Source organism: Gambusia affinis, linkage group LG09, assembly GCF_019740435.1.
Source record: "Gambusia affinis linkage group LG09, SWU_Gaff_1.0, whole genome shotgun sequence".
Classification (NCBI taxonomy): domain Eukaryota; kingdom Metazoa; phylum Chordata; class Actinopteri; order Cyprinodontiformes; family Poeciliidae; genus Gambusia; species Gambusia affinis.
This window is the reverse complement of record NC_057876.1, coordinates 20,563,458-20,635,546: the sequence shown is the minus strand read 5'-3', so window position 1 is coordinate 20,635,546 and position 72,089 is coordinate 20,563,458. Positions and strand designations below refer to the sequence as shown.

Below are 72,089 nucleotides of genomic sequence, written 5' to 3'. Positions count from 1 at the left end.
TGGAGGAGATGGGGGGGTTTATCAGTTCATAGTGTAACGAATAGCTGGTTATCATTGTTCCAGCTGTCGAGGTCAATCACAGTCAGCTGACTGGAGCTAAGAACCAGGATTTTGTGGTTTTTCTGCTAGATAATTAGTTTCCAACTTTCATTAGACTTCCAGTTTAAGTTTTACATAATATCATTTGAGTGTCCATGAAACGTTTTTTAGCCCAGCCTACAAATGACTGACTGAGTTAAGACATGGAGAGTGTAGAGGCCAGTTATCCTCAGAGCATTATTCGTCATCTTTAGCAGTTTAGCAGAGTGGCATTCAGAGAATACAATCTCCATGAAGAGCTGTACCATGTGCCACCGTTTAGCGTTTAATTTGTCATTTAGCTTTATTACTAACTTTGAAAACATTTAGTGCACTTAATTTCTCCTAAATCTTCCTTCCTGGATATTCAACTTTAAGCTGAATAAAGTTCAACATCTATGTTGAAGTTTTGTTAATTGACTGTTTATAATTCTTCAAGTAGTTAGCTATAGTTATGTCCGTACTCTTATTTTGAAATAATGAAAACAGTTTATGCTGCAGTTCTGTCTCCTCTCCCCATGATCTCTTCTTTTAAAAAAAGAAAATTTATTAACTTTATTTATTGAACGAATGCCAAGAACAAACAAATGATTGAGGTGTACAGACAAATACACGATCAAACAACTAGGGGTTGAACAAATAAATGCAACAATTCACTTATATGAACGTTTTCAACCTCTCTGTGTCTCGACAAATAGACTGAACTGTTTCCCAATAGCAATTTGACAATAATAAAAAAGACAAGGTATTTTATTGTTCTGGTTTACTAATTGGCAATACCTGAACATTTGCATTAAAATGAAAGATCTATTAGATTATGTTGTAGGGCTGTTTGAAGTTGTATGCGAAAGACTCTAAAAGCCTGTTTGGGAGCAGCTGGTCAGCAGTGTGCTGAGTTTCTACATCTGGGTGACCTATTGAACCAGTTTACATTCTCTCGAGAACATGTCATATCTGCCTCCTGTTGCCCAATGCCAACAAAAGAATGTGGCCATCGACCCAAATATTACCACCCAAATGTGTCACTTCCTTTAAATTCAAATCGTCCTTGGTTCTCCTAACCTTTGTTTTCACATCCGTTCTCTTGCTCTCTTTCACTTTACAGTTTGCTCCTGGTTGCTGATCTGAACTGGTTTTAAATATTAACCAGAGAGGAAAAAAAAAATTGAAGAGGAGAGCAAAAAAAAAAATCACACACTCTTAAAAAAATAAACCAGAATCGCAAAGTGTGCAGCACAAGGGCAGAAAACTCACAAATATTAACCATAGGTCTGTTTGCTAAATAAAATATGGCTTTAGGGCTGAGCAGTAAGGCCTCAAAGCATCTGTACAGGCTCTCAGTTACACCTAATGAACTAAAAAGAAATAAAAAGAGACAAATTAGTACAAATTAGCCTGGGGTTCAGCTTCTCGATAGGGAAGAAATAAATGCCCTAACTGTTAACATGAAAGGGATTTTTTAATAAACTTCTGCTGGCAGCCTTGAAACTGGTTACAGAAAATGTTAAATCTTTCAGAATCAGTTTTAAAAACCCTTCATTGCTGCTATACCTTGACGGAAAAACCCAATCTTTAATAAATGCTGGAATTTAGGAATTAGGAAAAATGTACTTATTTATGACATATTGAATAAAATTGAGTCCATTTTAATCTATGACAGATTTAAGAGTAAACTGAGTTCCTAGCTCAAGAAACTAGAGTTTCTCCAAATCATCTTAAATTAATGTTAAGAGGTTGGGTGTTGTGTTGTGTTGTGAACAGGAAGGCTTTAATTTGCAAAGATTACTATTTTAACAACTTCTAACACATAACTCTTTTTTTCTGTTATGTTCAGGCTGATAGCTCACTGTCATGAAGTCTGTGGATTGTTGGTGAGGATTTAGACGCGGTAGACCCATGGTTTAATGGAGAATAAACAAATCCAGGGAGCACAGATGACATATGACAAACGACTACGATCAGATGACAAACGACTACGATCAGACGGCAAGCAGGTGACACAGGTGAGGTAAAATACACAGAGGGTAATCAGGGCAAACGAGGGACAGCTGGAAACAATCAAGTTCAAGACACTTAGACACAGGCCTAAATTAACCAAAAAACAACACAAAAAACTAAATTCTCATTCTCACACTCACCATAGTTTTGTTTGTTTCCATGTCAGAAGATGCAAAAACGAAGAATAACAAATCCAAGTCAAGAATGCAGTGGAAAAATACAGGTGATAATCACTTTTTTAAAACTGTAAATTAGAAGAGTTTTTAGTATTCTGTTTATGATTCAACAAAATTGTGAATCTACTTGACAAGCTATAATTTGCTCAGAAGAATAATAAATTATTGACACAACAAAACTTAAGCTTCTAGGTATGAATCATACAAAAGAATTTGCTACTTTAGTTCTCTCCATGTGCTAAACATGGGGGCAATATATCACTGTGAAGTGCTTGGTATTGCTCACGTAAAAAGAAAAAAAACCTTATCTTGTCCAAAGTCCAAGACAATAAACTAAGGTTTTGTTTTTGCCTTTTACTCCACAGATTTCTTATCTTTGAAGAAAGATCCAATTTGGGATTGTGTATTGTTTAACTTCAAACTTTATCACAGTAAGAAAAGTAAACACCATAACAAGAAAGTGCTTCTGGTGTGTTGACTGAGCAGTTTGATCTGCAGATATCTGAAGTTTGGGATAAAGAAATGATTAAAACTTCCAATGTTTACGCAACAGCAAATCGGACTGACCCTACGGACAGCCAAGTGAAACATGATTAATCATCTTAGCGCGTACATACATATAAATCATACTTGCAGTATTTTAGCAACCTTCAATGAGGGTCTAGTGGCTCCCATAACACCAAGCGTAAGCAGATTCTTGGTGCTGCATCACAAATCACTCTGTTCTGATTCACTATCCTCCATTTCCTCTCCGTCTATGAACACAATTGGAAGTAGTGACCTCGTTTACAAGACTATTTAGCAGCAAAGAAGTAGATGTAGGCAGACACCACCACAATGACTGGAAATTCTTTCTTAGAAAACTAAATCTCTACAGTATGCATGTGAGACAACGTCAAACTTTTCCACTGCATAAAACATAGAAAATAAATAAAAAAAGATAAGATGCACTTGCTCCTGATTGCATCAGAATGTATGTCTGACAAATCTCTTGTTGAACCCTGAAGGTTCTACACCATCTGCAAACCTCCTGCAGCTCTAGAAGGATTTTTTTTTTCTTTCTTTGAAGTAACCCTAAACTTTTAATGACAGTTTATGCATTTTGGCATGCTCTCCGTCAGTAAAGAAACTTGGAGCTTCTGCTTTGTTTGATGGCAACAATCTTCCATCTTCTGACACTCCAGATGCTTTCATTGGGATCAGATCTGATGATCGGCCTGCCCATGACGGGTATCGATCTGATGATGTTTCAGCCACAACTTGACTGACCCAGCTGTTCGGCATCAGGCATTGTTCTGTCCTGCTGGGAAAGTACGATCCCCAAAATGAAGAAACATTGTCAGAGCAGAAGGAAGCTGACAATGTTTCTAATTTTTTCAAAGTGTGTGCAGTTTGAACGATCATGTCACATTCCGTCTGACTTTTACATCATTGACATGAGACATGCATAATAATTCTGCACCAGAAGAAGTCAAATACGTAAACCATGCATGAAAATAATAAGTCTGAATTATAAAACAATCTGTCACCACAGTCTGTTTGCGGTCGTGTCATTCAGTATTAAGAATTTTTCTTTAAAAAAAATTTACAATCAGCATATTTTCTGATTTCTGAAGTTAGCTTAAAAGCAGTTTTCAGTTCTCTTTTGAACCCTTCTTATTCTTGTGCAAAAGTTTTCAACTCTTGCGAAGAAATAAATTTGTTTCCTATTCCTTTCCAGGTTATACTAGCTGGCTCTGCATTGCCATCAAACTGGACCTGGTACAAAAGCTGTGTTTTAATGCTTTTCCTCAGTAAATAAGCTTTGGTTCACATGATCAATTAGTTGTGTTGCAATTCAGCAGAAACTGGAATAAAATGGTTGTCATACTTGTAGAGCACATCATTTCTGAGAAAATTGCTGCGATCTCTTATTTTTCTCTCCAGAGCTGGAGCTGCACCAGTAAGAATCGAGGGAAAGATAAATCATCTGTTTCTGATTCACAGTTACTGACCAGCAAGCCTTCAGTCAACTGCATCCTAACTTATTCTATTTTCAACCTGAATGGGTTTCATCCTAATACATATTACAAAAAAATCAGTGATCAATTATGAAATTGTTTTTAGAAAGCATGCACTCAAAATTGATTAATTACAATTAATAATTCACAAATAAATAGACACGCTAATTTCAAACATCCATGGTGTTTTGTTGTGCTCTGGTGTCTGGAAAAGAAAGCATTGAGCCAGATTTAACACATTTACTTTGCTCATCAGTCTGAAGAGAGAGGATGGAGCTAAACCAATTTCAGGTGCATTTGGTCTGCTGGTGCTTACTGCAGCATCAGTGCAGGTTTGCACGGCCAAAGAGAACCATTATTCAAATGCAAACACCACAACCCACTTCCTATCCGAGGTTGTCTCTCAATCAGACCATGCCAGATTATTCTCTTTATTAATACAGACACACACATACATACACATAATGCCCCTCCTAGCCAAGCGAAATACACATACTCTGCAGGTGGCCTCCTAGAAACTCCAAAATATGAATAGGTTTATGATCTCAACAAGTTTGTGCTCAAAAGAAAACTTGTCAACATAATGTTAAAGTCCTTCAAATATCAATGACCTTATTATTGTTAATAATAATTACAAAATTAGTCATCATTTTAAATGCTGTCATAAACCCTAAATGTGAACCTGTGTCCTTGGTAGAATGAGAGGGGTTGAATGTGAAGTCTTTTCTAAAAGGTTTTAATTGGTAAAGGTCAGATATTTTCTAGCATTTATGATGATTCACTGATTTGAAGGTTGAATGGAGAAGACATGCTGCAGCAGCAGAGCTTCATGTATGTATGTGGTTACTGTCTCTATGGGGTGCATTTCACAGGCCTTAATAATTAAAGAACGGTGTATTATTGCACACTTATTCTGAGTCAAAAAATGTAAAAAAAAAAATTAAGGGGTGATGAGTGTTCCCAGATGAGTGTTCCCAGATTGAAGCAGCTCTCCTGCGGAAAGACGAGTCGTTCACTCAGAGGAAGTCAGGCGGAGTAATCTGTGGAAACAAACAGAAACAGCCAAGGTTGCTGAAAAGGAAAGAGGAAGTTACATTTGGGAGAATAAAATTTCAAGAATCCATAATGCGGTGGCACAGTGGAGCAGATGGTAGCACTGTTGCCTTGCAGCAAGAAGGTCCTGGGTTCAATTCCCCAAACTGCATGGAGCTTGCATGTCCTCCCTGTGCATGCGTGGGTTCTTCCTCCCACAGTCCAAAAACATGACTTTCAGGTTAATTGGTCTCTCTAAATTCTCCCTAGGTGTAAGTGTGTGAGTGAATGGTTGTGTGTCCTGTCTGTCTCTGTGTTGCCCTGCGACAGACTGGCGACCTGTCCAGGGTGAACCCCACCTCTCATTCAGAACATTAGCTGGAGATAGACACCAGTACCTCCTGACCCCACTAGGGACAAGGGTGTTAGAAAATGGATGGATGGATGGATGGATCCCACATGGAAACAGGCTTTAAGACTTAACGAGTTGGACTTCTCACTACCCAGATTGTGATAAATGTGTTTATTGCACTGTATGTTTATTGAACCTTTGTTTATTTGTAGTGTAAAGTTCCAGTGAGGTTATTTTTAGTTTCTCTTCAGCATGTTGGATGTGTGCTCATATCAACTTTTATCATCTTTTAAATAGTGTTTTCCTTCATGTTCAAGCTGGTTCTTAATCCAAACTGAAGAACTGCCTCCAATGGCCTAAGTCAGAATTGACAGCTGCCAGTCTTACCTTGCAGCTAAAGTCCAAGTTAACTCTCTGAGAAAGATAGCAGCCTGATTTCAGTCTGCTAAACCACTCATTCCTTCTTTAGTGGCAGTTCTGGTACTGAAACTCTTTGAATTTGTCCTTCTAATCCCTCCTGGAATTAGAGTAGACATTCTTAGTCAAAACTAGACTGCACACTGTTTTCTTAGACTCCTAAGAGACTAATTAACCACTTGATAAATTTTGAATCTTTATTTAGTTAGATTACATGTATTATCTCTGTAGTTTTGTGTTGGATTAAGGATAAAATAAAATTTTACCTTCATTAAAACTATTATTTCAGTGATTGTAAATAAAATTAAGGCTTAAAGATGTACAAAAATCCCCTCTAAATATTCGAAGACAAATACTGAACGGATTGTTAAAGGGATATATATAAAAAACATGAACAACTTGCTCTAAAATTACAATGTTCTTGTGTCTATAACTTGTTTTTGAAGACAAATTTTACAAACTAGTGGGAAAGCTTCAGTAAGACCACGGTTGTAATTACACTTCAGAGACTAAATATATATTTAGTGCATCCACCATTAATTATACACAAATCAAGTAAGCAGCTTTAAAACACAAATCTTCAAGACGTTTGCAGAAAATGAGTGTAAAGTCCAGAAGATCCCCAGCTGTTTCTGTTGGCTAATTAAAATTTTATGCTTTACCACATTGCCCAGTATTCCTTTCATTCCCACCACAAAACTCACAACAGCAACATAAAAGAGGCCACGGGGCATCTCTCACCGTTTCTCCCACTGCATGTCCCAGGCGCTACGTGGAAAATAGGACAGCGGTTGAACGCTCCTTCAAATTCCTCTCAATCTGCAGTGAGTCACAGAAAGGCTGCTCTCCTCAAACAGCTCTTTTATTAAACCAAAACATGAGATGCAAGCATAATTCTCGGCCAATTAAAAACAGTTTTCCACTGCGTGAGTTATAGGAAACAAATACAATATAGAAGCACCTTATTTATGGGCGCCGCATGCTCCTGAGTCATAAAGATGCCATGCAGCTGCACATTCAAATCAGCACAGCCAGAGTTACATTTCATCATTATAATTCTTTGATACTTTGGCTTATATCATGAGGATACAGCAATTAAAACCCAGCGCGATGTAGCTGTGACACAACTCAAAGCGTACCAATTCTAATCTAGTCAGTAAACAAATCAGTACAATTGATCTCTGGAGATTCAGGATGAGCCTCTGAGTTTGTATAACAATAATAAACAGAACTGTGAGTATCAGCTGACAGACTCAGTACTTTCATTGCTTTTGCAAATTTGGAGGAAACTTACAGCTTTGGTCAGACGTCTACAAACACTAATCATTTGAATTAGTCTCATAATATTTTCCAGGGTGGAACAATCAACAAACAAATTCAATGATTCATAGAAACAAAAATCCACCTAAATCTTTTAATAACTTTACTTTTGATTCAATAATGTCTTTGAACTTGACAAAGTAAATGTATATCAACTTATCTTTAGTAATCATGACTGAGTGCAGCTGGTAGTTTCTGTTTTCTGCAATAAAAAAGAATTTGCTTGACACCTGTCACTGAACCTACCAATATCCACAACAAAGTTTGAAAGGAAAATGCAGGAAACCACTGTTGCTGTGCTCAGAGGGCATATCTGCTGAGATATTTAATACCGTAGATAGATTGAATTATAACACAAACATTTACTTGCTTTCAAACCTAAGAACAATGTAGTAGCTGTCAATCGTGGCGGTGGCAACATTAATGATACTCTGGATGAGCCAATTTCTTCCTTTGGAAACAAATTTACAAATAAAAACCAGGTTTAACAGAATCTGTTATTAACATAGCAAATCGGTTCAAGTTTTATCACTCTATAAGTTGTTTTTAGAGTTTTTAATTTAAGCTTATGCTGAAGCTTTTCATTTTAGCAGGTATTATATCTTGTTACGAGGAGATTTCTCATTTTATTTTTCATAAGGAGAACGTTTCTCATCAGGTTTCACATCTTGTTATAGTGAGAGTTTCTCATGTCAGTGGGATAAAGTTTCTAATTTTTATGGGTTTTATTTTCCGTTTCAATGAGAAACCTCATTATAGTTAATTTTATATCTCGCTATTAAAAGTTTTTCATTTTATATATAACAGATTTTATATCTCATATCAAGGAGAAACCAAATATCTACAAAGGTCTTGTTTTTATTTCCCAGTTCTTGCAGTTAAATGCTCAATACAATCTCACATAATATGACAGTTTATGTAAATAATTGCTTTAAAAATTAAACAAAGTTGAATATTGTGGAATTATCAAACACTAAAAGTATAGGTCCATTTTGGTATTAAGAAAAATTACACTTACAAAATTATATTGTTTTGAATAGCATGTAATCAAGGATATTTTGAAACCATTTGTTCTTTTTAGAATAGACTCAACCCAGACCCATTTTCGGGTTGCATTCCTCTTTCAAAAACAAATCCGAGATGAGGTTAACAGAAGTTGCCATTTTAAAGAAAGTACATGGTGTCCAGTGGTGTAATTTAGCTCAGCCCCATGTAATCTGAGGCTAAGACAGACTCTTCATTGTGGAAATAAGAACACAGCTGAGTCTGAATCGACAGCGGCGAGTCTGCTAGGGCTGAAGCTCTTATCTTTACTCCACTACTGAGTGTAAAACTACAGTATCAGTGTCTGTTCGAATCAAGGTGCTGCAGCGTTAGAATAAGTGGCTTTACGTGGCCTGAAAAACGAACAGCATGGACAGGTGATGTATAATCTTTTCAATCAAGCTGACAGGACATCCATCAGATTCACATCACAATCTCACCTTTTCCTCACATACCAGGTGCCACCCAAGCTTTAGCCAGCCTCTGTTTAGCTCTGTGCCTTGGCTTACCAAAATCAGAGCATTTGGGCCCTTTGTTAGATGTCAAATATAAACTTTATGTTGTTGACTGTCTGTGTAATCTATGTTGTGTTCTCTTCTCTCAACTTTTGGGTTGCTTCTTCCCTAAAATCCAAAATTTTATGATCATCCCAGTAAAAAGTCTGTTTTTGGTTGGTGTCTGTCTATTCTACTGGTATTAATTAATACATTTTCTGTATTAAATTGTGGGTTGCCAATAATTAACTGTACATCAATTTAGCATAATAGTTTAAAAGTTGTTTTTTTTTACTATTTTTATTTATCCAAAAGTACATTCTGTCCTGTGATTGCTGTAAGATTTCCAAATGGTGAGATCCTAGGCAAACACACTCATCTGTCATAAAGTGCAGTGTGTGAGATGGTGAGGCAGGACACAGCAGACCCACGTTGGAGTGAGGAGAAGATTTTTAATGATGAATATAGTCCAAAAAGTCCACAAAAACAGGCAGCGCAACAGAGTGGAAGCCAGGGCTCAACGCCGGTAGCAACTGACTAAACAAAGGGACAGCAAGACAGACTGGTGCATACGACCCAACAAGAACACAGACACACAGATGACATTAAATACACAAGAGGTAATCAAGGAACGAGACACACCTGGGAACAATCAAGGGGAAGAACAGGACAACAGGAACTCAAAAATAATTGCACAGAAAATCACAGATTGTGACATCATCCAAATATGGCAGAACATTTCTGTTCTTTGCAAAAAGGAAAGACTGATGATGGTTTTTCTATGTTTCAAGCTTTTTAGATTTGTAGACTTTGTGACCCTAAAACAGGGTTTCTGCCCTATAATATTGCTGCAGCTCTCAATAGACATTGACAGCTGAAGGCTCAAATAGGAGAGTGGAAAGCAGACAGTTTCGCAAGGGTAAATCTTGAAGGAGGCCTATTATGCAAAATTTACATTTTGCATGTTTTGGATCTAAACTGCTTCCAAAAAACCAGCCAGCCATTTTTTGGCAATGTTTTTGGTGTCTGGAAAATGACCTGTTGACTCTCACAGTGCCATTACCTAGCAACCCCAGCTGAGTCCATCCCATCACCTAGCAGCCCAAGCAACATTCCAGCACATTTCAGCTGGTTTTACTGCTGTATGCCTGTACAATGCCTGCTGTAAAAGACAAGTGTTTTGTTGTTGACTCACCATTCAGAAACCACTTGCTTCATTCTTGTTGGCTTTGCAGGAGGTTCTACTTCTGCTTTTCAAAGATGTAAGTTTGTATAGTCATTTGGTTGCAGCTATTCTCTCATGTGAGTGTAAACATTAAGTTGGGGAGGGCTGCGTGGTAAACAGGAGCTTATTTGGATTTAAAGTGACAAGAGGCCCTAAAAAAGCTTATTCAAAATTGCAGACCTGACCAGACTAAAATCTCATTATATAAGAATAATTTTCTGCAAAAAATGGGCAGAACATGTTTTGAATAGCCAATAGACCCATCCTAACCTACTAAAGGAAGCATAATATGTCACCATTAATCTTCTTATATGAGACATCAAATAGCATATTATTTAAATTTAAACTGTCTGTCAAGGTAGACTACGTTTAAACACACGTCTGAAAAGAAATATGTGATTGGGATTCATCAAAGAACCTTTGACTACAACTTCTATAAATAAAATGAAGAATCCATATTGTGTTAAACTTGCTGACATCATAATCTTCCAATAATTTGCCTGACTGATTCTCACTGACTCAGTATTGCCCTGTCATTTACGCTGTGGTGGCCGTGTGTGTCGTGTCTGTCTGTCATAGTCAATCAGCTCTCTTTCTTCTGTTTTGACTGTCTGGTTCTTGGTGGTAGTTTGAATCAAATGAACCCTTCACTCGTACAGACGGACAATCTCTGGCAGGATTTTTCCTCCACTTTTTAAATATGTACATACTTGGAGAAAAGGATATTTTCTGTCCTGCATTTGCATTTAAGAAATGCGACTCAAATAACACTTTGCTCTTAAACAAAGTTTGAGATCAAGTTTTGAGAGCAAAATGTCTAAAAACTTTTGACATGTAGAAAAATATCCTTTTCTACATACTTGGAGAAAAAAACTTTTGACATGTAGAAAAATATTCTTTTCTACATACTTGGAGAGAAGGATATTTTTTGTCCTACATTTGCATTTAAGAAAAATGCGACTCAAATAACACTTTGCTCTTAAACAAAGTTTGAGATCAAGTTTTTAGAGCAAACTGTCGGTGTAAGTAAACAGTGAAGGCCAAAAGGATTAGGTTTAAATGGGTTTAGGGAGATATTTATGTATGAGAAGGGGTAAGATATGACCAGGCACGCTCCTCATTTAAGCGTGGATAGTTCTTGAAAAGGTACATTCTGAAACCTGAGAAATCCAAAACAAAAATACCTCAATTTATGCATTTATCCTTCATACAATGATACTCCTCTGTCATCACTGAATAGGAACATCCTTCTAATAATATCACAAGTTATTTACAGTTCCTAAGATGCTTAAATGCATTCACATGTATGTTATATAAATTAGGGGCTTGTAAAAATGCATTTTAACCATTTTTATTTGAGAGTTAAGTGATGATGGAAATACCTGCAAATGTCAAAATGAAAACACTTAAATTTAAGTTTTTTACATCCATAGCTGCTTTGATTTGTAATGACTTTTTGCACAAGTAGACTTTCGAACATGTGATTTTAATTGCATTTCTTATTTAATGGAAAAAATATTTATTTATTTATTTTTTTTTTTGATACTGGCAGAATGTTGAAAAAGCTTTGTATACATTTGTATTGAAAACAGAGCGACATATTAAATACATATTAAAAACTGGCCACTATTATGCCTATTATTATTTATTGATTGATATGTATGTATATCCATTCGTATACAAAGAAATGGATAATTTGTATGCATACTTTTTACCTATATATATATATATCTTTTTTTAAACATTATCTTTACTTTATATGAACCCCTTTACTCAGAAGACAGAAACCTTGACCTTGTGAATATAAAGACAAAAATAATTAATCTTTACACAAACTGCTGTGAACTGAATTTCACAAATAAATAGGACGTGACTGTTGGGAACAAAGAGGAAAAGATTTAAAATTCAGACAGCAGCACCATAACCCTCGTCTCTATGTAAGTTGCTCCGAACATTTTTAGTATAATCACCTCTTAAGGCTATTGACAACATGGACCACTGCACATAGCTTTTTGTATTCCCTCTAAACCAACAGCTGTGCAGGATGTGTCTTTACGGTGCAGCTGGGGATAAAGACGAGGGTAGGGCCAGAGACTGTGTACTCTAACCACAGGTCTGTCCCTAAGGGAGAGAATTAGAGATTTTGTGCTGGGCTAAGCAGCCATTTTTCAGGGGCTAAAGGTATAAAAACCCTTGGAGGTACAGACTACATTGTTGTGCTTGTTCACAAACAATGGCTGGAAATATTGGCAGCTGGATATAAAGAAAGGATTCATAGAATATTAATTTTGTAATAGTTTTTTCTCTCCTTGAATTTAAGCAACGTAACCTAAGCATCTTAGAGTCATATCAATTGCCATTTAAAGTCACAAATGGTATGCAGCCATTGATGAATAATGGATCACACTGTTTGCATTTGTTCAAGCAGACATGTAAGTGTTTTTGTCACAGCTGAGCCAGGTTTTGGCCCGCAGTCTTTCAAAGCTTCTCATTTATGCTCAACTTTCTCAGGGTTTCATCATTGTCCTATCTGCGACTGAAACCTGAATTATTTTCTTTTTCATCCATCCTGTGGCATATTTGTTGCTGTGCTTGTCATCCATTGTCCCATTGATGACTCAGATTGAGCCACACTTTGGTATACAGAGTTCCTGAGTAAATCTGTTACTGCAATGTGTTCTGGTTGAAAAACAAATTACCTAAGTGGTGTTACTGTTGGTAAAAGGTGTTGATAAGCTTCACTTCGGTCTATCCCTCTTTACCTCCATACATAGTGGTGACAAAAGACTAATTAGATCACTGATATGGCTTTCAGTCATATTTTACTTGGTTTATCACACCCTGCTTCAGTTTGTGTTCATCATTTTAAAATCTTGGGATCAGAGTGCATTTTTTTACTATTTTATCTCATTTTACAAGTTGTGCTGTTGTTGTACTGTTATGTCTATTCTTTTTTTACTTGTTAAGCATTTTAAAATGTATTTTTCCTGGGAAAGTGCTACATAAATAAAATCAAAGCTCTGTTTAGGCTATTTTCTGGTTGTCACTAAAAGTAGTTTCTTTAAACAGCTGGTATGAGTACATGCAGTTCCGACATGTGCAAGCTGAAACCTAAATATTACAAGATAAAATATGATTGCACTTGCAACTCTACAGAATAGTGACTGGAGACATGAAGCAGAAACGCTTGGGCACCCTCAGAGTAATGAAAAGGAAGACAAGTTTGAATGGGGTTTAATAGTCATTTCCACATTGTCAGCGCTGCTGTCCTTCATGAAAACCTTGTGGGTGACAGCAGCCTGCTGTAAGTAACATACTTTCTGGCTCCAGATACCATATTTCATATTTGGAGCATAACTTCCCTCTGTTGAAAAAAGGAATAGTAGATAAAACCCTCTTTTTTTTTATTTATTTTTTTTTATGCTTTTGTTTTGCATTTAATTTTGTGTCGCATCAACATTATGAATGTCCTTAATAAGGTGGTTATGGTAGAACATATTGATAAAACCACTCATTAACAAACTGTTAAAGTTAATAAATATCTCTCTCCTCTCAATGAGTACTTCTTGAAATTACATAATATTGAGCATCTTTTCACATTGATGTAATTTGGACCTAGGCAAATTAAAACTGCTTTGATTTGAGTGATAAAATTATATGTAAACACTCAGCTGCTAACTTGAAGGTTTTGATTACTCGCCCTTGATGAGTCTAAAGGGTCACATGAACACTTATGGTGGCCGGATTTGGCCTGAGGGCCTTATGTTTGACAGATGTGCTCTAGACCAAAAGCTTACTTCTTGTCCCATATTGCTGACACAGTTCATTTTTCTATTTCTGGTATCACTTAAAAGAAGCTCACTCCAAATTTGAATAAAAAAAGTAGCCAAAAAATTATGTGTAAGGAGAAATTACGTCACAAACTTTTAAAACAGCTCCCTCATTCATGGCCAAATAGTAACATTAGCATTGGTTGAAGTGTTGACTTCAGAATTTTTACTAAGATGTCCTCCTTATAATTTATCATTTTTCAACATTTGATTACAAATAAAATCTATAAAGTTAAGCTGTAAACTGGGGAAAGTCAGAGCATAGATGATTGGCTTCTGAAAACCTAACTGAGGTCATAGAAGTCTATTTAATTTACTAAGTGACTTTTTGTTGCTTTCAATGAACTTTGAAAATTGCAGCATTTTTATGAAGCTTTGGACTTCGATAATACTGTGTATTATATTTTTTTAAATTTGATGCCTGACTGTTTCTACCATTCCTGCAGTTTAAGAGTTAAATGTTTGCAACATCCAGTACATATATAAGAAATACAAAAATATTCACTTTAAACCTGACATCGTTGGTACAAATGTCCTCTGTCTGGGTCGGTCCTCAGACTGGAAAATGCTTCACTGTATAATTTTAACTCTAATCCTACCAGAATGAGAGGTCAGAACGCACTGACAAAAATTTGATGATTTCAACAACAGCTTTTGCAGAGATGGATGTTACTTTTTCATTTCACCTGAATGTTGAAACAAAATTTGACACATAAAAGAATCAGTAAATCTTTTACAATGAGATTCATTTAAAAGGTTGCTAGCAGTTAATTGCCTTTGCATCTGCATGTTTGTATGAATTCAGATTAGCCATACCAAAAGTGGGCTACCATCTTCTCAAAACAATTACATCCACACATCCATCCATTGTCTACGCACTTATCAATGCAGCATCACCAGAGAGCTGATGGATGGGCTTGTACCTAATAAAGTGGCCAGTGAGTGTAGTTTTTTTTTTAACAAGATATCCTTCAAATGTCATTAAGCAGTTAAGCAATTAAAGCAAGTCTTGATTCACAAAAACAAATTTTATCATAATCTCCAACCACTACTTCCAACAATATTTTTTATGTTTTTTTATTATCTTAGATTCAAATCAAGTACAGCAAATAATCTCACCCCAGCTATTCATTAGTATTAACCGTAATTAAAAAAGAATCAGGGGGGCGCGAGGAGGAATATGGGTCTGCTCCTTTAAATCTTCTCCACTTTTAATTTTTTTGGAGCGAGGGAGGGAAATACGGAGACAAGGGAAACCAAGCAATGTTAAAACACATTCATACAGACAGTGGCGAGCCGACACTCCCCTTTAACATCAGCAGCAACACTCTAACAGACTGACCAGCTCCCGTTCAGCCACCAGAAGCAGAGCTCCCGCTGCGTGGATGCGTGGAAGACCCCCCTGGTGTGGGTGGAAGGGGGAGAAGTTTCCTTAAAGACGAGTCTGGATCCAGCTGAGAGACGATGCCTTCTTCCTTTAGACGGGTCTCACAGGTGGCTCTGTGGATTTGCTGATTATTATTTTATTTCTTATTTTTCCAAGTTATTCAGCGGGGACAGGGAGAGATTCTGAGCTAGAGGATGCTCCCACAAGTCATTCGGATTTTGTATGTCTTGTCTTTTTGCGTCTTCCAAGGAGGCTTCATCAGGTAAGAATATTTAACATTTTGAAGCGATGCGAGTTTTCTTCCTGTTTTTTGGAATTTGATTGGCACAAACTTTTTCGAAATTGGACATTAACTGTGCGCTATAAAAAAAATTATTACTTGTAAACAGTCCATTTAATTTCTCTCAGAAATAATACATGGATTCAATAAGATACCAAAAGAAAAACTGAATTTATGTTTAATATTTTGATAACCTGGAACCATGTTGAGCGCTTTTTTTTTTTCTTCCAGGTTTTTACGCACATAGAAATCACACAACTCAAATATCACATAAGGAGGCGTAGTCGCTTAAAGAAACTTTAGATATAATATTACTTATTATGGTTGAGCAATATGATCACTGGTAAAACAATTACTTCCCTACTAAGCCACAAATCCTTGTCTTGGTAATTAGATTTTCTCTTCCGAAAGAATAAAATAAAATAAAAAAGTGCTGTTTTTGTTTAAAAATGCAAATATGATTTTTTTTTTTGTGTACAGTAATAAATGGATAAACACAAACTTAAATGTAATTAGATTTTATTTTATCAAAAAAGAGAAAAAGAAGAAGAAAAATATAACATAAGTCTAGTAGCAAAGTGTATGCTTCAATAACGGGTGACGTCACTGCCCATATAGGGTTGGCGGTAAGTACGGATCGGGAGGACGTCCCTTGAATTTTTATCTAACTCTCCCAAAATATTTATTTATTTTTATGTTGCTTTTACTGCGCTCTTGTTCAGGCCTGTGCTGTATTGTTGCTGCTCTGCAGCAAGAAAGTTCTGGGTTTGAATCCGAGCCTGCATGTGATTTTCTCCCAGTGCATGCGTGGGTTCTCTTCGGGTACTCTGGCTTCCTTGCACAGTCCATAATGTTACAGTGACTCTGTCCAATATTACCATTAGGAGTGTATCATTGTGTTCCATGTGATGGACTTGGGGTGATAATAAGGTGGTATAAACAATGGGTGGATATTTTTGCCTGTATACACTTTATTTGTGGTAAAAATAAATAAATAAATAAATAAAATTTTTAAAAAGTGGTTTGACACCTTTAGTGTGCACAGAAGAAACAGTGCCTCCTACAGTCTCAATATATAATGATTGCAGAATCAGTTGCCTGCTTAGAAATATATATATATATTTTTCTGTGCCTGTTTTATACTTTATCGATTTGAAACATGAAAAGAAATTCAGTCTTTTTATGTTTCTTTCATTCTTACCTGCCTTTGACTTTTTAAAAAAGCAAAGATATCTTGTATTTCAATTTAATACTTTTTTTCTTGTTTTTCATGAGAACATCCAGTTACCAAAACATGATAATTGGATGTTCTCATACATAAAGACCTGATACATAAAGAGCTTTGCAAGACATAAAGTTATACTGGGGTACAAGATCTGAAAATTACTAAACTTTAAACACAAATTTAAATTTAACTTGTCTCAATAATTGTGGCTCCATAATTTAAATAAAAAAGACAATTTATTTTATGAATTCAATTTGAAAATTGATGCCCATACCATTTATCAATCATTCAAGTTTAATTGTGTAACACATTTCAGCAACAAGGTAGTTCAAAGTGCTTTACATCATAAAAACATAAAGATAAATCATAAAACCATCTCACAATCAGCAATTAAGAAACCTACATTTCCTTTTTGTCAATGTCATCATAAAAATAATCAATACACATCAAATATATTGACTGATATTCTAGTGATTATGGCTCAAAAGCAACTCTAAACAAGTGGGGGTTTAGCCTTGTTTTAAAGGTACTCCGTGTTTCAGCTGTTTTTCTGTTTTCTAGAAGTTTGTTCCAGATTAGTGGTGCATACAAGTTGGATGCATCAGTATTCACAAAAACCTATTAGTAAAAATCTTTTAGCTACTCCTGCCAAACTGGGAGATGAGAGAGTGTCTCAGGCAGGACATTTCTGAATCACTGAGCAGAATTTTATCTCGTTCTTCAGATTTGAATCTCTTTAGTGGGCATTACAGTGACTTCTGTACATTGTGCTTTAAGCATGGTAGAAGGGAGAATTTTATGGATACAATAAATTACAGCTTCTGATATAGTTACAGCTTCTGAAGAGGGCAGTGACATGCCTGACAGTAATGATTCTGATGATGAGGATTGTTAGAGCTTTGATGAATGGGACTTTAAGACCAGCTGTAGAAAGCTGGGGGTGTTTTCTGCACGTCTGATTTGAGAGTTTCTTTTGAGTAAAGCTTTGCAGTAACTTGCTGTATCTTTGAATATTTTCAGATCACTGTTGCAGTAATTCCTAAAAACAATATGAGTTTCTGTTAAGGTTGATATATTTTGCAAGATTAGTGGAGAAGCAGTCCGGTCAACATGTCCGAAGATTAAATTTTTTTTTGTCGGTTCGTTGGTAATATTTTCACGAACACTATAGATCAAGATTGGGTAAGAGATGTACAAAAGACAGCAGCTCATGTACACATTGGAAAACCACTAAATAAACTAAATAAGACATTGATCAGCACAATGTAATGCAAATAATATGGTGAGGATGTTGCACAGCACTCTTCTACACAGGATCTGTGGATAAATCTGCAAAACTGCATTTGCAAACAAACCAATGATGGGGCCTTTGTGGTTTTGTGATTATTGTGGATCTGTAATAATTCAGTCCACTTGGAGGTTATGCACAAAAATTTGCTAGTCAAAGAGAGCTGCATCTACGTATAGCAATGGAAGGCTTAGTGGAAGGAAAACGTGTATGGTTTAAAAGGTGGACAAACATTAGTGATGACTGCAGCATTTGGAAGATTGTGAAGAGATTTATAAGGCAGCAGCTAGAGACAGGGCTTCAGGAATAGCTTAAGATCAATACCTCCTTGCTAAACTGGTTGGAGAGTTTTTTTTGTCAGCAAAGTGTTTTACTTTCTTTCGGACAAACTAATATGATTAGCAGTATTTCTTTTTGTCAGAAGAGTTGAACTTTGGCCATTTAGGTTTTTCTCTATATGTGTGCATCTGGTACATTTATCAACGTGTTGTGTTTGAATTAAATTTTGTTACACAGCTACAAACCTTGCTTACAGGTTGGGGTCAGTGTGGCTTTGCTTCTGGAGGCAATAAGGGAATGCATCAGTCAAGGTGAAGGTGTGTTCAGTATTTCTGGTTTCCAGAAGCAGAAATATATCTTGATTTTCTGTTCATCATTAATTTTCACTTGTCTTAGCCTATTCTCCTTTCCTGCGTTCCAAACTTCCTTAGCTTCTATCTTTTCCCCACTCAGTGCCAAAAAACTTTTTTGTTCACACTGAACACTTTCCTTATTTCATGCCCTGCCACCCTCAGGTGTGAACGGAAGGGAATTAAGATCTGCATAATCCCGGAGCGGAACAGAGCCGTGACTCTGTGAACCCAGGGGCGAGGAGAGCAGCTCTCAGCCTGGAGAGGCAGTCAACTGACAGCACCTCCTCTGAGAAATTATATGCTCTCCTGCTGGCCTTCCTGCTCACTACATGAGGGGGGCAGGGAGCCACAGGGAGGTAAGCAAGAAAAGGGGAAAGATTAGGGAATAAGGACAGGTGTAAAAGAGGCAGAATCAGACAGAGGTGGGGAACGGGAAAACGTTGAGAAAGAACCGTGCCGAGATGTATGCGAAGACGAAGCTGAGAGTTTGGCATGTTTAGCTGCAGGCAGCAGTTAGAATGGGGCTTGGAGATGGAGAAATGTGGCACAGGCTGGGAAACGGAGACAATGTGAGCAACTGGAGGCGGAAGAAGAGATCCAAAATAAGAAGCTCTCTGCCGTTTCTGAATGTACAAAGCAGAGCTCGCAGACTGGAAGGACGTAGAAGTGTTGGTTGCCTGTCAACAGGAGGAAATGGGGACAAAGAATGCAATGAATATTACAGGTCGCATCAAAGTTAAAGTATGCAGTCTGAGAGGGTTGCGAATGCAGACTGCATGCATCAATCTGTGTGTGTGTGTGTGGGTGCGTGTGTGTGTGTGTGTGTGTGTGTGTACAAAAAGACAGTGTTACACCTTGCACTTCATGTCGGTTTAAATTCAGTGCCAGTTGAAGGGGAAAAGCTGAATCTGTCTGACTTCCTTAGTTTTTTTTGGCCACTCGGTTGATTTGTTGGCCGAGAATCTAAGCTTGAATCAAAGTAATTGATGCAATTTAAGAATATTTTTGAAATATTTTAGAGCAGAACAGCGTTAACACTTTAAATTATCTGCAATTTCCTGGTATAGTCACTTTTTCCTCACTCAACATTAAATAAAGTGGCTTTCAGCCATGAAAATATGATTGTACCAATGGTGTAATTTTACATAACGTATAATACAATGCCTCAAGGTGACAGTTATCCATAAATAAAGAAAATGTGACCATTACAGAGCTTGGGCGTTTCTTCAAAATTATTTAAAAGATGGGGCAGAAACTGGTTGCCCAGAGGCTGGAAGCAACACTGAAGGAGCTGCAGAAATTTCCTACAATGCTGGTTCTTCCCTACATGGGACAGTAATCATGTTGCCATGGCTGAACGACTCTTTATTCAATACACAGAAACAACATTGAGCATCACCAAAGAACACCAAACAGGTGGCAGCAGCATCATTAGTTTTCCCTTTTTTTAAAATATGTTTCCAAATATCTATCAGTTTTGACCGTAACACTTCAGTTTTCTGCTTTAATGTTGAAGCTAAAGATGGACTTCTTAAATGGATTTTACTTGATTGTTTAAATAAATAAAGTTGAAGTTTTGGTTATCGACTGTTAAGGATTCTTAATTTGAAGAGGGTGAAAACTGTTTACGCTAATGTTCTGTTTCCTCACGTCTCTTTTTTCCTCTGCCCCCATGGACAGCAGTGAAAACGTTACAAGTGTAAACATAAAGACATCATAGATCCTGTAAATTGTCAACATTGGTTATTGAGGTTTGTAGTCTTTCAAGGACAGATATAATTTATACTTTAGTGATTTAGCGTTAGCTAAAATATTTGTGATTAGTGCTTTAGAGTTAGCACAGCTTACTTTTCAGGTAGCGATGCCCAGCACTAATAAATGGCTGCCAGCACTTGAATGGGCTACATTTGGTTACATTTGAAACTTTGCACCTTAACATGAAATGAAATTACTAAAGTTGCACATCTTGCTGCAGTGTGAGATGCTTAATAAAAAATAGTACCGGCCTAAAACTTTCCTTTTTACTCATTTCATAAGTATGTGAACTTTACGATAGATGAAGGACAAATTGTGGAAATGCTTCCACACTTTCTGGTTATCAGATATGTATCTCTTCATTGGTGAATTGCAGAGTGAAGCAGTGGTTTGCCTTGGAACGAGAGACAGATAATCTCAACAGGCAGGCTGTCCTTGCCTCTAGCCAGCGAGAGATCACGTTTCACATCTGAAATGGGTTTATCATCCCATTGAGCTGGAAACTCCTGAGCCTGATGCTTCCTTCAGAGATACGTTATCCTGTGGGAGACCATTCCTCTTAACTGTAAATGTTTTAAATGCTTCTCCACTGATTATAAACCCAATGTCATCATATTTTTATGAAATACGGCCTCGGACAGAATTGCTTCACTTATATTGTAGAGATCTTTAGAGATCATCAGTAACACAAATTGGAGTTTAACTGAATTTTAGACACATAACATTTCTCATTTTTTGGTCGGCAAAGAATGGGTTTTTCTGTGCCACTTCCCAGCCTGCTAGAATAATAGCCTTCAGGTTTGAAATTGGTGCCTCCATAATTTACAGCCAACTTGTCATTCAAAGAAATTCAAGTTGTGAATAGCTTTGATCACAATAGAAAACATAAAAAAATAAATAATAATAATAATAAAATGTCACATTACAGATAAAAACAACTTTTAGACTGTCTTAATTTAAAACAGCTGAAATAAGTTTGATAGTGCTTATATTTTCCAACCCTACTTCACTCATGATAGTAGGTTTTTTCCATCCCATATCATACATTAAAGATATCAAATAAAATTCTGAATCGACTAAAATATTGGCAATAACAGCAGGTCAAAGCTTCACAAAATCTGGAGATCAGAAATCAGTGCATCTCTTGCAAAAGAACCAAAAAATCATTTTGCCAGCAGCTTTCACTTAGAGATTGAAGATTTCTTCCTTCCTCCTTCTATAATGAACCTTTTGTGTTGTGAGAGAAAAACATTTTTATTTTATCCAGTTTTAATGAGCAAAATATTGTTTGCTTGCTGAAACTTAAATTCCTTCTGGACTCGGCACATCAAAATAAGCCTGTTCATAAATTAAGAATGGAGTATGTGCCTGAAATGTTAGATCTATACACAGCATAGCCCATAGCTGTACATTCCTGTGAAGAGCCTCTGAAACACCTGTTAAGCTGCAGAGAAAATCATAGTTTCTCACAGAAAAGATACTGGAAGGAAGTAAAGACAATTCAGCCAATGTATAAACATCCAGTTACGAGACCCAATCTTTTTGCAATGGGTTTAATTAAATTTAGGTGGTTGTCCTGGCTGGTGTAGTAGCATCTGCTCTCTAACATGATATCTGGAGGCAAATAAACATGAAAAAGAGCAGCTTTGCAGAATATTCATTTTGAACTACTCATACTATCCAGAGTTGTCTAAAGAAAAGGAAGAAAAACAACAACATGCCACTGGCTTGTGTTTAAAAAAACAAAAAAACATTTAATTTCAACGTGCAAACTTTTGCATATATAAAACAACTGAAGCTTTAAACACAATGTCTATTTTGTTTTTGTCAGAGAAAACAGGAAGACCACTCAGTGATTTCTCCTTGAGTTGCACTCAGACATTTTTTACTAAAATGCAGGAAACTCCCCACACACTCTGTTGATACACAGCAAGGATTGCGTGAACAAGGAAAGTGTAGAAGAGGAGCAGATGGGATGTTTACGTGAGTTAATGACTAAAAAATGAGCCAAGTAGGACGAGGGGAGTCGAACAGACGGTTTGCTCTCCACAGCCAGCACAGCTACGAGCAACCCTGGTGTACTTATCAATGAACTATGACGATGAGAGACACGAAGAAGATTCATCAAAAGATAAAGAACAACTCGGTCTGTTTCTGCTTCTTAGCTTTAAAATCCACTGAGGATATGTGCAAGATCTAATTGTCTCCACTTTCTTAAAAAACAGTTAACCTTATCATGCCGTCTGCTCATTCCTTTAGGAAAGTCTTTTTATATTCATCAAAAGTCCTTTAATTTTGCATTGTAAGAGTTTGTAGTGCTCAAAATAAGTTATTGCATCTTTCATTTAAACTAACCTCCATTCTTGGTTTTGTAGCAAATAGGATTTAGTGAAAAGGAAACTGTAACCACACCTATTTACTCTAAGAATAATCTTAATGATCAAAGCGCCTGACACAGATCGGCCCTTTGCTTCAATGAACATTATATTAGTGATTGGATTTATAGTGGAGATGACAGGTTAATGATAGGACTTGGTGTTAGGCTAACATCTCAGGCTAAGAACCGTGAGTGATTGTTTTCTGCCAAATATGATTTTCCTTTGTTTTTCGTACATGAACAGACTTTTTTTGTGGACCTTCAGTTGATCTTACCACACAGCAGCTGACTTAGATCATGTTAGTATCCAAAAACACAAAGAACATTGAAAAAATAATCTTCTCAAGTGTCAAATACCAGCAAATTGACTTTATTTACTCATATCCAAGGTTTAAATAGTTCACCAGCTCATGATTTGACAAGACAAAACATTACAAAAATATTACAGAAAACTAAGAATCCCAATATTTTCACTAATAGACGAAACAATTTTACAAACCACAAACTGCATTTTAAATAAGCTGTACGCAGTGTTCAATATTTTAGTAAAGATTTTATTTCTCTAAATATTGCTATTTCAATTTGGGCCTCATCAAAGGGAGGAAAATAAATGCAAAAGCAATTCGAACATCTCAAACTGTGATTTCTCTCAATTGAGTGTAAAATAATCCAGCTCAGGTTGTTCCTTTTAGATAGTTTAGACCCATATTCCTTGAAAAGGGCGAAATAGTCACTTAGCACCTAATTAGTCACCCAGTTCTGCTATTTTGTGTGGCAAAATTTTCTGGTACTTCCATCACACTGACTTCCTTTTCCTTCAACAACCTACAAAGATTAAACATCATAGGAAAAAATGATTCTCCAATATTGTCTTCCTCTAACATTTGCAAAAGTGATGTTCCCAATCCTGATGCAGCAGAACACTGTGAATTTCACACCATTAATCCTACAACACACACACACTAATCAGAAAAGCATCACACTTGCTTCCAAGACATGTCAGGAGTTGATGTTTCACAAAATTCCCTTTTTGTCTAATGTTCACTGGAAGACAACAAATAGTGTAACAGCAGCTTTACAGAACTTATGAAACATTCTTGTCCTGCTTTTTGTCATTTACTGCTTACCGCCATCAACTGGATGGAGATGTAATTCAGAAATTGATTTTGTCCTGTATATCTTCTAACTTTTAAAATAACTATATAATACACACACTTTAACGCTCACACACACATACATACTAAATCCTTTCAACTAACTGCCTTCACATTATGGTCTGTGTGTTTTAATTTCAGGCATTTATGGGATTTTTTTTCTTCTCTTCATTCTGCTTTCTGCAACCTCCTACACGTCTGTTCCTAAGTTGCTGTAATTACTGCACCTGCACCTGATCAGTGATTATCTTTGTTCTACATAAATACTTTCTGGTTTCCTTAATACTGTTTGTCAGTCCATAGTTTCTGATTCAGTTACCTGAAGGGAGTTGTTTCTCACCCTTTAATTTTCTAAATATTAGTTTAGATTTATGTTTTCTTACACACAGGTAAATCCTTAGTTGGGAAAAATGCATTATATTGTCTATATGTTCTTTCCACAGTGTTATTTTCATAAAAACAAGCTGCTGCCATTATAACTGAAAGCTCTGACGCGATGCATTGTGCATGACGTACATTTGCTTGGAAATCACATCAACGCATATTAAAACAGAAATGAGCACAAAACGGAAAATTAGTGCAAAGATGCTGATAAATACCCAAGTTAAATGATTAGAATATATAACTCTAATGTTGAAAAAATTTTATTTTTGCCTGAATCAGTTTAAGAAGATCACTGAATTTTACAGTTCTCCTTTGGGAGGATTAAACCTCATTGTTTTGGTTTAATCTCAGATCTCAATTAGAGTTAGAGCTCTGATAAAACCCACATTAGATCTGCTACCTCCCCAGCACTAATGAGAAATTAGACCAAGATGGTTAGTATGACGAGAAGGATTAGGATCCCTTCTCTCATGATAAGATAAAGAGATTAAAAGAAACAAGGGACTGCATACATTTAATCTCCATGTATCCAGCAGACAAAAGCGGCCTTAACACTTTGAATTGGCCTTGTCTCACTTTATTTAGCCCATTTCATATTATTTTTGGTCATTAATGTTGGTCTCTTTTTCTCATGGGGCTCAGCTTTTTCCAGTCGCATAGAATAAATCAAGTTCCAAGAAGGAAAATTGTCTTTCACGTTGGATAAAGTTGTTTTAGAACATGTTGTGAAAATTGTTTCCTCTCTGTGTTTTTGACGGTGGCAGTGTGTTCAGACCTTTTCGCAACAATGCATCCAGTCTTTGCAGAAAAGTTAAAACAGATCACAAGTACTAACATAAGCAACATTAGCCAGAATTTCTTACCCTTATTTAGTTGGTAAGTTATAGAGAATCATTTCTTTACCTTAAAATGAACCCAATACTATTTAACTTTCTTAACAGAAGGTATGAAAAGCACAAAAGCCAACTTTGCTGCCTGAATTTATGGTGGTCAGGGTAGCTGTGGCTACAATGTAGTAGTTTGCTACCATCACTGGGTTACTGTGTACTTGAATGGGTAATTGACTGAAAGTAGTGTAAAGGACTTTGGAGTCCTCTGGAATTAAGCACTGTAAAAGTACCTGCCATTTATTGTTTCTGCTTGTTTTTGATTATAATTTAACTTTTTACAGCTGCTCAAAATGTAGGAATGTTTCAATGAATGAAGGAGGAACAGAGCTGTGCAAGGCTTAAATCAGGGGTGTCAAACTGCAGTCCTCAAGGGCCGCTGTCCTGCAACTTTTAGATGTGCCTCCGCTGCACCACACCTGAATAGAATTAGGTCATTAGCAAGGCTGTGGAGAACTGGTCTACAGAAGGAGGAGGTAATTAAGCCATTTCATTCCAGTGTTTTGTACCTGTGGCACATCTAAAAACTGCAGGACACCGGCCCTTGAGGACTGGAGCTTGACACCCCTGGCTTAAATGATCAAGCAGAGTTTCTCAATACATTCACATTTTGTAAATTTTCTAAATTATTCTCCTCAAACACACATTTCTTGAATCTGAATATGCTCTTTTTAATCTACACATTGTTTTTTATTGTAAACTTTCCTTTACTGTACATTCTCTTCTAATTTTCTGTTTGAATGTTTTACCTTGTGTAAATCTGCATGCTTCCATTTGCTTTTCATTTGGTTGTTGGTACACCTGAATTTTCCCACTGAGGGACAATGAAGGATATTTCTATTCTATTTGTGCTACCGCTGCTGTGATGTGGAGTATTTTAATTAAACTGTGCAGACTACATTTCTCATGATTAATTTTTTGCTAGTTGTGCAAACCCCCCCAAAAAAATTAAAAGGAAAAAAAAAATAGAAAGTCAGGGGTAGGCAGTTCTTGTGATGATTATGTATGATGCATTTATGCAGAAGTACAACTTTGTGTGAAACCAAAACAATGTATCACTTGCTAAGCCTCGGTATCCAGGATTCAAAATATGTGACATAGTGGAAAGGTAATGCAATTAAGTTGACCTCTCCACTCCTGTTCTCTGGCGTTTGCAGATTAAAATGGCCACTTATTGACTAGAGCAGCACTTTAGCTCGGAGGTTCACAACCTACAATTAGAGGCCAGAAGTGGGGAACCATTATGAAACTCTCCATCATGTCATTATTTCTCCCCAAAGGGCCCATGTTGATAAAACTTCACATTCAGAAGGCAGAAAAAATATACTCTCTGAAAACCAATACACAGTTGGATGAGAAGAAATGACTTGTAGTCAGCAGGAGGTCTGCTCTAACTGGATAAAAACACCATCAACTGAGCCAGTGAATGACTGTTCAATAATCAGTAAGCAATTTTCTATCTCTGTGGTTTATTTGCCATTTATTTGCCAAATGTTGGAAAATAAAGGCAAGAGGTGACAGAAATTTATTTGTTTCCTCCATTTTAAGCTTATGTAACAAATTAGCAACTTTAAATTACTTTAAAGCTCAACTTTTCCAGCTGTTTATCAAACACCAAGTAAAATCTTTTAGTTTAGAAATTCTGACACCTCTATGTTCGTAATATGTATGTAATAGATATTAGTCATTTTCTATGGTATTAAATGAGAAATGTATATATTGTTTTGTATAGTTTTTGCTTAATTACTTCTGAGCATATTGTTGTTTCAAGAAATGATTAATTTTTAACTTAATTGGTTGACGACTACTTCAGCAATTATTTCATCAAAATTAATCAAATTAATTGTTTAAGCTCAACACTCCAAGTTTGTTTTTGATGAGTGAATAACATTACAACATAATACAAAGCACAAAAAAGTTGATTTTTGCATATCACCTTTCCTATATCTAAAAGATTTTCCGGTAACGTTTTATTTGCATGTATGTTGCATTAAATGTCCATTAGAAGTGTAAACTTTGCATTATTCGGCCGACAAGAACCCTTTTAATGCAAAGTTCTATTAAAATTAAAATCATTATTTACTGATGACAACATGACATGACAACAGTTGTAAACATTTATAAAGACTCCTTCATGTTCATGACAGATGTTAGGTCATGTTAATGACAGTGTCATGTCAGTCTTATGCTGATATGGTAAATAAAGTCTTACACATTTTCCTTTGTGAATCAACTACTGTGTGGTAAGAGCTAAATTGCAAGAGAAAAGGGTGATTAACATAGCAGCTTTGAATGTCAGGAAAATGTATTATCAGACTAGCTCAAGTTAGGTTTAGTTTACTGTTATGGTTTTGTTACAAATCCAAATTATATATTTGTAAAAACATCTTAGCTCAGATACAAAATAAAAAGTTTTATTTTCTATCTGCTTGTGCTATGGATATTAAATTATGACAGGAATTGTAGCCTAGTAAACCCAGTGAGAGCTATAAAAAAAAAGCCTCTGTGGTTCATGTAAAAATCGTGATCTGCTCAAACTTGCCACTTTTCAACATTCTGCTCACTTGCACAGAGGAAACAGAGGACTTGCTCCTGTCAGAAAATAAAATCCTAAACAACAAATTGTTCCACATCCTGTATTTTACCTCAGCCGAAGTCACGCATGAGCAGCGAAGCAGAATGCATTGGGTGGGAAAAGGGGGCTGGGAGTGGTGTTGAAGGGGGATTATAGCTGTGTTTGTCCGATAACATGCTGGTCGAGAGGTTTTCTCCTCGTTCAGTGGCGTCAAAGGAGGGCGGTCACAATGTGTAAGTCCTCTCTACACAAAGAATTACATTTTACATTCACCTTAAATCTCACACTTCACAGAAGTGTATAGAAAGAAAGCATAAAGCCTTGAGACGTTTCTGAGTGCTCCGCTGATTGCTAGTTGGACATCCTGTAGGTGCGCATTATCTGAGACTCTTTTGTATAAGTGGTGAATATTTCAGTCTTTCTATAGAGTGCCAAGCTGCTTCAAGGGTAAAACACTGCAGATCATGTATTTCCACAAATCCCCGCTCTGACCTCTGCATTACTGGCACACTCTTTTCTCCCCACATTAGCAGGATGACTTGTTGTCCTTGACTGGTGAAGCAGTATCAAACTGTAATATGCTTAAGTTTAGAAAAAGTTTGCTGAAGGAGAGCACATCAGTGTGAACTCGGAGAAGTGCTGTTGCTAATCCCTAAGGATGCTCTAAGTTGAAGTGAAGGATTTTTTTTTTTTAAATAACCCAGCTTTCACCGAGTGTGGTTTCTTAAAATAATTCCCGCAGAAGTCTTGTGGAGTAATTTTGGTGAAATGTTTAGACATTTGGTATTCTCTCTCAGTTTTAGCACACTGCTCATCATTTGAGCAAGAAAAATGGGATCTGCTCTCAAAGAATATCAGAACGCAATACTGGCTGAGTATTTATTATGCACACAGTGTCTTATTAAATTATTTCTTATAACCTTTGAACTTTTCCACAATTGATCATGTTGCAACCAGAAAGGATACATATATAAACCCCAGAGGTTTACAAATAAAACTCAGGGGCACCAGGTGAAGAGGGTATTTTCTCCAATGAAGCTCTCCAGACTTCAATTCTTGACCCCAAGCCATTTAATGCATATATTTCCCCTTTTTCTCTGCCCTTCTTCACATGTTAACCTAATGTTGATAGACATCAGCACTTCTACTTTAACTGCATCATCACTAGCATAATCTACTTCATGATATGGTAGCGAAAGTCTTGCTATTTTCAACATCATCTGTGTTTTACTTATTTTGATTTTAATACACTAAATAAATGTGGGTGTTTGCTTTTTTTTTATTAGTTTCCTTCGTCTTATGATCTTTTAACAATACTGTCTGTTTCCATTGCTCAACTTAACTTTAAAATTGGTCCTTAGATAGTGGCATCCTTTATTTATTTTTAGGTATTTGTAAAACCATTCAAACAGAAGTCTGATTGCAGTTGGACTTTATTAATAGTATGAACAACGATGCAAAAAAATTGTATTTGAGTACCAAGACCTGCTCAAAATATTACTCCAAAGTCAAGGTCACACTACTCAAACTCTTGAATTTCATCTTCATTTTCCCCCAAAATGTCATTTTGTCTCCAAGTAGTCACTTAAATCTAATTGTACAAATGTTGTGGATAATATGAACGTTAAGATTCTCAGATGGGAGCTCCAGTAATGTTTTATCTCCTTAATTTTGCTCTGAAACACATAGGAAGTAAATATTATTGGTGGTGCTAATTATCTTTGATTAAAAACCATGCAGAGGCTTCATGAGGCTTCATCTGGCCATCACTAACTTGTGATACGAATGGACAACAATCCAGACAGATTCGAAACTACAAAGGACTATGACCTGACAGAGATACAGAGACACTGGTGACATTAAATACAGAAGAGGTAATCAGAGAACGAGACACATCTGGGGACAATCAAAGGGAAGACAGGACAACACAGAGACTCGGAAGACACAGAAACTCAAAATAAACACACAGAAAAACACAGATCACGACAGTTACGACCAATTTTGGACATCTACAATGTCAAATAAAGGAAACTTCACAAGCACAAACAAAATCACCTTGAGACAGCAGTAAAATTTAATTATGTGCTTCTCTTAGTGGTGATTTCAAGGTCAGACAGTCAGTAATTTGAAGCTTTCATGATGTCACATTGAGAGGGCATATTGAGATGTGGAGGTTTGTCGCAGTTGAGGGAAAAATATTTTGGTAATATATGGCTTCTTTCAGGGTCATAACTCTCAAGGTTGTCTTGGTTTTGAAAGCATGACTTCATGCACATTTTACTAGTGTACCATCTCTTCGCTGTGTTCTCCCAGGCAACAGGCTCATCTCACGATCCTAACTCAGGATGATGGCTGGAAATGCCCTTTTTATTGTGCTAAGCTGTCAATTTGTGAGCACAGCCATTGATTCATGAAATATATTTCTTCTTAATGGAGATAAACTCAAAAAACGTGATGAATGAACAATGTTGAAGCATTACCAGGGTGACAGTTTAAATAAATGCAGTTGTTTTTATTATATTTTTCCAGATTGGAGTGTTTATGATTCAGAATATAAATTATTTGGGGGGGGGGATTTGCTTTTTTCTCTATAGTTGTGAGAAAAAGTAAAAAAGAAAAGGACAAGAGTGTCAAACAGGATTAGTTTGTAGTCCTCCTGCACTTGTTTTTTCCCCTAACAGGCTAAAGAATTACCATAGCCGTCTGCCTTTGTTCTTTGGAAAAACTGCAAGACATGCAATGCGTGTCCAGCACCCCAAGAGGCTCTTGTGAATAAGACATCACCCTGGAAAAAAAAGTGCACAAAGCAAATGGAGCGGTGCCTGAGTTGTCTCCTGGGCTCAGGCCTCGTAGGAAATCTCAGCCAGCCAGTCTCTCGCCTGCGGGTTTTCCACATCTCCGAGGATGAAAACATCAGGCCATTTTTTTTTTTACCTGCCATCAGCTTTGTGCTGTCACAGACTTGTTTACTGGGCCATAATCTGTGATTTGGGGGTTGACACTATCCAAACTGTTGTCAGCTCGGGATGCATTGAAAGGCGTCAGCACTGTATGAGTCTCACTACAAACAAACTGTGGAGTCTTTTTACTCCAGGTGTTCACTGACACACATTAAATGTTTTACGTTCAAAACGATATACAATCTCAGGCCGTTTTTATTGATTTTTAACTAGTGAGTGGCACAGAGTTTTCAGGCATAATGAAAGTTTATATTACATGAAATTCTCAGATTCACAAAGTAATGAACCTTGAGATTACTTTCTTGACTCCTGTTTTTTCCACTATAAATAGTAAACTTTAAATCTCCCTGCAGTCTGCCCCTTTCAAAACTTTTTAATTACTCCTCTTTCTTTCATTTCCTTCACTTTCAGCTTTTTGGGTTTTGCTTCTATAACGATTTGATGAAACTTATCTTAAATAAATTGAAAAAAAAAATGTCTAAGCCCTGAATTAAGTTTAAATTGGGTTATTATTTAAAGGGCTTAGTTTTCTTTGTGCTTTTAAAAGGGAATGATATGATTCTATTTGAAGCTTTTTCAGTCCTTTAATGAAAGTCGACTGTGCTAATTGAGTCGATTATAATTTTGGATAATCTCAATTTAATCTGCATGGGTTTGTCTACTAGGACTCTGGCAATGATATGGATCTTATTGCTGGTGCTTATGTTTGTTAATTTTTATGTTTCTTTAATAACAGTGTCAACAGGCAGTATACTCCACAACTATTAAAGTGTGGAAAAAAAACTTGAAAAAAATATATTTTGCTGCAGGTAGAAAAATCTCACAGTAGAGCAGCCACCCTTTAATATTGAGTCATGAAATAAGTTTTTTGTTACAAATCCCTCATGTCACAAATATTGGCACCTTCAACAGATACTGTAAAATTAAGGTACAATCTTCTTTTTACCTTTTTAATTAGTATAACTAGAAGCTTTTAATGAGCAATCCATTATTTCCTGTTTCCCTGAAGTATAATTATGAATTTACACAATTTATAAATTTTCTAGTCACTCTTCAAAATGAGAGACAAAAAACATGCCCTTCAAGTAAAGCAGCTGGATGTTTTGTCTTCACAATAACATTCTGAGCAGCGATTAAATACTGAACAACTGAAAATGTGTCAAATCAGGCTGGAGAAACGACTCTTATATAAATAGTTTTTATTTTGCAATACTTTGTCAATTACTTCAAGTCTTGTATTTAGATTTTTTCTTGAACATTAGTTCCTCTTTTATTATGGTAGTCTTTTATTCCTCTTTCCTGACAATTTTCATCCCTTCACTTTCTTCACATTTACACATTTGCATCCTCTAAAATTACTCTACAGTTTGGGAAAACCTAGAGGATGACGCTATTACTTTGGCCACTTCTGTTTGGGCAACTCACAATATCTGAGTTAAATGGAAGCACAAATGTTGGTATATTTCATGGCCACACAACATACACATTACTTTCTTGTGCAATACAGTTTAAAAGGCTGTTTTAACAAATACTAAAATGAAAACGTTCTCTCTTCCTATTTCTCAGTTCTGATATTAATCAAATAGAAAAAAAATATTGCAACCTACAAATGGCCAAAATTTTGTCTGATTTAATGTCAAATGTATGTTTGCAGAAGTGAAAACCTCAGACACATCAGCTTCATTTTCTTTCTCTTTCTTCGGCTTCATCAATTAACTTTGATGTTGCAGGGGTCAAATGGCTTGTGGCATTCTCCCCCAAATGAAGGATGACAGTTTACTGATTAATTTTTAGGCTCAATGGCAACAAACTCTCAATTTTATTCTAAGAACTGTGGACAAGTACACACACACACACAAAAAAAAAAAGCTGAAGAATGGTAATGCTAAGTAAGTAAACATTGAATTGGACGTTTGCACGCTTCAGAGAGTTTGTTTGCTAACAAACAAACCAGACAATTTGTTAACAGCTTGTCAGACTTATTGGATTAACTTCATTATAGACTGCTTGAATAATAATCCAAGGTTTTTTTTTTCTTTGCGTTTTAGTGTCAATGGGACAAACCTGTACATTAAGAGTACATTTGAAAGCTTTATTAACTTTAAATGGCCTAGTTGGGTGCATTTATGCTGAAGGCATGCCAATGTATTTATACAATCACCGCTGCTTAACACAGGCCTCCAAAATTATCCAAATTATCCAAAATTATCCAAATTCAAAATACAGTAATATCCAATAAATTTGATTATTTGCTTCATTGTACTTTCTGAAAATAACATTTAAGCAGGTATTAAACTCACTTTTCACTAAGCCATAGTTTTGCATTAAGATGTTTTATTAATCTGATACATTAGAATCTTAAAGGTTTTGGCTAACTAAGTGGAATATCATCAAAATTAACAGAACTAAACTCAAGTTTTTTTGCACATCTGTATATTGTGTTTCAATTAGCAAATAGTTATTGAAATAAATGAACTTCTCAATAATATTTAAAACACTGTTTTCTTCTTTATGAATTTAAACTTAAACCCTACAAAAAGAAAATCCTTCACCTCCCCCTAAACTATAGTACAGATTTCAAAATAAGATTGAGTCTTTAACTTCTACGAAAGCTCTGAGCCAGAATATTTCTTTATTTTCTTTTATTCACTGGGAAGGTTTAGATTGAACTTAGAGTTCTCAGTATGTTTTATGTTGTAAAATAAAAAATACACAACACTAAACCTTGTGTGAAACTCAAGCAAAGCTGCCAACGCTGTGAGCATTTTGAAACATTTTGCATAAGTCAGGTTCAAGTAGATCTTCCCACATTGCTGAGGAGGCACTTGGTGAGGGCATGGAGGTTCTTGGCCGAGTACTTCAAACTTCACTCTTTAAAGCCGAGGATGAAAAATAGGAAAGCAGTATTACTGTTTAAAGGACGCACAAAACGACAGTTGTCTATTGCAGCTTTTAATACATAGTCGTAGGAAATATGATCAATTGCAAATTATACAAAATGGCTGTGTCTCCCATGTAAGTACTATAACCTTTGGCATTCTCTGTCAGTTTTTGTTAGAGTTGGATAAGTGGTTCCAAATGTCTCTAAGGGAGACAAATAAATGGATTTTCTCTTTAAAGGAGACCTATCGTGCTTCCTTGAACAGGTTGGAATAGGTATGAAATATATTTCTAAAATTTTTTGCACAAAATCATGCTGAACTCAACGTTCCCACAAGCATTGTGAAAATGGCTGCAAACAGATGCACATCTATTCAACCGCAAATCTTTAAACAGCAGTAGTAGAGACTCCTGCACAACCAACAAGAAAGCAGCAAGTGGTTTCTGGATAGTAAGTCCACAGCAAAACACTTGTCTTTTCCAGCAGCCATTGTACACAGCAGCTCTGCATGGGTTGTTAGGTGATGGGCTGGGCTCACCTGGGGTTGCTGGGTAACGGCGCATTGCCCCTTAAATGTGACTTGACAAGTCAGCATTTTTGAAATGGCTCATTTCCAGACACCAAAAAACAGCTGAAAGGTTTTTTTTAGAAGCAGTTAAGACCCCCAAAAAAGTATGAAAATTTGCAAAATGTAAATATTGCATAGTAGGTCCCCTTTAAAAGCATTGAATACAACAGATGTAAAAACAACATTTGAGATTTTTTTCTGTGAATAAAAGTATTTTTCATTTTTATTTAGGTTATCTGATGTAAGGGGCCAAATGCTTTTTAACAGCACTGTACATCAGGCAGATTACTTGATTTATATGGTGAGTAAAAGGAGCAAACATTTCCTATATGTGCTTGTAGCAAATTGAAAACATAAATCATCATCTCCCCTAACCTTCTAATTACATTTTCAGAGTAGTATTGGACAGTAGTCTAAGTCGGTAAGAAGCCAGATGCAGAGATTTCCCTGCGGCCTTTGTATTTGGAGGAAGATCGGTGGGGTGTGAGGCAATGCTGAGAAAACCATGTGGTGCCACACCGAGCTGACAAAATGCTTGACACACGAAAAATGTGCACACATTTCTCTGGGCTACACCAAAACAACCTTTATGCACTGAAAAGCTGCTGCTTCTTGGATTAATACTTGTACCAACTACAAGTACAGCTGTCCAGTAAATACTGTACTTCTGCTATATTTGTAAGAGTTTTCAATTGCCTTTGTTTGAGGATAAAGCTGCAGTTCAGTTCAAGCAGCCACATTAAAGCAATCTTCTGCTGTCAGTATCTTCTCTCCTCTATCAAAAAGCCTGCTAGCTCTGTTTCAAAGAGACTGACAGGCGGCAGTCAGCGCTGATACCAGATCTTAGAAGTGAAAACGATGGCCTGAATACAGAGCGGCTTCAAGTGAAGTCTGTGAGGATGGCTAGGTCGGTGGAGGCTCTGCTCGATTCATCTCCCATGGGGGGTAAAGGTCAGTCCCTCAGGGTGATCACAGACTTCCTCTGCTGAAAAGCTTCAGTTAGTGATCCATCGCTTTCAGGAGAGCAGGTGAAGAACAGATTTTATATACAATTATGTTAAATTTCAATGCTAATCAGTCTTTGAGTAACAGTGGGATAAAATATCAATCTACCTTTGAGGGTTTAGAAACTGAAATTGCGGCAAAATAAAGTTATGAGAATGAATGAAAAGCGCTTATTATCCTCCACTTTACACACAGATTGAAGGATTGTTAAGAACTTAATGTGTTTAGGGTCTTTTTCACATAACATCTATTTCACTTTAGGATATTTTCAGGCAAATTGACAAAATCTTTAATTTGAGTCATAATCAGCAATGGTGGCAAATACAACTTATGATGCATAAAATATATTGTGTTGGAGCATGAAAGTTTACCGTACTTAAACTCAATCAGAAATTACTTTGAGCAATTTTGAGGACCTCCAAAATAGTATCTTATGTTTAGCTACATAAAAACAATTAGCTATGAAAAATAAACAATCCCAACATTTGAACTGGTATTGCTGATCTTCACACTGTTCAAATATATAGTTGCTGAAAAATAGGCAAAATGTGTACTACCAAATGAAACGTGATAACTTTTGAAAATAGTATTTAGTTTCTTGGGAAGCCAATTATATGTCCATCAACCTTTGTCAGAGGTGCCTTATTGGAGATTCACTGTACAGATTTTGCTATGAAGAAAAAAAATATATATATTCTGGAAAAACACCAAATTATGTATAAAAATACTTTGAAGAATAAAATTTCTTCTCTGCTTTGACTGAGTATGTTTTTGAGAATGGGAAAAAGTTGAAGAACAAACAAAAATGGTGGCCTCTTTAAATGTCTCCATGAGTAACAAGAAAGAAGAAACTATTGCAGAAAACATGTTGCATCTCAAGAATTACAATTTTGCATCAGCAAGTGATCACTTTTATTGACTTTAAGAGATAAACCTGCATCTAGTCTGATGTGCACATTCATCCCCTTTCTTAGTTTTTAAGAGATAGTTTCTACTTAGTGGAATTATTAGTTTCCTGCTTTACCAGATCAAAGCACATCTGAAAATGTATGGTTTAGTGTCGTCAAGACATTTAGTCTAAATCCAGGGAGGGCTGTTGGTGCGTTGAGCGGTAATTTAGAGTCAAGTCATTTGAACTTGACTTTTTGACATTTATACTTGTCCATAGTGGAGATTCAGTTTCTCAAATCAAAAGGAAGAACCTTTTTCAGAGATAAACTCAAAGCACAAAACTTTGTAAAGTGTGTGGGTGGAAGAGTTTGCTCTGTTGTGACATTGTTACAGCAACGAGAGGTTGGAGAAACTGCTGATCCTCTTTCTTCAGATTTAACACAGCGGGATGCGGACAGATAAACGAATTAAATCATAAACAGAAGGATATTATATTTCACACAAATATGGAATTCAGCTCACTAGACCAGAATTGATGAGAGTGCTAAAGATTAGTTAAGGCTGCATTGGAACAGCCTGGGGTGGTAGTTGGAGTTCAGAGTCATAGAAACATGAGCATAATTCTGTCATCGAGCCATGGCGCGCTGTGCCCCGGTTATCACTGCAGTATAAGCCTGGAAACATCCGTTTGTTAAGTTTTCTGTAGATGTCAAAGCTCAGTCACAAGATTAAAGATTGTAGTGCAAATTAGTTCACATGAGCGATGGCACAGAGTTGTTATTTACACTGGATTAATAAAAATCATGACACTCGAGTGTTCAAAATAGAGTGGTTTGATAAGAGTTGTGCTACAAGGTCAGCAAAAGTTCATGGGTGGAGAAGTTATTGTTTAGTGCTAAGAATATTAAACATAACGAGAACGGGGGAAATGGTTATGCAGCTGATGTTAAGCCACTATTTCATGTTCCAGTACTGGTGCTCAGAAGGCCATTGTTTTTTTCAGCAGTGGACACAGGTCAGCATGACACCTCTCTAATGTGAGCTGAGCTCATTTTTTGTTTTGCTAACTTTTATAACGTTTAACACACTTAACTTCCTCTAAATTTATTTTTCCAGATGAATTCAAATTTACTTGGTAGTTTTGTAAACTTTCAGTTTAATATAATTCAACATCTGTGTTGATGTTTCGGTTATCAACTAGGAATTTGTCAAGTAGTTGGATGTTTATACGCATGCTTTTATTTTGAAGTGGCTGTTTACATTCAATTTCTTTTGCTACAAGCTATTGAATTTAACAGCCTGAATGTTGCCATAAAAAATTATTTGCTATGGTCATTTTCAGTAAAAAAAAAAAAAAAAAAAAAAAAAGTTAATATTCCAAATAAACTATTTTCAAATTTGGGTGAAGTCAACTTTCTTCTTAAATATGATGGAAAAAATTGTATGTAAAACTTTCCTTCCTTCACCAACAAGTTGTATTATACTGGAGATTAATCAATAAGCATAACCACAGTCCACACAATACTCCCTTGTGGTATAGCTTAACAAACATAGTCTTACAGATAAAACCAAGACTTTGTTTTCACCTTTCTAATCCTTATTACTCTATTCAGTTTATGCTTGTTTACCACTATAAGTATTACAAAATAATTTTGCCTTGTTTTCTTTTAGTTTGTGTGTGATTGAGCCTATAAATAATAAACATGGCTTGAAACAGATGTCATATTGCGTCTGATTCTCTTTAAAAGTATAAACTTTTCATAACTTTGGTACTGTAGAAAATCATAGAAGTTTGAGCACCTCTAAACTGTATTATTTAAATGTAATTTATTAGCATTGTGGGCCAGAGTGTCTCTGAAGGTGCGCACGTGTGTGTGTGTGTGTGTAGGCATCACATCAGTCACAAAAAGAAATTTTAAATCTTCAAGAAAAAAAGACTTAAGATTCTCCACAATAAAAAAAGTTTCTGAGCTCTAACCGTGGTGTTTTTGAATAACAAGGTATTTTTCCAGGCTCATATTGAAACAGTCACCCATAATATTGTGTTGAAAGTAGAAATGTTCTTGCTTCCGTATGCAGCTGTATTTCACCTTTGATCCAGCTTGGCTTTTGTAACCCGGTAAATTCGCTCGTTAACGAGGCTGTGACAGTTTTAAACTTGCCATAAAATGGATGGAAAGAAATTAGTTGCACATTCTAGCCAGCAGTCTGGTGCAAATGCTCAAATAAAAAGGAATGCAGGGGAAGCAAAAGGTCAGGCTAATTAAATGTCAGCAGAGAACATCTTACTAAATGAATCCTTCATAGGACCAATAAACGTACTTATAGAGTATACAGAAAATCCTGTTGCAGATGACTTTGTAGCAAAACATTGTGAATCACTGCTTTTCATAAGTGTACCTTATATCAGGTCACCTTATCCACTGATAATAATCTGCTAGTGAGTTGGATCCAGTGGCTGCTTTGTATAAAGGACATGAAAGAGCTGAGGCCTAAAGTTCATTAGTGACCGCCACTCCAGCTGTTGAGGAAGGAACAATCGAGTTAAAGTAGTTTTTAAGGCTTGGTTGTTCTTGAGGATTCCTCAAGCAGCAGATAGATCTGCTTATGACTGAAAGGAAGGCAACATCCTTTTGCCTTCCTTCTCCTAAATTACCTACTTTGTTCATGGAAGTTTAGAAAAAGTAGTCAACAACTCAGAGGGAAGGGAGAAACCATCCCAGGATGTGTATACTTTTTGTGGGGTTTAGGATGGCTTCTGACACAGACCGAGGATGTTGTCAAGAGTTAAAAAGGTGCACTTTAAGGGTCTGAGGACTCAGCAGAAAGCAAGTCTCTAAGGTAGCTGAAGGCTCACTAGCAGAGAGACAACAGGACATTATTAGGCAGTCATGGTTTACAGGCCTCTTGATTGTGCTGCTCCAGTACATTGCGATGAAGGAGCCAAGCTCTCCATTTACCAGTTGAACTACATTTATACCCTTATCTGTGGTCAGGAGATATCTATCTTGACTGAAAGAATGAGATCCTGGATATAAGATGCTACATTCAGCCGTAGAGACGGTAAAGGATTTGATTCGAAGTGAACTTGCACTATGGCCACTGTTAGTTTGATTGAGTCTCCTCTCTTCAGAGATTTTCCAGGCATCTACCAATATGAGGAAACTCCAGGGCCCACCTGGAATCTGCTGTAGGGACCATAATATGTCTTAGAATGAGCTGGAGAGTTTCACTACAGAGAAGAAAGACTAGACAGAAGATATTCTTACTATGTAACCAACATTAAAGTAGTCCTATTAGAACTGCAAGATGCTGTTTGGAGAGGCAAAGCGGTCCTAGTGAGAAAGCAAAGAAAAAAGGAAAACTTGTTCCTGCTGGGGGTGAGAATTTTAGCTGTTGAACTCAAAAGGAAGAGTTTAGCATAAATAATCCCTGAATAGTTTTGCAAAAAATAGTCTTTATTGCTTCTTGAAGGTAGAAATCATTCACTGTAATCTTATCTATCTCCAACACTAACTGGACTGTCCATCACAGTATGAGACAAAGAGACAAAGGACAAACAACCAGGCACATGCACACTAATATTTAATGTGTATGTGATTGTGTTTTTGGACTGCCGCAGTACCCGGAGACAACTCATACGTTCAACAAGCAAACTCCATGCAGAAAGAAACAGGCCAGGTTTCCAAGCCAAACTTTCTTGTGCCATCCACGCCTCCACCATGCAGCCCAGAGTGACATTTTTACAAATCCATTATGACATCCATACATTTTCAACACATTTTCTCTGCTTTTTGACAGTCATGTTTCAAGCTGACATTCACATAAGTCTGATTTTACACTGCAGCTCACACATTTCTAACTTGTTAATACAGGCTGGCAGTCTCCATTAACAAAAGATCAGAAGGGTATTTTTAGAGAAGTGGAGAGCCAACAAAATACTGTAAGATTCATTATTTTTCAGTCCAGAAGAGTTTAATAGATGGCATACTGCCAGAGAAGGTTTCCATATCCCTCCATCTCCCTGTGCAACTTTGTTTGTACTAGAGCAAGTAAGAAATAAAAGCATAAATAAAAGGCTGTTTAACTACAAATTAGAAAACCTGTTTGAGATAATCAAACTATTCCAAATTATTTGATGTTCATCATTTTACAGTTAATGAAGGGGACAAAACATATTTATAATTTTTAGTAAAAACCTAAAACTGAAAAATTTTCTTTTCCATATAATGAGCCTGTTTAAATTTGTTTGTAGATGTTTTCCATGCACAGCAGTTTTTCCTCAAAGATCAAGAAATGTTCTTCCCTCTCTTGGAGCGCATGCTGCATACTGAGAATAAACACTGGTGAGAGAGACTGGAAAGTGTTTTGGAAAGTGGATTTGTAAAACATTACTGGATAAAGAACGAATAACAGAAAAGCAAATAACTGGTCGACAGAAAACTTAATTTACCAAAGGTAGTAACTAGCTGTCAAATGCGATAAATTACCTCCTGATGAGTCATGACCAGTATTAGGTCCCCATAGATACAAAACACAAACAGAACAAAAGAGCTCATTAATGTAACTAAAAATAATGTAGCAAAATATCATCAGTACTGATGTATTTTTCATGAATTTGCAATTATTCACATCAGATGTCACTGAACTTTGTCCTACTGCAACATTTGAAACTTTTATTCCAGGATGAAGAATTACAATCAAAACTCAATGTATCTCTGCAGCCGTGATATTATTTTAGATAGAGAAATACAATAAACTTGAATGAAAAATGAATGAGCTGTTCTCTCCTTGACTCAGTTTGCAAAATACTATCTGGTCCTGTGTCAGAGATGACTAAGTGTATCCAGAAGTGAAGCTCTTGCTGAGGGTGTGTCTGAATGACCTGTGTGCAAATCTGAATTTCCAAATCCTTTCTGGAAATTGTAGGTTGCTTTGAAAGGAGAAGAAAATGGCGGCCGCGCTGGATGCCTGAAATCCTGCAGCTGTACAATCGATGATATTTTGATTATTGGAAATGTTGGATTTCCAATAATCAAAATCCAATATTTTGATTATTGGAATCGAGATATGGGCTAGTGATGAAGTTTGCAATATTCATTTACTGCACTTTGCAAATATCTTAAAACTCTTTAAACAATTTCACATTTTACTATGTAGATTACAAATTCAGCAAATTTTATTACCTTTTATGCAACAGAACAACAAAGAAGAGCATATAACCATAAAACATCAGGTAAACTATGAATATTCAAAAATGTTCATAAGCTGAGAAGTTTTGTCTGGTTTGATCAAAGTATTCTGGTTTAAGCTTTATTCATCTCAGAAAGCAATCAATACACTGTTTAAAAATGGAAAGCGTATAATCCAAATGCAAACCTACCAAGACTGAAGTCTCCAGCTAAACTGGCAGCGAGGGCACAGAGAGCATTAATCAAAGTAACAAATATCAGGCCTCTGGTAACTGTGGAGGAGCTGGAGAGATCCACAACTCAGGTGGAAGAATCTCAAGGACTACTTTTAGTTATTTAGTCCTCTAACCTCTATGGAAGTCATAAGATGTCCTGATTGTAGTTGTCATTAAATTATCCGTTTCCCCATCCTCCCGCATTCATTTTCTCTGTATTAGGATTCTTGGCAACTTTCATTATGACAAAAAAAGAAACTGTTCCACTTTTTCTTGTATTGCATACAATATCAATAAAATTAACTGCAGTTTGTGGTTGTAATGTGGGAAAATGAGAAAATGTTTCAGGGATATTAACATTTTTGCAAGGCTGTAAAGTTGGTTTCTTGGAAAACAACAAAAACCTATTTGAAAGTAATTAAAAAATATATTGAATACTGCTTTTTTCAGTACCTCTAAAAATATCTCTACTGTTCTTGAAATTGAGCTTGTATAATTATCCCAATTTAAAGAAAATGGGGTGACTTGGACTGTTAATTGCATTTTTTTTTTTGCTATTTTTACACAAATATCTCCATTGTTTTTTTCCCAAACTAAACTACTGACAGCTCCACTTGCAAAATGGTGGAATTGGCATTTTTTATATTTACTGCATAGTGACAATAAATCCTCACCAATAATGAGTGAAGTGATATAAACAAGCCGGTTAGGAATGATGAGGTAATGAGACATGTCCTGAGTTTGAATTTCTATTTGCAGCCTAAACTACAAGGCACAAATATATCATGATGTCAATCCAGCATCTCTGTGACCTGAAATATTCTCCACAAAGACCTCCAGCCTGTAGTCCCTGACTGTGCAGTTTATGTGAGTGTAGATAGAGCTAAGAGGTCCTAAGATTGATGGATCAGAAACTGGCTCCACACACACTCCCAGGAACATGGTACATCAGCAAATCTGCCTTGGGATTGAACCTGCCATCTCTACTACAGAGCTTTAGATCAAGACAGATTGTGAACTATTTACAGTTGTATCAAAATCATGCGGTGCAACATGCTGAGCTATAGCTGGGGCCAAACTGAAATCTAATCCATTATGATCCAGGATTTCGTTCTTTATCTTTACCTTTGCCTTTTAACAGTTTTCTTCCACTTCCTTCCTCTTCTCAATTTCACTCCTGCCTGTTGGTAATTCCTGTCAGTGGTTGTCTAAGCCTCTCTGGAGCTCCAATCAACTCGTTCCTCTCCCCTGTGTGACGTTCATAGCATTACAATTGAGCCATCGTTCTGTCAGACTTACCCCTGCTAAGGCAGCAGCAGTGGGAATCACAGGAAAGGGACAAGTTTACCTCAACTTCTCTGTTCCTGCCCTGTATTTGTAGCCTAACAAGTGCAATGAGACACAGACATCATGCAACAGAGTTAAATTGTTCTTTACCAACTCATTTGATCTAATTTTCAATCCCATTTCTCTAATGCTGGATTATTTTTTTAGCAGATTTGCTGATTGTCATTTTGTTGGATTATTTTCACACTACTTAATGCTACATCAGAACTAGGGGTGTAAACTATTAATTGACTATTGATTAATTGTCGATTAATGGTTAATTAGTTCAAAATGAGTTCCAAGTAAAAACACATCATAAAAACAACAACAACAACAACAAAAAAGACAGTGACAATATAGAGTGACCTGGTCAAAATTTAGAAATTTGTACCTGAACCCTGACAAAAAAAGAAGTTCAAAGGGTGTAAATATGTTTGTGAGGCACTTAAAACACTTACTTTGTAGAGTTTTTTAATTACTCACTCTGCTTGTTACTTGTCCTTTTGTCTTTCAGATTGAGCTCCTGTAAGGAGGAGACAAAGCCCCCCGGCGGGGCCGGACCACAGCTTTCACCTTCTGACTTCCTGGACAAGCTCATGGGGAGAACGTCAGGATACGATGCACGCATCCGACCCAACTTCAAAGGTGCAGTGTATGCACCGGCATATTATCACAACAACCATCAATAAAATCCAAAAACAAACACATGAAAACAAGATAAATACCTGCAAACACTCTGCAGTGAAAGCATTACTTTTGTTTCTCATTGTTTTCCATCAACAGTAATCATAAATATCTGGTTCATGATGATGCAGTTATGGAGCAACTTTCTCTCAATGTTCTGAAAGCTATTTGGCTTTAATCAATTTGGCCTCTATGCTACTCCTCTTGGGCTTGCTTTTGTATTTGGCATGGAGTAAAATTAATTCGCTCACTGTAATGTACCCAATATGTATTTTGAAAGGTGAAAATAGTGGTAACTATGCATCTTTCTCCAAACAAAATCATTGTTTTAAGTAGAAATGCACCAATCTGACAAAATTATTTGTTTCTAATTTTTGTTTGAAGCACTATGACATTCTCCACCTCAAGTGTGTGAAGTTTGTTTTAATTGAAAAATTAAAGGTGACAAGCGTTGACCATAAAACAAATGTATTAGTTTTTTTCAGAGGCAAGAGTTTTGAATCCAACAGAAAGCAATGCTATTCATCCACCAAAGTCCCTAAACTCCTACCACAGAAAATGTGGTTTGTGGATATATTTGGATGCTGAAAAAAAGAGGTAAATGTCAGGTTTTTTTAATGGGTTTCAAAAACAGGAACAAAACAGATTTTATTTTATCTTATCTGCTGATGACCAGTCAGAGCCAAAGTTTAGCAATTCACCAGCCGATTGATTAGTGCTTCAATTGTTTTACCAGTCCCAACATTTCTAATTCAACACAAATAAAGTTCCAGTTTCTTCCAAATCAAAGGTAGAGCAGCAATGACTTGATTTTCTGTAACATTCTCAGCTACAATCAATGTACGAAGATTAAAAGTACGTAATGAAGAAACTGCTGACATTTTTCAGAAGCCTCAAGAGATGTACAGTATAATGGGTAGCTTTAAAGTGTGCACCGGTTTAATCTCATAAATCCTGACTTAAGGGAGCGATGTGTACATTCAGTCTGTTGTTTCTTCCCTCAGGCCCTCCTGTGAATGTCACCTGCAATATTTTCATCAACAGCTTTGGGTCTATTACAGAAACTACTATGGTAAGTCAACAACTTTTACATTTTAAGAATAAAACTTTATTAAAATAGATTCCTAGATATTAGTAGTTGTAACATATCGGTATTAACCATCGCTCTATCATCTCCCTTGTTAACACAAAGCAACTCTCAACCAGTTCTTTTCTCTTCCTCGATCTTCTTCGTTATTAATCCCCATACTGCAGAAGCCTCTCATTTCTGTTTCCTGGAGCACAGCAGCGCAACCTTCAGAGACCAACGGGTCACTGACATGCTGATAATGAACTGTCCACTCAGCAATTAAAATGAAAAATTGAAAAACTGAAATGAAAGAGAGAGGGGAGTGAAGAGGTCTGCATTGATAGTGTTATTGCTGCTGGGTCAGCGCAATACAGTCGTGAACTGTTTAAGGGGATCTGAGGGAGTTCCAGAGCAGCAGTCCTCCCCGGTTACAACCAGGACGACAGCACTCGTGATTACAATGTGCTGCTGAACCAAAGTCAGTAAAAACCTGCAGAAAGCTTAAAGAAATAGCTATGAAGGCCAGTTTGAAATATTAGAATATATAAAATAGAGGATGAATCAAAACTTTTGCACAATTCTTTATATTTTAATATTCGAATGAGTCATGGATGCAGTTTTCTAAATATTACTTACTGCAACACATGCGATACTTGATTGAAAATATTCCATCCATTAGCATATCTGCTAATCCCTGTAGGGTCACGCCAGTTCATGACGGGGCATCCAGCCACACATATTTGGTTAGATATAAAAATATGTAGTTAAACCCAGAATAATTCATACTTCTACTGGATGTAGAGTTATAACTATTTTTCTTCAACTGAGTCTTTTTTTTTCTTATAGAAAATGAGACAAGTGTCTCTCAAAAGACAATGAGTCTCAATTTTGGAAAAAAGAAAGTCTGGTTTTATTTACATTTTATTAGTGTATACCCTCCTCAGTTATCAATAGAAAATATAACTATTGCAAGTCCTCTTGAAATTGCTGATATGCTTTTTGTGTGTCTACTTTGTTATTTTGATAATTTCTCTTTGGCGAATGGCTTCTAAGATTTTCATTTATTTAGCTCCTTTCATAAATTTTATGTCAAATTCAAGTCATACAAATAATTGTCAAATAACAAATAAGTGCTTCCCTGTCTAACCCAAGCCAATTACCCATAACTTCTCGTTCCAAATCCAGATTGCTAATCCAACTTTAGCTGCCTTACAGTCCTTCACTATTTTATACAAGATCTCTGCAGAGGAAGAAATCACACATCAAAGCGTCTGCAAAATGCAAAACTTCACATCCATTTGCAGGAATTACTGCATATATAAATAAGGACAAACATTTCTCAAATGGAGGATTGGTTTACAATCTAGTAGCAAATCGCAAACAGCTGTATGTCAGAAAATTTACCTTGGGGAATCACAGTCTATTGATTTTCTAACATCAAAGAGATTAGGCTGATCACCTGTGGAATCAAAGACAATGGGCGTCTGCAGCGTTATCATTTGACTGCGGTGTTTAAACGGGATGAGCCGCATGAATGAAACAAAACAATATTCCCTAATACTACAGGGACTCCAAATTATTAATATTACTGCCAGTGTTGGTAAAAATAAAAGGTTGTTCTCAATCTCCTACTGGTATAAACAATTTCGGACTTAATTGTGCAGTGACCAGATTATTTTTTGGATTAAAAAGGAGGAATATCTTATAAATTGATGTTTTTTTCATATAGCTCTGCCACATTTCCACAGGATACCAGTTAAATTTATAATGCTCCTGAATCGTTTAATTAAATGAAAGTCAGAGACGCTTTGATACAAGTGATGTTTACAACTGCTGTCATTGGTTCATTGGGTTCAGTGTTTATACAGTATCATTTGTAAAACTGTGTTTTAAAATTATTTCAAATGTTTTTCTTGAAAATGCCAGACATATTTTACATTTTTATAATAATTTTCATCGATAGCTAAGTCTAATATGCTTATAACAAGTAACATGGTATTTGTCATTTTTACATCTTTAAAATTAGCAGAAAAATCCATCTCTGCTTGTCGTATGTTTTCCATAAACTACCCTGAGTTCTTCCACAGGACTACAGACTCAATGTGTTTCTACGGCAAGAGTGGAACGACCCTCGGTTGGCGTACAGCGAATACCCGGATGACTCCCTCGACCTGGATCCTTCCATGCTGGACTCGATCTGGAAACCTGATCTGTTCTTCGCAAATGAGAAGGGAGCAAATTTCCATGAGGTCACGACCGATAATAAGCTGCTGCGGATTTTCCATGATGGCAGAGTTCTTTACAGCATCAGGTGAGTGAAGACAAAACATAGACAGCAGAACCACTGGATGTGGATGTGTAATTAGAGACCAAATTAAGGTTAGGTTCTTTATTAGTCCTTTTTGATTTCACATTCCAGTTGGACTGCCTTAGTCATATCCTTTTCCTTCACAAACATTTACTAAGTGACCAAAGTCAACTCTGAGTTGATTGCAATCCCACTCAGTGTCATGTGAAAAACAGCTCAAATCAAAAATGCCACTCTGTGCGGTCCAAAGCAGGCAGCAAAGAAATCCCATCATGCAGAACATCTCGACTTCTGTGGCTTGCCAAATTTCCAAAGACAAGCACCCTCTGCATCTGTCCACTCATCAAAAGGGATGGAGGGAGCATGGTGAAAAAGATTTAATGAAAATGCCAAACAGAAAGCGTGTGACAGGCTTTGATGGAAGTTTTTAAATGACACTCTGCACTGGGGAAAGGAAATCGTACCGATTTGAGAGTAGCACCAGAGAAGAGGATCTTATTTCTAGTCATGACATGAATGTCACAGTTAAATCTTTTTATCTATTTTCTGTAACTCTTTTGTTCTGTTTAATGTTGAGTGGCAGATGGATATTGGTCTGGTTCTTACTGGGCAAAAAAAGCAACACACACTCCTGACAAGTCACCGGCATCACATTTCAGATTCAAAACATTATAGCTGCCTTGTTTTCCAAAGGTAAAGATTATTGGCTAAATGTATTGATTCCCAAGGGGTTAAGCCAAACATTTAAGTACGAGATGAATTGTAAAGTGTACAATAAATATGTAAATGCATTACAAATTTTTCTACTATTCTTCAGATTTTTCACCCACTAATATTGCAGTAGTACTACAAATAAAAAATATGTGAAGTTGGCTAAGAATACTATTACCAAGGCAAAAAATAATAAAACTTCATGTTTGTTAGAGAAACTTTTGATTACAATCATGGAGATAAGACACTTCCTGTAGTTTTTGACCTGATTTTCACACACTGCGTCAGGCGCTTTAGACCTCTCCAGATTTTTCAGGTTTCAGGCCTGTTGCTAGGAAACAGAGTTTCAGCTTCCTCCAAACTGGCTTGGCTACATCAGGACCTTCAAATGCTTCCTATGAGGTCACTCCTTAGATCCCGTGGCTGCTTTAATGCATCCTCTGGATCATCCAGGTAGTCACTTGCAAACTTCAGAAGGGCCTGGACATGAGTTGCCATGACAGTGTAGTGTGTTGCTATGGTAACATTTAGCCCCTTCTAAATGGGAGTGGATTTAACAGTTTCTTCCACAGTCAGTCCCAACCAGACTTATCAAGAGATTTGACTGGCAGCAGCATGTAGAAAAAATAAAAACCCATCTGCAAAGTATTAATGGGAATTTAAACAGAATTATGTAACAATAAAGTCACAATTTTTTAAAATTAAGTACAGTTTTAAATAATGTATAAACACTAGACCTGCCTTTTACAAAGTGCAAAAAGTCATTCCAAAGCCACCAAAGAGAAAACTGATCTCTACTCATCTGATATTTAGAGATATTTTATTTCTATAGAATAATGTGAGAGGAATTAACAGACATCTTGAGTTTCTTCCATTTTCTAGTAATTGAGCTGTTGCTCACTCACCAACTTGTTTGCTTATTCCAACCTTGTGCAGCTCTACAGTGTTGTCCCTGATGTCCTTAGACAACTGAAGTGATTGGAGTCTGATTAAGTATGTGGACAGGTGTTTTGTTTTGTTTTTTACACGGGTTACAAATTCAAACAGGTTCACTTAATACATGTGCTTAGTGGAGGATAGGAGAGCTTCTTAGATGAACAAACAGGTCTGCTGGTTGGTAGGTGATCAAAGACTTATTTTGTACATTAAATGCTAATTAGTTATTTAAAAACCAAACAATTTGATTTAGATTTTTTTTCTCTCACATTTGTGGACAAAAATTGCAAAAGTTTTCACTCTTTTTAAAGAAGAAACTCAAAAATATCTTCCTCACTGCAAAAAGATCTTTCAGTTTAAAGCAGGTGGTTATTCCTGGATAAAACACTACTTAATGTCACCAAAATGAGCCATTCTCAACTTACATATACCAGGTTTAAGCATTACATAGGGTTTAGAAATAATGACACTCACAAATGCACTGATTTGAAGGCTGAAGAGAGACAAAACATTTGTGTCAGGATCTCTCAGATCAACGTTCCCAATCCACCGAGCAACTGAGCCGTCACATATCTGATTTGCTTCCTACCTGCGTTTGGTAATTATGAATCAAATTAACCTGAAATACATGACACTATTTAAGCAGTGTGTGAGAATTCAATCAGTAGGGTATTTGTAGTTAGTTCTTCTTCTACAGGAAATGATATTGTATCATCATAGCACATTATCAGATGGATGCGAGTGTGTTTATTGCTGGAGGCTCTTGTCTCGCCTCTGGGCAATGCATTACAGTGGGTAATTACACAGCTTTCCTTCAGTCAGACTCCTAAATGGCTTTCTCTGTCTTTCCTCTCTGAGAATCCTTGAAGCCATAAAGCTTCAACTGCACAACAAATGAAGTCAGGATGCCTACAACAATTACTTCTCATTTACTTTGTGGTGCAATGACTGAACAAATGGTAACTCAAGATGTTTTCCAATCTTCTGTCATTGAGGGATGTTTACCTCTTGTGCCTTTTTTTCATTAAGACTTTATAGACATTTGCATTCCGTAAAGTGGTAAGCAAAGTACATTTGTGCTTATACAATTGACTGTATTTCAATCTTACTATGTCTCCTTATGTCTGGAATCATTTCTCTGAACTCTTTAAAGCCTTCTCATATTCCCTATGGCTCTCGATCTTTTTTTCCTATCTGTTTCTGTCTCAGGTTGACTCTAATCCTGTCCTGCCCTATGGACTTGAAAAATTTCCCAATGGACATTCAGACCTGCACCATGCAGCTTGAAAGCTGTGAGTTTTCATTTCTTCCTCTTCCTTTATTCTCTTACATCTCTTTTTTTTAATCTCTTTGGTGTTCCAACCTTTCCCTTGCTTTACATGGCTGTAATCCAAGGAATACTAACTCTGTATGACAGTGTTGTTGTTCCAGGGTACCTTGTTTCACAAGTTGCCATAGTACAAAGTTGATTGCAAAAATAAAAGCTCAAGGTAATATTTACACATATTCTTGGAACAAAGTACCATGTCTAAAGGAGTTCACTGTTTCTTAAAGAATAATGCCCGTAATAAATCTGTCCAAAAGAAGGAGAGTAGCAGAGTTTTTAGCTACAGGAGTCCCATGCAATCTGGAAAAATATTTGTTTCCAGACTTTAATACTTCCTCTATATCATTTCTTCTTTCTCTGTAACTTTCCTTTCAATTTCCTCCCTTGTGTCCTTCTTTCCTCCATAGCTTCTTTGTATTCTTCCTTCATTCCTTCCTTCGTTTTCCCTTCTGGATTTCCTTGCTTGTCTTTCTTTTGTTACTTGTGTCCTTCCTTCCTTCCTTCCATCCTTCTTTCCTATTTCTAGTCGTTGATTTTGCAGGTTCCTTCTGGATTAAGTAGAAACATCTACCAAAACTTTGTAATGAACTTTAACACAAAGTCAGAATAAAATAAGAGAATGAAAGTAAATATGGAGGTTAACTCAAGTCAACAATGCAATGAAACGTGAGAAGAACCAGTCAATTTGTTATAAAAGTAAGAGTCGTGTTACTTCAAAGTTATTTTAAGCTATATATTCAATTAGAATTAAAAAGTAAGGTCCTATAAAAGTTACCAGAAGTTCTATTTTTTTAAGTTACTCAAGTAAATGTATGTAGTTACTAAAATACTCTGTGATTAGGCACTTAAAATCCCATAAGATGAAGAAGGAGGTAAAGGAGCATATATTATTTTTAGCAGGCCTGGTAATGACGTGCTACAAAAAAGATATATTTGTCTCCTACTTCAAACTTACAGTTCTGACACTTTTTACAGGGCCTATAAAATCAAAGAAACTGAAGATGAGTTCTGGACATTTCTTTCAGACATTCTTCAAAATGGGAAACCTCAGAAAATGCAACATTCAAATAAGGCAGATACATGTTGATATCTTAGCAAATGCCAGCAGGAAAATAGCTAATATATTAAAATTATTAATGTTTTTGTTACTTAAAAGATTGAAACAGTTGGAACTGTTACAAATATGGTAAGACAAGGGAAAAATGAATGACTGATGATGTTTTCATACTATTTTACACACAACTGGAATGCTTAAATGTGGGATAATTTATACATTTGAAATATTTTCAAAGGTTACTGCACTGAATAAAATGGAATAAATGATATTCTCTCTTTTCAGTCTCTCCATATCTTTAGCAGAGATAAGATCTGCCCTTATGAAACCAATTTCCAGGATATAAATAATAAAATTTTATTTCAGTGTCCCTTTTATTATTATGTGACTCACCACAATGCCTAGAGGTGATTTAGTTCTTTATCACAGGGAATTTAAGCTTAGCAAAGGGTGAAACGGACAAAGAACCTGTGTCATAAAGTTATCTCTGCAGAAGGATGTTCCACAAATAAGGAGAGCTGGTGGTGTTTCTTATATTTTTTATCTGATCCAATAACAATTTGTTTTGGTGTTTGTGGAACTGTCCTCCACAGTCTCCAATAAGCAATGTGATTTATTTCTGTAATTAACACAAGGACAAACAATTCAAAACAAAAATAGCACAACAGATGTGAACTTTGCCCTGTATAGCTGCCATTATGACTTGTTCAAATTAAACTCTTATAAGAGGCCTCTAATTTTAGGGTCTGACTCCCATTTCATCTATTTCTCAACTCGTCTTTGTAAGTGTTGTGATGTATTAGTTCTGAAAAACTGAGACGTTATAAAGGCCCTATTAAAAATCAAGATATAGGAGCTGCTAATCTATGTTTAAAGTATTAGCAAGACATAATAAGCAAATTGTATTGTATTTTTAAATTAGATTATATTTTTGTTCTTTAATAACCATCATTTTTTTCTGCTGGGTCTCTATTTATTTATTAAACATTGTTTTATTTCAAGGGTAGTTTTTGAGTATAATGAGGGAAACTATTGATCGATCAGCTTCTTAGAGGAGAGTTTGACTTCTTAGCCTTTTTATATTTAAGTAAAATTTTAAAATTAGTCCATAAAATTCAGATAATCTCATAGTAAATCTTGCACTTTTACTCACTTGTATTTATTGACAACAGTGTAAGTATTCAGTGTTGTTTTCCTAATCATCAGTTGTTTATCTTTAATCAATACTTATAAATTAGAATCAGTTCTTGTTTTACTTTAGTTGCTTATATTAATTTTGTTCCTTTGGTTTTTGTTAATGAGTAGTGAAAATATACTGATTAACTGGTACTTGAGTTCTAATATTAATGACTCCAGGTTCTTGTCATATTTTTATGGTAATTAAACAACTAAAATCCGAATTGTGCTGAATATATCAATATCTTCTTGTGGTTGTTTTAGTTTTAGAGCAAGAATGTTTTTACGCTTGAAACAGATTTAAATAGATTGATGAAACTGTAGCTTAACAATGTAAATAAACAAAAGGTGAAATATTTAGTGTATAAACTAAAGGGAACATTGTGGACTTTAATGGCGTGTGAGTGTGTTTTGATTTGAGTTACTATATCACTTTCTGCTGCCATTAGAGGAGAGGTAATCATTTCTGATTAAAGGCCCAGTGAGAATACTTGGCCTTGTGTTGACAAGTGCTAGTATACCACCCAAGGGTGCAATCACCTTGGCTGGAGCCTAACATTGAGAGGACATTATAGGTTTTACTGTCACTGCTGAAAATGTGCCTACACCATCTGTTAGAGTGGAAAAAACAGGTTTAATCAACCAGATTTCAGGAAGCCAGATTTTATGCCACTGGTTTATATAGATATATAAAAAGCTTTTCCTGTTCTGACACATCAAAGCTCCAAATACTTGAGTTGTTAGCATTTAGTAACCTTAAACCTACTTTCTATCTTCAATGATTGATGAAAAGGATGGAAGAGAGACTGAGACGGTGGCTGTGAAGCATTTCACTTGATGAATGGCTTTTAAACATAAGAAAGTGGATGGCATGCGACGAATGGACCTTGCTTCACTATCCCAGACATTCTGGCTCTGGAATTTCTTTTAGTCTGCTACGTGAGTCGGTCATGTTTGCCAAACCTTACGGTTGTAATTGACAGAAGCAAAGCAGACCGTTGTATTGTTTTAGGAAGGCATTGGCATTCTCCTCAGTTGTTGTGGGAGGATGTGTGAATGACAGTTCTTCTCAAGAACAAAATAAGTGTGTTTTTGTGGAAGTGTTTCTCAGACGTGAGGTGCAGCGTTGGATGTAGCATCTTGAATAATTGATGTCTTTGCAGCTCAGGCCCTGAAGGTTCCCAGTAGATATAAGTATTGTTCAGATGGAAGTCTGCGGAGTTTCATGCTGCATGCATTTTTGCCACAATACAAACTGCACAGTTCTGAAAACACGCAACATCTTAAATAAATGGGTATCAACAAGTACCACATATCATTGCGTTTTCGGTTTGTTAGCAAAATGCAGGATAATTCTTTTTGGCCAGTGTTCTGCATAAGAACTTCAAAATTAATAATTTTATCATTTAAACATGCAAGGTGAAATTTCATTTGAAAGCTTAAAGCAAAACTATATATCTTGAAACATTTACATTTGTTGGTTATTTTTTTTTTTTCGTAAACTATATAAAAGAAATAATGAAATATTCAAAATGTTACATATTTCTACTGAATCTTTGTTTTGATTCATAAACTGCCTTAAACGTTTTTGCAAATGAATTAGAATGAATTTCCTGGACTTAATATTTGAAGTATTAATTTATATGTTGTAGTAAATGCATTATTCATCTATTTGAGTTGAAAAGTAAATTGTGGTTTGGAGTACTTTGATTTATCAACAAATTTATTCTTATTGGAAGTAATATTATATTTTTTAAATCGCTTTAAAAATCTTAATATTTTATTTAGCACTTTAGCTAATTTTGAAAATGTTTAAGACCCTTAGCTTCTCTTAGTTTAATGCTTCCAGATAAATTCTGAACCACTAATTTACTTAGCAGTTAGTTTTAAATGAAGAGGCTTCTGGCTGAAGATTATTACTGTGTGTCACTTTTATTAAGGCTGCAAAGACATCACACGATCATGACCTTAATAGCAGCTCAATTTCAGCTCAATATTGAAATAGAACTGTTAATTTCAACAATATAATTGAGCTTATATTAAGTAGTTCCTTAATATAAAAGGAACTACTTTTATATTAAATCTACTTGTTCTCTTACATTTCTCTCTAAATCAGTCCAGTTCTTCTGATCACTTTAACCTATTTTGTAATCTTAGAACAGTGGTGGTCAACACACCTGAATTAAATGACGGTTCATTGGTGGACCTCTGTAACTATGCAGCCCATGTAGCAACAGGGTCATTAACGGTAGTTGGGGAGGATTTCTGCAGCTAATTAAGAGATATAAACTGTCAGAAAAGCAGATAAAGAGGTAGTTATTGCAACCATCTCTTCTTTTAATATAGCCATCATTGGTACCAGACTTAAAGATCCAACCTGGTGAAAAACCTTCAATTTTCAATGTCAGAGGGTTTCCAGTTGCCTCGCCAGACCTTGGAAAATCCAGTGGTAATGGAAAGTCATGGGGCAACACAGTCTGCAAGACAGCATCCCTTCTCTTGTCTGTCTTCTCTGTTTACTGAGTTGTGTCTGGTTAGATAACCAGTACTGTCAGAAGAAGGATGGATGATGTTGAGCTGTGTTGTAGGTGCACTTACTTAAAAAACATGGACATATTTATTTTCTCATAAAGAGAAAAACAGTTCTCTCTGGGTGGAATATCGTCTGTGTCTGCTTTATGTCCTATTATCCTCTTTCACAGTCGGTTACACCATGAATGACCTGATCTTTGAGTGGCTGTCTGACAACCCTGTTCAAGTGGCTGATGATCTCACACTCCCACAGTTTCTGCTGAAAGAAGAAAAGGACTTGGGTTACTGCACTAAGCACTACAACACAGGTGAATGAATGAATTCCACTCAAAGTCTTAAAAAAGCAACGACCTAGTAAAAGCCAGTATGGTGTGCATCTCCTTTAATACATTCTGCACTGATATGGTTACATTGACTGTAGGAGATTTATTTTGCTTACCATTTTTAGCTTTTATGGTGCCACAAGCAACAACTTCGGTGTATTTTGTGTAAAAAACAAATACAAAGAAGAGCAATAAGTCTGAGTTTAATATTTTATGCTGTTCCCTCAGGTAAATTCACATGCATTGAGGTGAAGTTCCACCTGGAACGGCAGATGGGTTACTACTTGATCCAGATGTACATCCCTTCGCTCCTCATCGTTATCCTGTCCTGGGTGTCCTTTTGGATAAACATGGATGCTGCGCCGGCCAGAGTTGGTCTGGGTATCACCACAGTGCTGACAATGACCACACAGAGTTCTGGTTCTAGAGCTTCTCTGCCGAAGGTAAGCCTGCAAGACTGGCTATATTTCTACTGGATTCTGGTTAAAGTACATGAAAGTAGCCTGAGATATCAAGACAAACTTGGATGGAATCACAGTAATGCAGACAAAAGCAGCACAACTGTATTGCAGTAGTTTAAAATTTTGCCCACAGAAATTAGTGAAGTAGTTTTGTAAGATGTTGCTGTGATCAGTGTTAGGCACCGCTAACTAAAAAGTTAGTAGGGCTAATCCTAAAGCACTAATCACAAACTTTAGTTCTGCTATGTTTAGCAGAAGCTAATGCTAATGCGACAACTTCAATTAAAATTATATCTTGCCTTTAACGACCACAACCATGGAGTACCAATGTAATTATGACAATATAATTTACATATTACATAATGCCCTAAGATGTTGTATTTATGCTTGCTACTATCCATGTTTTATTTTGTTTCTGTATTCCTGGTTTGAAATAAAGTTTTTTTTGGGGGGGAAAGAGAGAGAATATGAGGAGAGGAAATAGGACTTCTGCCAGTACTTCAAAATAAGAGCATGAATACAATTGTCTATCCACTTGATAAAATCTTAACAGTTGGTAAGCAAAACTTGAACACAAATGTTTGTCTTTCATCTGAATGTTTAGAAAACAATCAAGTAAATTTGTGCTTCAGATTTTTCTGTGAAAATTAAATTCGGGGTAGCTAAAACGTTAGCAGAAGCACAAACGAAAAATTAGGGGATTAACTGGTTGTGACTATATCTTAAAGCAAGTTAATCTATTTGGTGTTGCATTTGGTTATGTTCTATTATTTCCTGATTATACCGGAGGGCTCAGAGAGAAGGCAGCAGAAACTTAATCTCAGCTACATACATGTAAAAGTAGCTGTACTTTTGATTTAAGAAACAAATTTGTTATTAAATCAGTCAGAGAAAAATGTACTTTGGCATGACAAACTTTGAAGAATTTAGTCATAATTTTGCATAATTTAGATCCTGTTAAGAGATGATGACAGAAAATCATAATGGATGCAGAATTTCCTTTTCTTGTTCCAGTGCTTGCTTCTTTAACAGCCAGTAAATTGCTGCCTAATTAAGTGAAGCCTCTATGCATTGGTCCCGTATTACTGATGTGCTTTGGCATGTCGTCTTTTATGAATGACACAGCTGGGGCACTCCCCGAGTCTTGGCCGTGACCTGTCTGATCGCTATGTTTCAGCTGCCCACAATTCACTGAGTCATTTCAATTCTAGGTCATCCCAGACATGAGATTCGGTGCAACCCACAGCTGAAAAACGGGTGGACTGTGAACCAACCACAAATTTTCCTGCAGCCTTATTGATTGGCTCTTGATTATCCTGTCGTGTTTCCTGCTCTCAGGTGTCCTATGTGAAGGCCATTGACATATGGATGGCAGTGTGCCTTCTGTTTGTGTTCGCCGCCTTGCTGGAGTATGCAGCCGTCAACTTTGTCTCGAGGCAACACAAAGAGTTCATCAGGCTGAGGAAAAAGCAACGGCAACAGAGAATAGTAAGTGTAAATTGTGCAGGAACACAGACAGCTGAAGGATGTCTCCAGGAAATAAACCATTCAAGCCATCACAAGATGCAGCTGATTCCTAAAAAGTAGGCACAAGATAAACCACACACATTCAGAAGCACATCACCTTGTCAGCTCCTATAATGTTGACTTGTGCCTCTTGTTATTGTGGCGTGCTATGTATCCTGGACCTGACAACATCAACACGCTACAGCTGGCTGTCATATTACATGAGGAAGATCTGCTCATCTCAGTGCGGCTCATTTTCATGTTGAGCACTGGCCTGTGAGGAGCTTCGAGAATCTTTATTTTTGTCACGCCATTTGATTCTGAGAAACAACCTTTCCATGACTCTAGAAACTGGGATGCAGTGGTTCCACTACACGGCTTCATACATTTAAATGTTGAATATTCATAAGCAGTAAATATATTATTTGCAGTATTTAATGTCAGGCTTTTGTGGCTCTTTTTGTATTAAGAAGCACAAACATGACGTTAAAACAAGGTAGAGAAACCTTGTTTTAAAGGTTTACACTCATTTGTAACATTTGTAACTTAATGGGCACAAAAGATTAAAAAACAGTTTTTAGAATGGTTTGAAATTTTATTTAAATCTATTGGTCATTCAATGTAAAAAAAAAAAAAAAAAGCATAATTCAGCCATAAAGCTCCAATTGGTGCATCTGTAACCACTTCATGAATTTGGTGCAACTTAAGATTTGAGTATATTTTCATCATCTTTCTTCCCCCACTTTTGTATTGTTGTAGTATTAATTTCATCCTGTTTTATTTGTTTAGCTTTTTAATTAGATTAGTTTCTTCGTGTTCTTAGTTTATGCTTTAAATGCTGGTGAAACACCAAGTAGTTGCAGTTGCAGATATTAGGTGTTTTGTTGTAACATTTCCATTAAATGTCTTAGTTTTGATTAAGGCCTCTTTTCTCACACAACAATACGCCTACCATAGTGGATCCAGCTTAAAGGCAGATAAATAACAAACACTTATTTTTCCATAGACAAGACATCTTGACAATCCCATTAAATGGCTTGGAGAGTGGGCAGCCTCAGACGTGTTCTCTGTAAATGTAGTAGAGTTTACTGGGCAGTCTGCCATCCACCATCCATACAAAGGAGAGAAAGTAATGGTCTTTCAGGGAAAAAGATGTTTGATGTTCACATCAGTAGCACAATTACCCCCCCAGAGGTGTTTGAGGTCACAAACTATCCATCTGAGAGGTTTCGACACGTGACCCGATTAGTTATACTGCAGAGAAGTTGTGAATTAAGTGGAGAGTGCAAAACCAGACAAACATAGGGTTAACTAAATATTCTGGCTTGCCTTGTTCTTTAGAAATAAATCAAATATTTAATCTTTACATCCAATTATAGTCTTTCTTAAAACAGTTTGCATTTACTGCATGAAGAGTATTAATTTTTCCTTCGAGACCTTGTTCCTAATCTCAAGCATAGTCCACACGTAGCCAAATATCTGGGAAAACAAATCAATTTTCATGGGCTTTGCCTTTCATCCACATCAAAATAGCATTTAATTTTATTAAAAACAATTATTTATAAAAACTCCGACCAAAGTGGAGATTTGTGAAAAATGTATTCAAGGTTCTGCGCGTTACAGTCTGCTACAAATAATGCGTCAGTATATCCACATAGTTACTTTGACACCATTTCCAGTCAACATACGCTTGTGTTTTATTAATTCTATATTCTAATACGCTATTTAAAAGTAGCTCAACCCAAGTAGCTCAATTTTATGTATGACCATAAAATTAACTTCCTGGTGCCATGTTTAATTCCTAACAGGAAGTCCTGTTTTTTTTTTGGTTTGTTTTGTTTTTTTAAGCAATCTGATTGGCTGACATAGGTTTCAGCACTGCTCTACACTGCCCCCTGTGGGTTTGGTATGTTTAAAACAACACTCAGAACCCAGATTTGTGCAGGTTCATGTGGATGAAAATTTAATATTTTTTTAACAATGTGGCAGAAATATTAGTACATATAAACACCTGGTTAAGTGTGTACAAGGGCTCAGATATTATACTGAATCATTGCCTCTTTTGTATCTGCTGTTTTGATTTGAAATTTGCATCCAGAAGGCACTTAAACTAAATAACTAAATTAAAGTTCAAGTAAAAGCAGTAACATTTCCCCCCTCTTGTGTTTTAATTTTCCTTTTCGATGGAGGCAACTGGCAGTAGGGCTGCAAGCGTCGAGTCTTTGCGGAAACCCAATGACATTCCTGGTAACAACTCAGCCTACAGAAATCTGAGTCAGCATTGCAGCGCCTGTGCAAGGGTAAAAAAAAAAGAAGAAAAAACGAATGAAGCCCGTGTCAACCCTGACCTTCCAACCCAATTTCTGTCTGTGCCTCCAGCCACCCAAATTGATTGTGTTGTGAAACTTTTACCTCAAACATGAATTTCTCCTGCCGTATTTCTCACAACCAAACCCACGTCCATTTTCATGAACCCTTTGCTGCTCACCTTCTGATCCTGCATATCAGTATTTTACTAACCTCAAATTTCTGCCCCTTATTGTCCCTGTGTTCCTTGTTAAAATAGGTTAGACTTCTTCTTGCTCTCTTTCTTATTTTTCTTAAGCCTCTCAAAGAATTGTGGCATTAACTGAGACAGCTGTTTCTTTTGCTTTTTTGCTGTTTTTGTTTTATCTCTATATTGAAAACATAGAAAGATTAAATTAATACTGTATTACTGAAGCTTTGTGGAACGTAATTGGGTCATTCTCTGAATTTGATGTATTTTGTGTCTCACAGTTTTGTCTCAAAGATTTTCATATCATGCAAACCGTATTTTGCATTTCATTTTAAATGCAAAATGTATGTAATTTTTGTACAGTTTAAGATTAATTACTGCTCTGACTGTGTTCTGCTTTCAGCAAATAGTCATTTGCTAAGTCTGTAAACTCCAGGTAATGATTAATCGATCACTAAATTATTCCAATAATCAATTAATCATGATTAATTTGATTAATCGTGTCAGCCCTAAAAACACTTCTTCCCTGTGTGACATAACAAAAACTGCTAAAGAAATCAGCCAGTATATTGGGGGGGAAAGTTGTGGACCTCCAGGAGTCTGTTTCATCCTTCAGTGTAATTTCCAGGAGCCTAAAGGTGCCACCTGCACTTTTCCAATAGTTATGTGCATTATTATTTTCAGGAAAGAAATAGCATCAGGGTTCACAGAGAGGAAAATATGTTGGTGTTGTTGCTGCTATGAGAACGGAGCTCAGATTACAAGCAATAATTATCTTTGGAGGACCGTACTTTTACAGTACATGACATACTGTATCATTTAAGAAAGAGTAGGAGGAATAATTAAGCTGTGCTAGAGGAGCAACAACTCCCTATAGCTTGGCTGCATGGTGCAATTTGTCTTTTGGATATCATACAGTAACCATAAAGTAATTCATAACCACTCTACTGCGATAGAATGAACTCTATATGACGTTAAACTAGCAGTTTTGTATAAACTCTAGAGATCGGAGCGGTCAGTTATAGGGAAATTGACTTAAAGACAAATTTATCTGTTTAAATAGAGTAGAGTCAGTTCTCATACACATTAGTAGCATAATATCTGACGGGAGCTTTCAGTGTCTCTGTTCCAAGTACGTCCAGAATTTGGCAGCTGTCAGTGTTGGTGAGAGAGAAATGAAGCGTTGAAACGGTCGGATCAGAGCTTTCAGAGGTCTTCGGACTGACTGCTAATCATCCAATTTAGATCACACATCTTCACTTCCTCCCGTTAAACTGAATCTCTGCTAGTGTCAGAGAGGCTGTCAGAGTTAAGCTGCGTGTCTATAAATATTCACTTCAAAGGGCAGAAACAATGTTTCATTCACTGTAAAAAATATCTGTCTTTAATTTAAAAAAGCATGAAGGCAAAAGTGGAATCATTGCCTTGTGCTTTATAAAACATTTATAAGATCAGTCAGTAGAAGAATTTGTAAACATCTGCTCGGCATATTAAGGAAGATTAGCTTTGAATATTGTGTTTCTAATTAAAGTTTCAGATCTCAAACTCATTTGGCAATGTTTTTGTTGTCAGCTTTTTCCTCTAGCATATATAAAAACAAGTTGTTTAAAAATAAGCCATCTATTAATACACTTAATTACAAAACCAAACAAATCCAATAAAATAGATGTGCTGAAATAAGAAGTTGCTACAGATTAGCTGGTCAAACTGAACTCAAAATAAAAAAAAAAAGTTTGACTAAATGGACCCAGTCTTATCAAGCGATCTTTAGTTGTAGAATTGGGAGATTCTACAAGTGGCCTTGATTCTACAACCTTAAGGTTGTAGATTGTGATCAGTCAAAGTTTACTTGTTGTTTAAAGTAAACTTTGACTGATCTAAGGCTAAGGCAGTAGGCAACTGTGATCCATATCCGACTTTTTTATAGCAATCTCAACGGCCCATTTCTGATCTTTTCACCTCCAAAATATATCCAATCTGTGCCACTCCCATATGTGGCATTCGATAGTTTTCAAAGTATTTGCAGTCAGAACGGTCGTGTCACATTTTATTTGACTTTTACATCATTGATGTTAGACATGCTTTACAATAGTGCATTCACACCAAATGCGTTTTGTGTGTTAAAAATATGTCCAGAGCTTCAAGTTCACTTGACATTTTGCTCTACACCTAGTGATTTGCGCGCCTGATTTTCATTCAAAGTCTATATTGAGGCGCTTCGAGGGCACGTAAGATGTGTTAAAATCGCTCTAAAAAATCTGCTGTTTCTATTGCTGGCCTATTTATCGGACGTGCTTGACCCATCAAAATACTCCAAACACTTTAAAATTGCACCGTGCTAGATGCAAGAAATGCACCACGATGTACCGCCACATAGACTTTGAATGTATGCTAGACACGGAGATCTTGTTTGGTGTGAACGCACCATAATTCTGCACAGGAAGAAGCCAGACATGGTCAATTCAAACATCAACAATGGTTGAGGAAAGCAACCGTTATTTTTCTTAGCTTTCTTTGCAACAATACTGTCTACTCTCATTCAACAACTTTAAAATTGCTGTGTGACATCTGCGTTTTTCTTTTGTGCATTCGAATTGCTAAACCGTTTATATTTGTCACCTTTCAGAGTTTTTTTTTTATATTATTATTATTATTATTTAGAAAATGCTTTCACACCAATTTTTACTGCTACAGTTTTGAGCAACTTGTTTCCAGATACATCTGGTGATCCCCTGAATTAAAAGTACATAGAGAAAAACCACTAAAAATGCTTTTTCTCCTGTGTTTGTTCCGACAGGAGGAGGAACTCATGCGGGAGAGCCGAGGATTTTACTTCCGTGGTTATGGACTCGGTCACTGCCTGCAAGCCAAAGACGGGACTGCCGTGGAAGGGCCCACAGTGTTCTCCCCTTTGCCCCCAGTCACTATGTACGACGGTGAAGTCCTTCACAAGCGTTTCGTTGACCGGGCTAAACGGATCGACACCATATCCAGAGCCGTCTTTCCCTTGAGCTTTCTCATATTCAACATCTTCTACTGGGTCACCTACAAAGTGCTGCGACACGAGGACATCCATGCAAACTTGTAAAACGCTTTCTGCTGACATTATGTTAATGTTTTTCTCAGAACCAAAACTGCCTGTTTGACCCGTTACAGTGAGTAAAAACAAAAGAAGTATGAAGAAGCATCACAGCTTCTCAAAGCCAGAACTAGAAATGACAGAAGCTTTGTGCTCAGGTGCGTCTTCAGGATCTCAGACGTGAAAAGGAAGGAGTGGCTTCTCGCTGGTGTTATTGGTCACCTTCTAGTATGTGTGTTTGTTCGAGTCGTTTGGATCAATCAAAATGGCGCTAACAGCTGTGGGTTTTATTTCAGATGATGGTTCAAGAATTTAGAAAAGTTGATCATGCTGACTTGAATTTTGACTCTACGCAGCTTTAAATGAATGTTTTTGACAATTAAAAGTTAAAGGAAAATTTTTTACAACTTTAGATTATCACATTGGTATATGGGTGATGGGGAATTTGATATTTATGAATATTCAATAAGTGACGATAATTTGATTTTAAGTATGTGATCAGTAGATTATGTATGTATGTATGTAAAACAGTGTATTAAAATGTATATAAACAAAGCTGTTCAACTGCTCAAAGCACAAATATGTATTTCCTTTTGTCAAAATTTAAATAAATTGTTATTCTGCCAGGAACCAAGATAAGATTTCACTTTTCTTTAATCAAAATATTCAGTTGATTACTTTAAAAAAGAAGAGTGCATTAGAAACTCAGTCACATCCTGACTGCGTGACGCACAATTACTTTCCTATTTCAGCCCACTAATAGCTCCCATCAGCCCAAAATTCCCAAGAGGGCACAGAGCTTAAAGTGAAAGTAGAAACTAAATTCTGAAATGCAAATATTACAGAAAACAGGTAGTCCGCTCAAATCTGCAGCTCAGAAATTTGTGTGTGCAGTTTATATGTGACAGAGCTCTTGTTACATGGGATGGATGGGAGCTGCTTGTTTATTTTCCAGTGTCAGGGGAGGATTTGAGGGTGTGGGAATGCAAGGGTGAGATGGGGAGGGCAGAGAGGGAGGACCAATGGGTTTTTTAATGGGAAATCAGAGGGTTGTTTTATCAACTAATGAGTTTGAAAAGGGTTTGGTGTTCCACTGCTAATGACAATGAATTGAGAGAGGCAGCTGGAGCCGACTGTCCTTTTCTCTACAGCCCTAATCAACTCCTCTGTATTGTTTGGCTCCCCTGTCAATGAGAAAGAGTGTTTAAATCTGTCACTCCACATGTTTAGTGTGTTGTGAGCTCATACTATATTTTAAAATGCTACTAAAATCCTTGATTCTGCTAATGCAATTGTGAACTCGCTCTCTTATAATTAATTTGGGATTTTATGTGATGGATCAACACAAATCAGACCATTTTGAAGTTTAATGAAAATTACATATGGATTTTACAAATAAAAAAGTCTGTGAAGGCCTCAGAGGATTTTTAGAGAACATTAGTGTACAGAAAGGATCGTGAAGTTCAAGCAACACACCAGACCAGTCAGGAATGAGTATTAAAGGGGATTATCAGGAGAAATTCACATTTTATGCTGCCATTTGAGTGTCTACTGCTTCTAAAAACTACCCGTCTTTTATTTTTATTTTTTATTTTTTGGTATTTGTAAAATGAGCCATTTCAAAAACATCATTACCTAGCAACCCCAGCTGATTTCCAGCTCACTTGGTCAACTTTACAATGGCTACTGGAAAAGATAAGTGTTTTGTTGTTGACTTACCATTCAGAAACCAATTTCTGGATTTTTGTTGGTTGTGCAGGAGGCTCTACTTCTGCTTTTCGAAGATGTACAGTTGTATAATTACTACCGTAATTGTTGAGTATGGGGGCGTGACCAACAGCAGCTATTTTGGATTTAAAGTGACAAGAGGCCCTAAAATGTGTGTGAGTGGTTGTGTGTCCTGTATGTCTCTGTGTTGCCCTGCGACAGACTGGCGACCTGTCTAGGGTGAACCTCGCTTCTCGCCTGGAACGTAGCTGGAAAGGCACCAGTAACCCTCCCGACCCCATTAGGGACAAGGGTGAACAGAAAATGGATGGATGGATGGATTTGTTCTTTACAGCTTAAGCAGATTTCTCAAAAAGAATGTGTGTGAAGGGATGGAAATACCTAAAATATTGACTGCAGCACATCACTGGCACTGATTCCCCCACATTTTAATCCCCAACTTGAGGCAATAGATTAAAGTTAGGAGAAAAGGCTTAATTTCTTACCTTCTAGGTAACAGAGAACCACCACATTGTTTTCAGCTTGGCTGTTTTTAAAACTGGCCTCTAGCACCTCTGATGCTCATTAGTACTTTCCATCTAACTTATTTATGCCAAACAATAATGAAACATGTACATAACTAATAACTCTTTAACTGGAAAAAACTTTCATTCCTACCAGGTAGCTGAGCTGAATGTTGGTCAAGGTGGGACCAAGTCAAAAGAAGATTTCCTATGGATTTTTATAGTTTCAGAAATGGCAAACTAGTTAAATGAAATCTTTCTAACAAACATGTACATTGTCATTACATTATAAGACATCAGTATTATATCTGCTGCTCAGTCTGAATTGTTTTCTCCCATTTTGCACCAACAAAACTCTCCAAATCAATTTGTGAAAAAAATGTATATCTCTCTGAGGTTTTTTTGTTTTTACTTCTTATTGTCACAATCTTCTCTCCTTTGATAAGCAGACTTCATGAAAACATCAGTAAAACTGGATTTCCAAAGCATGTTAGAAATCTGTGTGCAGATGCATTCATGAAAATTCCTGACACAAATCCCAAGAGGGAAGTAACTTGAACAGACATATTGACCACCATTATGAGTTAGGACTTGTAACAGAGGACATCAAAATGAAAACAGAGCTATCAGTGATTTATAAACTGGTCCCTGCAGAAGCACTGGGCAAAATGAAGACATGAAATATTCATTGTTCCAGCCGGTCTTAGATGCCTCCAGTGCTTCTTTATTTGTAGCTGCTTGTTTGTAGACAACATCAAAGGAATGCACAACAATGATGATGACTCAGATGTATTTTTAAGACAAACAATTGTGTAAAAAAAGCTCCTTCAATGAGCCATAGAGAGCTTTCATTGAACAACTAACCATTATATCCCAAGACATTTCCTTCCTGTCTGACTCAGGAATAACCGTCATGCTCTCCAGCTTCTGCTGAATCCCAGTGGTTTCATTTTTGTTTGCTTAGCAAGAGATTCTTTTTTGACTGTTATTTGGACTTCTCTACAGTAACTTTAACTTCAACTTGACAGGTACAGAAATATAAGCATTGTACCAGAAGCTCCTGAGTCAAAAACCTGTCCTGTTATTGTAAATTTCAAACTGCTAGACAAACGTTATGACTAGGGGTGGAAAAAAAAAAGCTTTGGAAGAAAATATTGGCTTCTTTTGACAGTGATTTATTGAGGGACAATGCAGCACATGTCACCTTTAAATGTAAGTGTAAACACAGGAAATTACTTGCCCCGAGTGGTTTATAAACCTTGTGAATGTCACCCAGAACATTGAAAAGCAAAGCTGTCGTACAGGATGTGCTTCTTTTGCCTGCTGGTTTCTAAAGATGTTTCTTCTGTGTGGGTGGTGCAGGGGTTTGATTCAACATCCTGTCCTTCCAGAGCTAAATCTGATTCTATAATGGGGTAAAAGACAGTAAAAAGTTTCTGTAAGATGGATAAATCAGAGCTTATTTCAAATAGAGTCACAAATATGATTTTATCATATTTGTGTTTTTGAACAAAGTTGTGTGAAATATTGCAAGTTTGTTATACTTTGAGAGTAGCTGGGCATACAGGACAATTGGTTGACAGGTCCACATCTAGTAGTAGTACACTCCACAAATCCTTCAACTATAGACAAATAGTAAAGAAAAAAAACAGCATTAAGGGGAAACCTAAAGAAATTCCTTTTCTAATTTGCCACAAAACAGCAAATATGTGGAAGAAAATTGTCATGGTTTGAGTCTTCTGTGTGTTTTATTTTGAGTGTCTTTGTCTCTGAGTCTCCATGTTGTCCAGTCTCCCCTCGATTATTCCCAGGTGTGTCTCGTTCCCTGATTCCCTCCTGTGTATTTAGTGTCACCTGTGTCTCTGTGGGATCCTCGTCGTGTTTGTCCAGTACCTGTTGTCACGTTTGAGAGCTTTTGCATCCGCTCTTTGTGCTGTCTGGACTTTGGTTTGGGATTTTCTGGATTTACTTTCGTCATTAAACATAATTTCATCTCACTCCTACCTTGGTCTCAGAGTTTGCCTCCACCACCCTCACCGCAGATCATGACAAAAATGTTTTGATCAGCTGAGATTAGAATTAAATGCTTAAACATTTACTATTCTGTGAAAAGTAGAAAGAAACTTGTATTTTCTAAGAAACTCAAAAACGTTTTCTTTTTTTGACTCTCAAGGTTAAGTAGAATTGTAAAATCATGCTTCACTACGGGCCTGTGATCTTTGAAGAAGTATTTTTCCAGCATCCTGTCCACTCCATCTCATTTTCCACCTTGGCTCAGATAAAATGCATTAAAAGGTCTCAGTCATTCCCCTCCCACCTGCACACTGACATATAAATAGGACACAGAGTGTCACTGCCTCCACTTTCCCTCTCTTTCTGCAGTTTCAGTAAACTGAGGATTTTCTCTACCATTATCAGTCCCATCCATGAGACGCAGTCATCATTATCACAATTACCCTGAAGACAAGTTGTAACGTTAATTTATTAGTTGTTTTAGTGTTGCAAGTTGACCACAAGAAGAGATATTTTACAAGAATAAAATCCATACATGTTCACACTCTAGGGAGTTTTCTCTTTTATGCGAAGACATGTAAATTTCTTTGCTCAAGGGGAAAAAAAAGAAACATGGTGTGTAAACTCTGCTGACAGCATCTCAGTTTTCTTTTATACTTGGATTCTGCTTGGTAACATTTCTAATTCATTCTTTTTGTGTGAAGCAGAAGAAGTATAGGATATTCCTGCAGAACTGCTTTGCTGACATCAGTTTTCTGCTTGCCTTTCAAATTGCCTTTCAAATGTTTTGGTGAAATTTCTTTGAAATAACTTTTTTTTCAGGAAAACAAGCATAAAATTTAACCTTGAGGTCTCAGTTGATTTTATTAAACTAACTCCAGGAAACAACTGAACTCTGGGACTTCTTCCCTCGAATCAAACCGTGTCAGAAATTCTTGCGGTGCAAGCAAAATTTTAAAAACATGAAAACTTTGCAGTCATATGATTTTAAAGGTCATCCTTTAAAATACTTCACATTTGTCTCCTCACAAGCCTGTCAGCTTACAGTGCCTTGCAAAAGCTATCATTCCTTACATTATGGTCCAACCCCAGACGTAAGTGTATTTTATAGGAGATCTTATGTTACGCGCCAACGCAAAGTACTGCATTGTGAAATATTAAGAAAATACTCATGTACAATGCTTAGGAACAAAACTCTGAAAATTGTGCCATGCATATGTTGAAGAGGAGCCACTATTGTGATTAACATCTTACGTTTCTTTAACATAAAAAGTATTCAAAGTCAGCAACATAACGCAAACGATTTTCTACTGTCGCTAACATGCTTGTCCAGCATGTAAGTGAATGACTCGATGCAATCTGCTCAATTTCCCTAAATAGAAAACTTTACATAAACTGAGCTTAATGCACTGTTTTATAACTAGGATCAGGTGTATTGAACTGAGTTGATTTTCTTTAGGAAAGCACCCAGAAATGACAGGTTGTGACTAAGCACTGTATAAATCAACTGAATTGAACTGAACAAAACATCTTGAATGGCCTCTGCTATTAAGTAGGAACACTAAGTTTGATTCATGAAACCAGACACCAATTGCTCTTTGTGTTTTTTTCATCTTTGTCTTTTATTTATTTACTCTACCTAAGATATGTGTTCCCGTCTTTAAAAAACACCCTAATCTTTCAAAAGTTAAGTGGACAGCTGATCTTTGTCTGGAGGAGCAGCAAAGAGTTTAGCTTCTCCCATATAAAGATCTGAGCACTTCTGACTGAGCTGAACTGCATGAAACACTTTGTTCAACATGTGTTCAGGTCTTTTTTCCTTGGAGTGAATAACTTTTCTGTCTAAGACTGTTGTTGGATTTGAAGTGCAGCAGGATGTGATGTTTGGAGAACATCTTTTCAAGTTTCTGAAGCAGTACTACAAACATCACCCAATATGTCTTTCTTTGTTCTTCTTTTTCTTTCAGAATACAGCTTTAAAATATTTTTCTCCTTTCTGAAGATGTGTTGCCTGGGCAGAGTTCTTTATAAACCTTTTTTCTATATCAGTACAAACAGCCATGTAGAAGAAAGCAGCTTTTTTTTATTTTGTTTCATCAGTTTAATACACCTTCTATGTCCATTGCTCTGTCGTCCACTTCTGATACAGGTCTTCATTGATGGCTTTTCAAGGGGAGAAACAGTTTGACGTTGCTTCACAAAGATTTGCTCGAAAAGGAGAAAATCTCTAGAGAGGAAAATGAGACTGAGATTACAAAACGGCAGCAGTAGCTCCTACAATGACTTAATACAACCAACATGTGAATGCAGAACAAGTCAAACCTTGAAGCAGATGAGCACAAAACAACAGCAGAAGCCACTCTAGTTAGTTATGAACAATAAACACATCTTGCAATTTATCAAAATGGGCAAATCAGATTATAAGAATGAGTTTGTGCCCTCTGAGTCTCAATTTTAAAAGACTTTCTGAAGGAAAAAGGAGATACAAGTTAGGCTGGTAGGCATGAATCAGAATCAGCAATATGTGTTGCAATAACTCTTAAATGAGTTTAGAATAGCTTTTGGATTGTTTCACCTCTTGGAGAGTACAACAAGTAACCCACCATTCTTTCCTCTTTTTAGAAGATTTGTGTTCTCTCTGAATCTATTCAATATGATTTTGTAAGTTATAAAAACTTTCAAAATCCTACAGTTTGATTTGACATTTATTGCTTTTAAAGAGGGAGAAATGTGCTTATAAACGTCTTACTGAGACTAACCTGCAGCAACACAGATTTTTCTTTCCACTTGTTCCTGATGATCCTTCTTGTTTTTGCCCTATTTTCTTCAGCCAAGTAAGGGGCTGTTGTGAGAAACATCTAAAGCCTCCTGAGCTTCTCCTGTGCTGATCCGGTTTCAGCACTAACCTTCACAAAACCTCCTGACAGCCATTGTAATGAGATGATCTGTGTTTCCCACTTAATCTGTCTGTGATGTCAATATTTTGGCTGTTCAGCGTGTAATCACGCAGAATAATAATGCCAAGGCATTTCATGTTTAAGCACTCTGGGTGTTTAATATTGATCATGTGTCATTACCAAAGAATATATCAAAATTTTTAAGTAGTTGGCTTATTTTCTATTGCAGAGCCTTACTATGTTTTGCATTGGATGACTTTATGAAGAAACTACAGTCCAGCAGGACTGAGATTGGGATTTTTATGATTAGGGTTACTGTTAATTATCTCCTATTTGGATGTTGCAGCTATATTGTTTAAATAGGTATTGTCTGTTGTTGCTGTTTAAGTACTTCACTGTCTTTTTAGCTGAGTCTCTTGTACTGCTGTCTTCATAATTCAGACTCATCAGATTTAAATGTCATTGTCCAGCCTGGAAATGCTCATTATAAACCAGAGAGAAAATCTGTCTTCTCTGCAAAATTATCAGGGCAAATTTGCATATCTTTAATACAGATGTCATTTGCATCTTTTTGCCGTGCACTTAACACCAGTAACAATAATTTCTATTTTTGGTAGGGCTTTCAATTTTACTCCTGATTATTTCAGAATTTTGCTGAGCTGTTCTATTAGCCCTGGAGTGCAGTATAATGATTTACAGTTGCAGACAGCAAAATAACCAGCATAGTTGTTTAATGTCTATATCTTTGGTTTTGGTTTACATACTAAAAGCTATGATTATAGAGTCTGCATACTTTATATTGTACATTCTGAGCGTTATTGCAGACCCCTGGTACACAGGAGGCTTGAAAAAGCTTTAGTTTTCTGTACCGTGCATGACATTAATATCATAGTTATGGTACATTTAGATTTGCACACAGTTCAAGCTGCAAGTTTGAAAACCACTAGTAGGTTATTTGTGAATTGCAATGCAGCTTATTGCTGCTAGCAACGCTAGGCACAACAATGCATCCAATTTTTCACTAAAAATGTTTATGAATATATGTATATGTATGTGTAGCAACCAAAGTGCAAATAAACTGTTTGTTCCATTAACTTTCAATATCTTTTATGTGTATAGCAGCCATTTAGACGTATAGTCACATTAGAATAAGTTTATGATTTTGGTTCCCAAATGATTAGCATAATGTTAGCCACACTTACTTTTACTCTTGTAAAATCCACTTTGTGGATTGAAATAATCTCAAACTGTTGCTATAATATCACTGTATAAAGATACTTTGAAAACAAGAAGTCAAACTACAAGTTGTATGGATACTTTCTTCTATTAGTAATATTTTTCAATCTTGACTGAAAACATATGTATATTTAAATCAGTAAAATGAAACAAAGTATTGTCAGTACTTAGTAGATTTGATTCTAAGATCCAAAGCCCCAATCAAACAGCTATATAAATGCATATAGCATATCCAAAAATAAATTTGCTCCAATCTCCTCTGAAAGGTGACACTGGTCCTGACAATTCGGAAAGGTTATTTTTTCCAGGCTCATTAGAGGCTGGCAAATGAAAGTCCCTTTGTTAAATATCACCAGGGAATGCTATGGAGAATGATAATGAATGTCTGTGATGTTCCTTCATGTTGCCCTTTCCGTTTTAACCGTACTCTCTTTCAGAGCCAGACCCAACCAGTGCTGAGCCTTCAGGATGTTGTCAGTCTGTAGTCTCTTCAAGCATACACAACGGAAACACATTAATGCTCCAAATCGTAAGGCAGGTGCATTTGTAGTTTGATTCAGTTTTCAGAATAATACAGCTAAGCCTCTATTGTTTTGACCTACATTTTCCCATTATGCTGGACTTAAAAAACTTTCCAACTCCTTCCAATCTAAAAGGCACAAAGAAATAAACTCTCTCACCACATTAAACACTGCTATCCATGCTGAAAAAAACCCTCTGGCAATGCTTTTATTCCATCTGTGACTGATCCGCACTAAGGTGACAGAAACACTTGAAGCATTTTAAAAGTCAGAACCCCTGCAGTCATGAGATTCTTGAGTGCATGTCCCTCAAGGGTTGGCTTGTTGCTCTAATGTCTAATTCTTCACTGTTAGCATGTCTCCTTAGTGCTGAGGTGGGGATTCAGATGCTGATAGAAAAAACCAAGATCAGCACCATCCTTCTTTGTCTGCTGAATCCAAGAGATAGACCCTTGACTTGTGCATTGTGTGCCTGGGGAGTTAGTACCTGAAAAAAAATGTTGCAGGCAATAGATTAAAATCACAAAAACAAAAACACAACCCAGTTTTGTATTCATGTGCTCTGAAAATAAAAGCACCC

General features: G+C 36.4%; 1 protein-coding gene across 2 annotated transcripts; it reads left to right on the top strand.

Annotated features, from left to right (window-relative positions):
• The first annotated feature begins 15,207 nt into the window (after nucleotides 1–15,207).
• glra4a (glycine receptor, alpha 4a) lies at nucleotides 15,208–63,250 on the top strand. 2 transcript variants are annotated; one of them, XM_044127176.1, is made up of 10 exons: nucleotides 15,209–15,615; nucleotides 43,463–43,593; nucleotides 44,637–44,704; nucleotides 46,789–47,012; nucleotides 49,866–49,948; nucleotides 54,916–55,053; nucleotides 55,297–55,511; nucleotides 56,868–57,023; nucleotides 59,225–59,335; nucleotides 62,330–63,235. In XM_044127176.1, exons 1-10 carry the CDS (start codon nucleotides 15,548–15,550, stop codon nucleotides 62,618–62,620), a joined length of 1,485 nt encoding a protein of 494 aa, XP_043983111.1. In that variant the 5' UTR covers nucleotides 15,209–15,547; the 3' UTR covers nucleotides 62,621–63,235. The 2 variants fall into 2 exon arrangements, with proteins under 2 accessions (XP_043983110.1, XP_043983111.1); XM_044127175.1 differs by lacking the exon at nucleotides 59,225–59,335 and having other exon boundaries at nucleotides 15,208–15,615; nucleotides 56,868–57,017; nucleotides 62,330–63,250.
• The last annotated feature ends 8,839 nt before the right edge of the window (nucleotides 63,251–72,089 follow it).

Coding starts and splice junctions, on each gene's coding strand:
- glra4a (XM_044127176.1), top strand. CDS start 15,548: ATGCTCCCACAAGTCATTCGGATTTTGTATGTCTTGTCTTTTTGCGTC. Junction 47,013..49,865: donor AGAGTTCTTTACAGCATCAG/GTGAGTGAAGAC, acceptor TTTCTGTCTCAG/GTTGACTCTAATCCTGTCCT. Junction 55,512..56,867: donor CTAGAGCTTCTCTGCCGAAG/GTAAGCCTGCAA, acceptor TCCTGCTCTCAG/GTGTCCTATGTGAAGGCCAT.